Source organism: Megalobrama amblycephala, linkage group LG21, assembly GCF_018812025.1.
Source record: "Megalobrama amblycephala isolate DHTTF-2021 linkage group LG21, ASM1881202v1, whole genome shotgun sequence".
Classification (NCBI taxonomy): Eukaryota; Metazoa; Chordata; class Actinopteri; order Cypriniformes; family Xenocyprididae; genus Megalobrama; species Megalobrama amblycephala.
Genome location: NC_063064.1, coordinates 31,284,758 through 31,356,231, shown reverse-complemented (window position 1 = coordinate 31,356,231; position 71,474 = coordinate 31,284,758). Strand labels below are relative to the sequence as shown.

Genomic DNA, 71,474 nt, shown 5'->3' with positions numbered 1-71,474 from the left:
TAATTGTATTGTTTTATTGTATATATATATATATATATATATATATATATATATATATATATATAAATAAGATATTTTTTATCTTTATGTATTTTTATGTTTTATAATAAAATATATTTATATGTACTTATTTAAAGTTTATGAAAAATATAATTTCTTGTTTTATATTTTTTAATATATTATAAATAACTGTTCCTTGTTTTGTTTTGTTTTTTTAATATATGTATGTGTGTGTGTGTGTTTTAACAAAAAATATAGTCCAATAAATATATATATATATATATATATATATATATATATATATATATATATATATATATATATATATATATGTATGTGTGTGTGTGTGTGTGTGTTTTAACAAAAAATATAGTCCAACAAAAAATATTTTAGGATGATTAACATTGCATTTTAACATTATTTGACATATTCTCATTACTATAATGCATTCAGATGGTTGAGTAATCCTCATTATTCTCAATGGTGTTTTTTACTCAATTCTCGTTCCCTCAGTTTCAGCCTGGAAATCCCAAAACTATTGTGCTTGAAACAATTACTGTGAAGTACAAAAACAGCTGAGCGATTTGGCCGCCAGTTCACTTAGCAACTGTTGCAGACAAAACTAAGAAAAAACAAAAACAAAGCAATGAAACGCACACAGACGGAGGCGATTGACCAATAGCAGTTAAAGCGAGATGGACCTTGCCAAGGCCGAACATTACCAGCGCTTCACCACACCCTCCTGAACGGCTGCAGGCCAGCCAAAGTGCAAAGCTCTGTGTTGTGCAACTCTTGTCAAACAGAGCCTGCGGAAAGGCCTGCTACACATTAACAAATGAGGTCAGACCAAACTGTTACTCCCTCTTTTCTTTCGGCTCCTTCATCTTTCATGTCTTCGGCTCACGCTGGGCGGATATTTCACTGCGAAGCTTTCGTTTAACACATCTGAGACAGAGGACAACCCAGCCGAACTCCGGCAGGACGGCCTCTGCCATCTGCACCAAACACGGCGCACACCGGGGCCGGGAGGATGTGAGAGATCCACTTTAAAGGGCCAATCTCTGAGATCTGGCTTCCTGTAATGGGACACCACGTTCAAAGTTGCCACACCGCTCAGGAGAATGAGGCTGGAGTTGAGAATGGTCTGGAATAATATTTCACTCCCCCTCCCAAAACTGGCCTCTCAGAGGAAAACTGTCAGAAAGACGCCAGACCGAAATCACATGGGAAAGATTTCACACGATCTCTCTGAACTTGCCGTAAAAAAGTTTCGGTTTGTAAAAGACAAGTCGGCCACATGTACAGACGAAACTACATAAAGCATATCTTATGAGCCAGAGGCTTTGATTAATTATGCTACTAGAATTATTGGAGGCCCGTTTCATGTTTCAGCTCTCTCTGGCCGTTTGATTGGGTATTCTCAATTCAAGCCTAAAATATTACTCTCGGTAACCCACATAATGTTCATTAGTTCGATCCGGACTAGCTTTCACGATAACGAGATTGTCCAGCTATTTCACCAAAGCGCATTGAATAGATTTGTGAGGCATATGTTAAACTAAATAAATACTACAGTATTTAAATGTACCAATGCACCATCCTAACCTGAAGCTCAAGTGTCTCATGGTTTTTGGCGACGAAAACTCGATTTCAAGCATTCTGCGACTTTTCAAAACTTGTGAAAACATTTCATAATGATCATTAGTTCAATTGACCCTTCGCCGGGAGTTTGACTGACAAGCGATCTAACTAATCATAACGCCGAATCCGCCATTTTGTCCGACGAAGATTAACCTCGGTGGACTTGAACTTGAAAAATGGTGTGTATTTAAAACTTGCATTGATTTTATATATAGGGTGACCAGATTTGTCATGGCGGAATATGGGACGAGATGGACGGGATGGACACGCCCCCCTCCCCCCATCGCGATATACTGGTTATCATATAGCCATTTTATTTTTGTTATTTAAAAAAAAAGAAGAAAATACAAACAATATGATGAATACGATAGAGATACAAATTAAATAAACTACATCTTTCAAGGTTTATTTAACGTATACATTTAACATCTTTTGTTGATTGATTAACATTAAAGGGTTAGTTCACCCAAAAATGAAAATTTTGTCATTTATTACTCTCCCTCATGCCGTTCCACACCCGCGAGACCTACGTTAATCTTCAGAACACAAATTAAGATATTTTTGTTGAAATCCAATGGCTCAGTGAGGCCTGCATAGCCAGCAATGACATTTCCTCTCTCAAGATCCATTAATGTACTAAAAACATATTTAAATCAGTTCATGTGAGTACAGTGGTTCAATATTAATGTTATAAAGTGATGAAAATATTTTTGGTGCGCCAAAAAGACAAAATAACGATTTATTTAGAGATGGCCGATTTCAAAACACTGCTTCAGGAAGCTTCGGAGCGTTATGAATCTTTCATGATTCGGATCGCGTGTCAAACTGCCAAACTGCTGAAAATCACGTGACTTTGGCGCTCCGAACCGCTGATTCGACACACTGATTCATAACGCTCCGAAGCTTCCTGAAGCAGTGTTTTGAAATCGGCCATCTCTAAATAAATCGTTATTTTGTCTTTTTGGCGCACCAAAAATATTTTCATCACTTTATAACATTAATATTGAACCACTGTACTCACATGAACTGATTTAAATATGTTTTTAGTACATTAATGGATCTTGAGAGAGGAAATGTCATTGCTGGCTATGCAGGCCTCACTGAGCCATCAGATTTCATCAAAAATATCTTGTGTTCCAAAGATTAACGAAAGTCTTATGGGTGTGGAATGACATGAGGGTAAGTAATTAATGACATTATTTTCATTTTTGGGTGAACTAACCCTTTAATGACACAGACTGGTATTTTAGGCTACTGTCACTTTAAGACCGAACGCTTGGATCTAATTACTGACACATATTACTGACCCTTTCAAGGATCTATATCTATATTCTTTGCACATATCCGATTTTCACAGAGCTGTTTATGTGTACTTAAGCCATAACCGACTGTATTTACATGAGATAATTCACATGATGGGCAGCCATTTTGACAACTGTGTCTCTGAAGCCGCGAAGAGAAATGAATTCGGGATCGCGCGCTTTCTGAGAAAGCACTATCTGGTGTGTGTCATTCACCGCGAAAACACATTGCGTTATTTTTCCACAACGTACTGTCAAATACCTTGATAAACTCTTTTTGAAATCCTCACACACCAGCTTATCTGCCATCTTCGCGTCTGACTCGATCTCCTCAGTCCGCGCGCGCTCTTTAATATCCCGCCTTCACCTGCAAGTTAACATAACGAATTGTGATTGGATGGTAAATTTGTTCTTTAAAATATAATATGAAGAGATTGGCTACTTTTGTTTAGATTATTCTCGCGTGACAGCAGACTATTACTCCTTTTATGTGATCACCTATCAATAAAGATAATTTAAGAAAGAAGAAATACGGAAAAAACAATTTTTTCATAATAAGTCGGGACACTTAAAAAAGAGTTGGTCACCCTCATGTAGCTTTCTAAACTAAATAACAAACGAAATAAATACTAAAAACTAAAGTAACACACGATTTACTAATTCGCTCCCTCCATTAGCCTACTATTTTTTTTTCCTGCATGTCATGTGCGGGGCTCCGTAGAAAATGACAAAAATATCACTAAAACTAACTAAAATTAATGAAAACTACAGATCCCCTAAAGAGACATGGTGACGGAAAAATTATTTGATAGTGCTTTTGTGTTCACTCATAAAAACTATAAGGATTTTGCGAATTAACGCAATGTTTCTCGGGGAATGCAAACAATAAGCAAAAGCATTTTCCTCGCTTCTCATATTTTCCCATCACATGTCTCTTTAGGGGCTCCGTAGAAAACATAAAAAAATAAATGAATAAAAGCTATAATATTATCTCAATGATACTAAAACAACCCAGCAGTGAATCGACCGCTGTGATTTAATGACTTGTTTGTCTCATGCGAGTCTTCCACAGATCCGAGTGTTGCTTCCAGACTGATGTTTGCTCTCCCGGCAGGTAACCAGGCAACAAATGCGCCCTTCCATGACACGTCCCCGGCTCAGAGCGTGTGTGAACGCTATATTTGGTGCGACATAAAAAGCTTTCCTCCAGATAAAGGCCTGCAGTCACCGGGACACGAGTTCCTTTCTTGGTGTTGCAGTGCGTGTGATTGATGGCCGTGAAGCTTCGCCTGTATTCTGTCTAATTATAGTGAGAGCAACTGCTGGAAATATCTGCCCCGCTCGCTCCCCCTGCGCCGTCCACATTCTCCGCTTTCTGTTTTTTTCTGGCTGGGACATTGAGCGCAGGGGCCCAGGAATGTGATCCGGGGTGTTTGGCTTTTCTTCTGCATGTGTGTGTGTTCGTGTGATACACCAGGAACCCTGAGGCCAAATGGCCAAAACTGCTGACGTGGCAAACAAACCACTTCACTGTGCAGACATTCTCCACTGCGGCCTTCATGCCTGAAGCGCTTCTCTATTTGAGGAACTTAATTCTTCAGTAAAGAGTTTTAAGTCATGAACGATATTTGATGCAAAACATGCTGAAATTAAAGGTATTTTAATTTTAAGATGAAATGTTCATTCCATGAATCACAGCCAATGACACAACTGAACCAGAAATGATGGTGCAACCCCAACAGGAACGTTGTGTCAAGGTTCGCTCAATGTTATGAACAAACGTTCTTCCAGTAACATTAATAGAACATTCGTTCATAGTTATCTGGTCAAATCCATGGAATGTTTTTATTCTGAAACATTTAGTTGGACGTTCATCTAACGTTTTTTTTTTAAAAATGTTACCACTTACTATGGAACGTTGAAAAACAACAGGTTTTTCTTAAAATTTTTGTATGTCATGCTCTTAAAAATAAAGGTTCTTTATTAGCATTCCACGAAGAACCTTAAACGTTCATGAACTTTTCACGGTTTCATGATGCCATAGAAGAACCATTTTTGGTTCCCCAAAGAACCTTATCTAAACATCCTTTTGTGCAATGGAAAGCCCTATTTTTAAGAGTGTGGAACCGTTCCAATTGCATACAAGTGGAAAAAGGTTCTTCAGATTATTAAAAAGTTCTTCACACTAAAGAAAAAAATGGTTCTTTTAAGAACAGTTTCATGAAGGATTCTTTGGGGAACCTAAAAATGTATCTTCAATGGAATTCGTTGTGAAAACCCTCTAATTTTTGCTAAATCAATTTCTGATATGCGACTTTTACATCTGAAAGTCGACTGTGTTCCTCTAAGCCACTATTTCTTATTCATTTGGAATTATGACTGAAATCAAGTGTTTTAGTCTAATGAAACCAAGACAACCATAAACAAGCAATGTGAAAACTCAAAAAGTCTCTATTGTGGATTTTAGGTCTTTTTGAAACTATTCAGCTTTGCAAAGTTTGGAAATTAAATGTTTATCAAATCCGTTGAGTTGACCTTAAATGTCTGGAGTTCCAGTCACCTACAATAACAAACATCTGAAAGGTCCATTAACGATATTGTGAAACATGAAAAACTTGTAAATTCATGTGACGGGTGAAAACATCCATTTGACACTGAGGGCGGGACAGCTGCGCAAACAAAAGACAGAAAGAGCTGCGACGTAACCGGAGTAGAGCGATTCATCTCTGACAAAAATCTTTTCCCCCTCAGGGTGTTGAGTTTCCACGAATACTGAAAAGACGGCTGGAATTCACCAGGCAACCACAGTTCATTCTGTCTGAATCATCCCATCAATATTTGCTTTTGATTCGGATACAAATACCTGCTTGTTGCCAACATGCTGTGATGACATCTCGCAATGCACGCATGTCTATCGACACGATTTAATCAAACTCTCAACAAACATGTTGAGGAATGATTCGATTTGAAGATTTTTTGATTGCACTGAAAAGTAAACAGACTCTAGTATAACAAAGAGCAATCAAAATATAAGCCGGTTTTCCAGGTCATCATGGTTGTGAAAGGGTTAACCGGAGTACATGTGACTTGTGCAAGAACACAGATCTCCATTCATTTCAGCAGAGTGAAGAGGGAGGCGGCGACCGACCGTGACTCAGGAATTCCAGCACAGCGACCACGTGATCCGACACATTTTATTAAGCATATGCTACAGCGCAGCTCCAATAATATAGTCAGATGGCCAGCGCTCGATGTGGGTTGATGCTTTGAGCCTACACAGTAATTAATGAATTTGACCAGTTCAGTTTGATTGTTCCTAACAAAAGCAGATTAGTGCAAGACTGGAAAAAAACAAGATCAAGTGTTTCTCTGAAACTCTTTAACATGAACTAAAGCATGCATTAATCTTAGTCCACATTTATCAAAAGTTGTATCTGTTAATATTTAATCAAACATATTGCTGATTGTAATGCATTAACTAATGGGATCTTATTGTAAAGTGTTACTGTTTTCTTTTCAGATGTTAAATTAGCCAATCTGCACCTTGAGAGCATGTCATCCTAACGCAGCTGAAATGTTTAACGTCGCGGGTCTTTATCCACCAAAAAAGGCCAAAGGACAGATCATTTACGAGCTCCTAACTGGCAGCATGTGAATAAAAATAGACGCAGAGTGTCGGCTTGCACGCGGCATCGGGTTACTCCACATGGAGGCGGAAAACAATGTGCGATACAAGTCACGGCTTGCGTGTTAGGAGGAAAAAAAACAGAGATACTCTTCCAAATTCAAGCATTCTTGGGTTACCTTAGCTTTGCAAATTGTTGTGATATCAGTTACCATTATGGAGGCAATGAACTCCCAGAATGAACCACGACAAAATCAGCCTTTTAAGTTCCCTTTTCGCACTCGTTGAGGTCGTTGCATCATCCAGCGAGGGCAGACAATAAGCCAACCACAGACACGTCAGATTGTTATTACAAGGTCAGAAATTGTATTTGGCAATTTTTAAACAAGTGCATACAATACAGCTAAAAGCGTTTCAGTTTTTGCCAAGTGCTTAAAGAGTATTAGTCACATTCTGTGTTTAAACATGGACTGCCACCAGTTCTACTAGTACACCGAGCGCTCGCTCTGAACAACCACTGAATGGGGGAAAGGGAGTCTGTTATAGTGCGTACATACCATTTTATCTTCCAAAAAATATAGAAACACAATGTATTCAAAAAAAGGGAGAGTCAAAAAAATTATACAGCCATGTTTACCAAGTTCCCTTAAGTTCATATGTACATGTCCGTTAGTTCGCGTTTGGATGGTATGCAATATGATTGGTGTTGAAACTGTCAAAAACAAAATCAAGGGTCCCGCTCCTTTTTCACCTTTACGTCCCCAGCCAAAATGGTGGCAATCTCGCCCTGCATGAACGCCCAGGGCACGTTGGAACCGACCAGCGGGCATTTCTCCCCGCTAGGGCAGTAAACCTCTCCCGTCGCCCCCTGCTGTTTGATGCTCTCGCGGGAACACGGGAAACAGAACTTGTGCGACGGCACGGACGGGCACTGGACGAAATGTGTGTCCTCGAGGCGCTCGTGGCACAGGGTGCAGCACAACGGCACGCTGCCGGGCGGCACCGAGGAATCCGGAATGCTCTGCGGGTGCCCGGCCTGCGGGTCCATGCCCGGGACGTGCGCGGTCGCCGTGCCCAGAGTGAGCCGTCTCTGTCCGGCGGAGGGCGACTGGGGGCTTCCGCTGTTTCGCCGGCCCGCGGCCGCCGTGGTCGTGGAGTGCACCTGGTTGCCGCCGTCTTTAGGCGAGCCAGTGCCCGCGTTGTCCGCGGCCAGGATGAGCGCTGCCATCGGCGACTGGCCGTTCTGTGCGGCGGTGGCCGCCTCTGGCGGGGTAGTGCGCGAATGCGGGGAGATCGTCGAAGGTGGAGCGGCTGCGAATCCCGGCAGGGCCGCGGAGGGCATCTTAAGCACCTCGGATGGAGACGGCAGCCACGGTGGACCCTCGCCGTTGAGCTTGGCAGCGGTGCCCTCCCCGTCCGGCTCAGGAGAGGGTTTCCTCTTAATGCCCCGAGAGTGCTTACCGCGGTCTGCAGGGAGAGAGAGATAAACACTTGATTTACAGACGGAAAACTCTAGTCCGACGCTTCATGCGTGACCTGATGTTGGCACTGTTTTCTGGCTTTAGACAAAATATGTGGATGATGAAACGGCACATTTACACACATTATGGACGCTTAATCTAGAGTTTAAAGCATGCTTCGGAATCTCACACTAATCTAAAGACTGAATGCAGATATAAAGATGCATGATTCTCGAGTTTGAAAACAAGGCATGTGTAAATAAGACAGAATGTTAAAACATCTGAAAATATTATGAAGATTAAATCCAGTTTAAAAATATATGAGTGTGAACACAAAATCTAGAGTTTAAAAGCATGCTCTGCACGCATGTTTAAATAACACGTTTTTTTGCATATTATTCTAAAGATTGCATCCAGTTACAAAAATTTTGAGTGTGAAAGCATGCTCTGATGTTTTAGAAACAAATGCATGTGTAAATATGGAGTGTTCAAACATGCTTTGACATCTCATATTATTCTAAAGATTGAATCCAGCTTAAAAAAATATGAACAAAATGTAGAGTTTGAAAGGATGTCCCTCTTGTTTTAATCGATATATGCATCATGTGTAAATAAGACTGAATGATGTGGAGTTTTACAGCATTTTTTTTACCATCTCAAATTCTTCTAAAGATTTAACTACAGACACTAAATCTAGAGTTTAAAGCATGCTCTGATCATTTAAACTATGACAATATAGAAGCTGGCGTGTTTTATACTATCCCAAAGATTGCATGATGGATAAAATAAGCATTCTTTTATTGTGCATGCTTGAAACAAAACTGTGGTTTGAAAGCATGATCAGTACCTGTTTTTAAGGCACTGGAGCTGCTCTCGTATCCCATCCTGTGCTGCAGCGCGGCGTGCTCCTTCTTGAACCGGGAGTCGAGGCTCTGCAGCGCCATCAGGTCTCGGACCGTCTTGCCCTTCTGTGTCCAGTCCTCCACTCGCTTGTGTCCGTCGCTCGGGTCGCTCATGCTGTCGGCGCGGTGTTTGTCCTTCATGTCGTCCGCGCGCTTGCCCACATGCTCCGGTGGGATCCCCATCTGCACGGATCTCCCGTTAAGCGCATGCACCGGCGGGATGGTCCCGTTTACCAGAGGCACCAGGCTGGGCGGCACGGCGCCGGTCCGACGCGGGTTCGGGCTCTGGCGGTTCAGCTCCGGGGGCTCGTCGGGCTTCGGGAACCCATTTGGCACCGGGATCCCGTTCGCCTGCCGTCCCGGCTGGTACTCCGGACCCAGTCTGGGGGGTCTGTCCGACGCGAGGGGGTACCGATCCAGCGGCTGCGGAGGGCGCGAGCCCGGTTCCGTGTGGTTGATGGGCTGGATGTCCTTCCCCGGTTTGCCCACCGGTCCCGGTGATCTGCCCTCCTGGAAGCCGTGAGCGCGCTTCAGCTGCCGCGCAGTTTCGATCACAAACTCGATCCGGTCCGCTCCCTCGTAGTTGACGCATCCGCGGCACACGGGCTCGGTAAAATCCCAGATCATCGCCCACGGCATGCGGGGCAGATCGCACAAATAACACGACTGCCTGCGCGAGGCAGCGACCGCCGCAGACGACATGCTGCTGAAAACGGGGGAAAAGAAAAATATGCAACTAAATTCTCCAAATGTTGCTCGTTCTTATGAGGAAAAAAAAAATCAGAATATATCTCGTTGTAGTTTCCCACCCCGTCCGAAAAGCGAGAAAAACGGTGAAGTTACGCTCCGAAGTTCATGGCAGTGTGCGCTCCAGCCCGCGAGCTCTCAGTGTGGGAGCGGTGACGTCACCGCGCTGCTTCTATTTACTTGATTCTTCGACAACTCGTTCTGCGCATGCGCGCTGCGCTCCCTCCTCACAGAACGGCGCGCTGAATGAGAGCGTATTTGAGGGTGCCAAAGAGCGATCGAAAACATCGACAAAAAGGTGGAAGACATATCAAAAAGTGCGTATTCACGACGGAGATCCGTCCGTCATGCTATGAGAAGGATATAAATGTAATTAGGACGATAGATTATTAAATTATAGCACATTTTTTCTCTGACGGAATGATCGAATAGGTTTTCTGCATTGCAATATTTACCATTTCCATGTGCCCGTCATACACGTCTTAATATTTTCGAAAAAATGTCGAATTGACGCGTTTTAAAGACGGAGATTATTGATCAAACAGAATTATTTCGTAATCATTTTATAGTTTTTTTCTTTGTTGTCACTATCTTAAATGTGTTTTAAGAACATTTTACTAACGTTCCCGTTAAGTTATGAAAACTTTGTGAGGGAAATAACCGCACAAACATCAGTAAATATTTGCCTTATGTTATGTTTTATGGTATTAGTTAGTTTGTCACTCAAAAAAAAGGAAAAAGAAAAAGAAATTATCTTTAAATTGACCCTCATGTAATCTAACTGTCAATCCCTCAATGAGCAATGTCTAACTTTAGCTCTTCATGTTAATTTTCTTGTCATTGTGTAAATAATCAAGAGTTCATAGGGTTCTGCAGTACAGGAATGACCCAATTACAGATCCAGTGCATTGGTAGCTGCTCAAAAACTGTTTTAAATGCACGGCCGATCGCTGTGAGTAAATGTGATCTTAGAACCCTCACAGTTCCACATTCCAGCGCTCCTGCCAACGCAACGTCATGCGCCACTGCATCCCTTTAACTCTTCCATAACCTCAGATACATAAAACAGCACAACGAGATGCAGTTTAGAGAAATCACAGCCGTTTTTGAGGGAGTTTTTGCTGATTTATTTAATAATTTCAGCAGTAGCGCACTTGTGCGTCTGGAATATCTGCTCTGGTAGATTATTCATCCGCACTGGACTTCGTTCAACCTCAAAGCCTGATTCATGCCTGCCAAGAGCATGTGATTCATGATGCCTGGCAAAATTATGGAAAGTCCCATAGCGAAGACAACGAGTCTAGACCACGTGGTTCTGCCTTTCCAAATTCTTTCATGCATTTATACATGACTCATGACTGAAAGTGAGTTGGCCAATAATTTTGCTGGGCTTGTAGGTCATAAGTGCTGCTCTTTCAATTACACTGGAAAAAATTGGGTTTAAAGCAGTTTTCCCTCAGATATTGTTAGTAAATAATTACACATGAAATTTTGAAGTTAAACCCTAACCCTAACATATGCCAATAATCTTTGTTTTATTTACAACTTTGAAAAATCATTTTTACATTGTTTATGTCATATAAATAGAGTGCTTTTGTTAATGAAATAGGGAATTATGTCAACTTAGTAAGAATTGCAGCAACTGTCCGTCTGTCTTTCGGCTCAGCACACAAAGCTGAATTTGTCGGGCGAGGCGATTCAGGAGCCGCAGGCACCGAGTGGGACTTGTTTTTGCAGGCGCTCATGAGGAAGTAAGAGAGTTAGGCACGTACCTCACCCATCCGTGGAAAAACAAACCAACCCTATACTGGCAGCAGGCCAGAGATCCGTGAACATGCTCTGCTGGACGAGACGCTGCAAAGCCAAAAACACGCTGACAGCGAGTGCATGTTGGGCGCAGCCCAGAAACATGATCACTGCTGCTTTTTTGCATTTCTGTTTTGACAGCAGAATTTATAGCAGGTGGTCAGGAAGAGGAGTGCGATGAAACCAAAAATGGTTTAAGACAAAAGGGAAATATGTAAATGCATCTCATGTAAATCTCCTTCACAAACGGTGCCAAGGGTTTCACTGTGTGATGCAACACTTTTCAGAATGTGTAACAGTATTCGGGCTGTCAATGCACCGCACATGTCGTTTGCTTTTCTCTCACAGCATTACGACATGCATTTCAGTTCCGCCTAAACGCACGAGTCAGCAACACCAGGGAATGTGAATGACTGCCGGGGACATGCAGAACAATGTTTGCCATTTCTGCATTAGAATGGAACACATTGTTCAGTGTTGTGGCTTTAAAGTGCAGCACAAACACTTTCTGGTGAGACGTAATCCTCTCCAGTGACTAACGTGCTAGATTAGAGCACATGTTGCTTACTGGCATTTTCTCTCGGCTCAGACCTTTACGCAGGCTTTCCCTTGTTGTCATGCCAACATGTTTTCTAAGTAAACCTCCCCCTCCTAAGGCTCTTAAGCTGGTTAAGTAGAATTGGAACATCCCTCACCTAACAGCCTTGTCTTGAGAATCTCACCACTAGTTACTTTGATTGGGTGGCTGGTTTTATTTCTGTAGTCCATGAATCCGCTCCACATTGCACAATCTACTTTACAGGGATATTGCGTGTAGACGGGCAGCAGGCTTTTGGTTTACTAGGGATTTGATGGGGCTTGATAGAGTAGTGACATAGTTTACTAGGTGAAATTAATCTTGTTACTATATATATATATATATATACACCGATCAGGCATAACATTATGACCACTTTCCTAATATTGTGTTGGTCCCTCTTTTACTGCCAAAACAGCCCTGACCCATTGAGGCATGGGCTCCTCTAGACCCCTGAAGGTGTGCATCTGTAGATGTTGCAGCAGATCCTTTAAGTCCTGTAAGTTGTGAGGTTGAGCCTTCATGGATTGGACTTGTTTGTTCAACACATCCCACAGATGCTCGATTGGATTGATATCTGGGGAATTTGGAGGTCAAGTCAACACCTCAAACTCGTTGTTGTGCTCCTCAAACCATTCCTGAACCATTTTTGCTTTGTGGCAGGAGCATTATCCTGCTGAAAGAGGCCACAGCCACCAGGGAATACCGTTTCCATGAAAGGCTGTACATGGTCTGCATCAATGCTTAGGTAGGTGGTACGTGTCAAAGTAACATCTACATGGATGGCAGGACCCAAGGTTTCCCAGCAGAACATTGCCCAAAGCATCACACTGCCTCCGCCGGCTCGCCTTCCTCCCATAGTGCATCCTGGTGTCATGGTAAGGCCAGGTAAGCGATTCACATGCACCCAGCCATCCAAGTGATGTAAAAGAAAACGTGATTCATCAGACCAGGCCACCTTCTTCCATTGCTCCGTGGTCCAGTTCTGATGCTCACGTGTCACTGTTGGCTCTTTCGGCGGTGGACATGGTCAGCATGGGCACCCTGACTGGTCTGCAGCTATGCAGCTCCATACGCAACAAACTGTGATGCACTTCTGATAACTCTCTATCAGAACCAGCATTAACTTCTGGAGCAGTTTGAGCTACAGGAGCTCGTCTGTTGGATCGGACCACACAGGCCAGCCTTCAATGAGCCTTGTCCGCCCATGACCCTGACGCCGGTTCACCACTGTTCCTTCCTTGGAGCACTTTTGATAGATACTGACCACTGCAGACTGGGATCACCCCACAAGAACTGCAGTTTTGGAGATGCTCTGATCCAGTCTAGCCATCATAATTTGGTCCTTGTCAAACTCGCTCAAATCCTTACGCTTGCCCATTTTTCCTGCTTCTAACACATCAACTTTGAAGACAAAATGTTCACTTGCTGCCTTATATATCCACCCACCTACAGTATATATATTGTATAATGCAGTCAATTAAATACTCCTCTTTTTATTTGGAACTTTGATGAACAGAAGCCAAAGGATCAGATTTTTCATATCAAATTGATGGTAAGTAATACATCAGTACACACACTGCTTTAAATTATGAAACACTCAAAACAGTAAACAAAAAAAAAAAAAACTGATTGCATGATCCATATTTGAAGTAGTAAAATAGCTGAATCACATACACATTAGTTGAATTCTATATTAATCCATTATATAAACTTGACCAGATGGGCATGAATGTGTTATTTTAAATTCTAAAAATTCAACATCATCATAAAATTAATATCTTATGTTTTTTTTCCTCAGGTACTACTTCAGCAAAAGGAAAGCAAAAGCAGAGGCAAAAATCTAATTCAGCGTTCCACAGACTTTAATAAGCCCCTTCTGAGGTTTCCTGGAATTGTCGGCCAGACGGATCTTTTGCACACACACACTGACAGTCTGTCCCGCTTAGCTGAGTCACATGGGAAGAATTGGACAGATCCAGATTGGAGATATTGGGTTAGACATTGAGAAAGAGACGGGTCAGGTGTCTAGATGATCTCAGCCATCTGAGAACTACAGAGACAAAACATTGTTGGATTGGGACATTTGTTTAAAGAGACCTATTTTGCTTCTTTCTTTAGTGTGTAATGTTGCTGTTTGAGCATGAAAAAGACGAGAGTTCTTCTCTATATCAGTGTCAGTGTTTCTGAACTCCATTGTAGTCTTGAGTTTTCTTCACAATATTCCTCATTTAAATGATTCATAGGCAGAATAAAGGGGCGGGGCCTGGTTGAGTTAGTTAGTAGTGTGTTGAAACTGGATGTTATGGTAAGGGGCGGGACATTTCCCAAATCACAACACACTGCTCCAGCCGACCAATCGGAGCACACTGTGCTTTTCAGAAGGAGGGGCTTCATAGAGACAGGAACTAAACAGAGCGTTACTGACAGACTGGGAAGAGAGGAGCTGCAACAATGAAGAATATGAGGAGAATAATCAACATTCAAGCAGGAAAACCTGTTCTGTTGGAGCACAGAAACTACATAAAGAGTTTTTGGCCTCTTTAATTAAACCAAACACAAATAACTGCTAGTTCACAAGCTGATACACATTTTGTGGTTAATTTGACTTTATTTTGAAGGGTGTAAGGCATCTACTGACTCGGGAAGTGATGCAATAAATCTCATCTGAGAGGGAACGCAGGACAGCGAACCTCTCCTGTGTTACTTACACACACTGTGACCCTTTAATAATTAAACAAAAAGCTTTGTATGGCACGCTTTGATGTGTTAAAGCCGTTTAATATTTAAACAGCACATTTTCCAATTAAGCATTCTCATTTAATCTTCTTGTAGACAGGAAAGGTGCTTGCTGCGTGCTGAATTGCGAATTATACAAATAGCCTTAATGTGAATATCTTAATCCAGCCAAGCTCTTCTATTAACTATGATGTGTTTTTTTTCACTTTAAACAGCCTTTTCACAAAATGGAGGGCCAGCTCTTTGAGTTGCTGCATTGAATATGTCTAATCAGTGATGTAATTGCATGTTCTGGTAATGTTGTGAACATTACCTCTTGCCCAGTGAGAGTCTCGTTTCTGACTGGTTGGCTCGCCACACAGGAAGGTGTAACTATGGCGACCAAGGCCTTATCTGGATAGCCTGTGAGACAAACCACTTCCTGTTTACAATGTTTTGGTCGACATTCCCTTTTCATGTCAGCAGACCTCCCGCATAGTGAAATACGGAGGCAGTTTGACAGGAAAAGAGCGTTGAGAGTGTTGCCGCGTTTGAAAGTACGAAGTGCATTATTTACCCGCTCGATGCTGCAGAGGCTGGAAAGCCTTTGATTTAATGTGATTGAAAAGCATGCACTAGATTTCCTGCTGAGTGTGCATGCAGTAAATCTCAGCACCACCTTGATGGAGCACTGTTAAAGGGCGGGACAGAAGTAAATATTTCTCTCAGAGTAATCAGCACAGAAACACTTGACACTGGAGGAAAGATATACAACAGGCCGATGCAAAGGATGTGTCCTGCTGCATGTTAAAATGTTCAGCAATAACCCATAAATATCAAGTGTGCTGAACACAAAAAGGACAGGAACTTTCACCCTGGGATTTTTGGGGAAGGTGTTGTAGCTGGAGATTGAATCATGCTTTCTCTCACTCTCTGTTTTTATGTCAGTCTGTCTCTCTTCCCCTCCTCTCGCTCTCGCCATAATCCTCTTTGCAGGCTTGGAAACTGGAGTGGCGTGCTTCCAAGGCAAAGGTTGATGGGAAAACGTACATGCTGCCAAGCGGGCCCCAGTTGCCGGCGTTAGAAGCACACACATCTTTGTTCTCTGAGACCTGGTGTCCCGCCAAGAGCCTCATTTCTGTCTCTGCATTATGGTTGCTCTGGATGAGCGCCAAACTACAGACTCTCACTTCTTTACTCTCTCTCTCTCTCTCTCTCTCTCGCTCTCGCTCGTTCTTTTTTTCCGTTTCTGTTTTGGCCTGCTTCTCTCTCTCATCCCGCATCCATTACTTCTCTCCGCTGCCAAACATTCTGCAGTTGCCATGGCAGCCGGGAGGCTGGAACTTTGAAGCAACGCAGCCAATGAGTCACCAGAGATTCCAGCTGCGGCACATCTGCTGGAGAACAACAACAGCCGCAGCGGCGGAGAGATAAAACCCATTAAATATGATAATAACTTTTAACATGGAATCAAAATAATTTACATTCTTAATGCATGTTCCTTATTATGCAGTGCAAATTATTCTAAAGAAAAAATAATCGCCAATAATCGAAAGCCCCATTACCCCATTTTTACAATTTCTACCTGATAAAACATTTTAAAGTTTTAGCTTCTAAAAATAGCTTTACAGGTCTAGAAATACTTCATACATGGTGCAAAAGTTTAAAATAATTCAGATTTTTTAAAATGTTTTTGAAAGACATCTCTTCTGCACACCAAAGCTGCATTTATTTGATCAAAAATACAGTAAAAATAGTGAAATATTTATATAATGTAAAACAGCTGTTTTCTATGTGAATATACAGTAAACTTAAATTTATTCCTGTGATCAAAGCTGAATTTTCAGCATTATTAGATCAGTGTCACTTCAGAAATGGATCATGCAACATGAGATGCTGATTTGCATATTACATTTATTTAAAAACTCTATATCCAGGTTTTCCAAGACTCTGTGAAAAAAAAACAGTTCTTGAGAGGGTGAAATAAAACAAGAAGTACACATTTTCAAAATAATATTTTTAATTGTTTTATCAGATTTGTTTTGGCGTATTTTAAATCATGTTGAAGCGCCCTCGAGAGTTTGCTGTTATACAGCATGATTCAGTTTCCTGATTCAGTTCTGGAGCCAAAAGCGGTTTAACACAAAACAGATGAAGACTGATGTCACGATGACACAATCTTTTATCAAGGCCGGTGATGTTTACACGACAGGCTCATATTACAGCGCACATGATACAGTATCTGACTGTTTCCGTGGATTTCTCCATGCACTCATTTCTTCCTGGAGAAAACTGTGAACTCATCAGCAATCCTCATTTGAACTGTGTTCATTTTTCCTCTTTTCCCTGGAGCGTCTGACGGGAAGACGGATGTCTTTGTTCTTGTTTACTTTCCCCACTTCCCTCGTTTTTTTCCCCCTCAGCTCTATAAAGTGAAGCCGACGTTCACTATTCAGGTAATTGTTCACACGGCTTCCAAAAATAACATCAGCGCAGCACGACAAAGTTCACTGTGATGTAACCGAAGCCCTAAAGCAAGAATGGCACATAATGACAGCTTATGTAATGTCCAGACAGACAGCCATTATTTTCCCAGCTCTCTCTCTTTCTCTCTCTCTCTCATGACGTTTATCCTTCCACACTCCATGAATTTTTCTACGGATTACCCCATGATTCATTTGGAAATGTGGCTTTTCTAGGTTAATTAGTGGTGTTTGTTAAGACAAGCATCACTTTTACTGATCAAACCTCATTTGTGACCAGTGGTTCTGAACCAGAGGAGCTGAGATTTCTGGGCCTTTGAATATTGTTGTGGACAATGAGCTTTAATTTACACTTATTCTGCAGATAAATCATGCTGTGCACTGTTCTCGTGTCTTTCATCTGTGTGGTTTGGAGAGCACATGTGCTAAACCAAAACCTCTTTACTAGTGCTCCTGTCAAGAAACACTTCTCGCCGCACATCGCTCATGAATCAAACTCGCGTTTCCAGTATCTGGAGACATTTCCTGGCTTCCCTCCGTGTCTGTGATCCGGGCCAGATTATGAGGTGACCGCAGAAATCCAGCCTGTGCCATTGTCTGTGGAGAGCTTTATCTTTTCTCTCATTGACTCCAGATGGAGAAGCTCGTGAATGAGACGCTTGCATGAAGAACCTTCGTTTCTGAAGGTGCTGTGAGAACAATAACTCAATGTACTTCCTGCAGCAGAGCTTTGAATGGGCTTATACGCTCTCCCTTATCAGTCAGATCTTTGTTTACATTTGTGCATTTAACACTTGCAAAAGAGGAACAAAAGCAGTTTGTCAAAGAGCCAACAATGTAGGTAATATACAATGTCAGGTTTAGATTGGGAAGCTTCTTAAGCCGCAACTTATCACTTTACAAAGCATATTATGACACTTTGTGTCCTGAAATAACTGATCTGATCACATCCGTCACTGAGGACAGAGTAAAGATTACGCAGTGTCACATGAGCACTGACGTTTACTGCTGTTCAAAAGGTTGGAATAATTCAGATTTTTTTAATGTTTCTGAAAGAGTCTCTTCTGCTCACTGCATTTATTTGATCAAAAATACAGTAAAAACAGTGAAATATGATGTTTTCTATGTGAATATATAGTAAAGTGTAATTTATTCCTGTGATCAAAGCTGAATTTATTTGATCAAAAATACAGTAAAAATAGTGAAATATTTTTACAATGTAAATCAGCTGTTTTCTATGTGAATATATAGTAAAGTGTAATTTATTCCTGTGACCAAATCTGAATTTATTTGATCAAAAATACAGTAAAAATCACAAAATATTTTTACAATGTAAATCAGCTGTTTTCTATGTGAATATATAGTAAAGTGTAATTTATTCCTGTGATCAAAGCTGAATTTATTTGATCAAAAATACAGTAAAAATCACAAAATATTTTTACAATGTAAAACAGCTGTTTTCTATGTGAATATATAGTAAAGTGTAATTTATTCTTGTGATCAAAGCTGAATTTTCAGCATCATTACTCCAGTCTTCAGTGTCACATGATCCTTCAGAAATCATTCTAATATGATGATCTGCTGCTCAAGAAACATATTTTTGTAGAAAAAAAATATTTTTAAAATGTTATTTTTTAGGATCCTTTGATGAATAGAAAGTTCAAAAGAACAGCATTTATTTGAAATATATTCTTTGTAACATTATAAATGTCTTTATTGATCAATTTTCATAAATTTATTACTCAATAAAAGTATAAACTTCGCAAAAATCTGAAGCAGCACAACATTGATAATAATCATAAATGTTTCTTGAGCATCAAATTATCATATTAGAATGATTTCTGAAGGATCATGTGACACTGAAGACTGGAGTAATGATGCTGAAAATTCAGCTTTGATCACAGGAATAAATTACACTTTACTATATATTCACATAGAAAACAGCTGATTTACATTGTAAAAATATTTTGTGATTTTTACTGTATTTTTGATCAAATAATTTCAGCTTTGATCACAGGAATAAATTACACTTTACTATATATTCACATAGAAAACAGCTGATTTACACTGGAATAATATTTCACAATTTTTACTGTATTTTTGATCAAATAAATGCAGCCTTGGTGAGCAGAAGAGACTCTTTATTATCATTATTCCAAACTTTTGACTGGCAGTGCTTGTGCTCATGTCTTTTTAATGCTGTGTGAACTGGATGTATGTCGCTTCTGTTATCTCTGTGTTTATCTGTTTTACACACACAGACGGAGCGTGGCCTGATGCGAGGAGCAGAGTACACGAGGTGCCCTTGGCGAGACAGATAAGCTGCAGTAATATGATTACACGTCCTGTATTGTGCAACTCATGACTCAACCTCTAATTACAGCTGTGCTGCACTGTTTGCAGGTCAGTGTGTGTGTGTGTGTGTGTGTGGAGGGAATGCTTACTGGACGGTGTGTCAGTGGACGCCCTGTCCGACCGCTGTACTGTGAACTGAGCTGAATTCACTGGAAACCACATGCTCGTAAACACAGCGAGTTGCACAACACATGTAGTGCCTTTACAGTAAATACAAATGAGGAAATAAAATTACTCACACATGCCGCATAAGCAGCCATAGAGTATTTACAAACGTCAGTGTTTCATAAACAGAGGATTATTTATGCCTGCATAACCAGTGGTTTTACCACTTTAAGAAGGAAGTTGGTCGATTAAGTAATTGTTGATCCGCATTGCTTGTTCCACTTAAACAACATTATATCACCGCAAACTTCATATTATCTCCAACAACTGACGGCTCGTCATGCTTGTTTTCAAAAGTTTAACAGAAACTGGGAATGTAACTGTTGTGACCACAATTATTTTTGTGATTCCAGTAGTTTCAAGAACTGTATTTACTTTAATAAATCAATAGCTGTTGAGGGGGGAAATAATAAAGAAACCATACACACATTGATTTCATGTGTTTTTTAGCATTTTAATTAAGTTTGATTATTTTAATACAACCTTATTCAAAAACCTGACATATAAAATAATAATCAGAAAATGTGTTTTATGGCTCATATACTCTGAAATAATGAGAATATGGTGTAAATTTATTCAGAGGCTCAAAAATATGTAATTTAGTGCAGATGCTGATATTTATATGACCAAAAAGTAAGATGAAACTCTGATAAAATGCATATAAATATCAATATCTGCCATTAATATGTCTTAGTAAGATGATATTTAGATGCTTAGTTTTAAAATGCAATGCAATGATGATTGAGAGATGAACAAATAAACCTGATGATCATATTGATTTTTCTGGATAATCAAGTAAACCTGCTTCAGTCCAGCTGAAATATTACTAACAATATCAAAGTTATTCTTACGTTTACATGATAAAATCAGTGCAGATTTCACAGCTGAACGACACGAGCTGAAGTTTGTACAATTATGCTAAAAGATTTTACTGGATAAATCAGTCTAAACTATCAGAAGGACTGGAGGAGATTGAGTGCGACGGGTTTATCAGCTCATGTTGATCATTTATAGAGACCTTACAGAGGGTTAATTCCTCCTGCGCCTCAATGATTGAGTTCATAATGGATCTGTGACGTTTGATTACAGGTATCTTGGTGAATCTAAACAGACGTGCAGATTTAATCGTCTTCATTGAGACGTTGAAGTATATTCCACACTCACATTCGTTGCTCTCAGTGATTTCACCATCGGCCGCTCGCACCATAGTAAAACATTAAACCCTGACAGACTCTTATCTGTGTTCAGGTGAGCCGCGGTTAAACCGGCTCAGCGCCGCAGGAGGGGTTGCGTCAAAGATTTATCAACATGACACTTTGAATGGATTCCAGAGAGCTCATTGATTTCACACGTGACCTTTGCACCGCGCTTGTGAGTCTGGGTGGAAATGGGCGTCGACCAATGAGCGCAAATCTGCTCGACTGACACTGAGAGAGTTTCGCAACGGAGGAGCGGAGGAATACAGACGGAGGTCAAGGACAGAGATGATCAGATGATCTATCAACTGTCTGAAATGACACTCTAGAGACCAGATGACTTTGAATGAACGTTTATTAACGTTACTGGAAGAACGTTCGTTCATAACGTTGAGAGAACCTTGACACGACGTTCTGAGAACGTTCCCTGTTCCCTGGGATATACAGCACCCGCCATATGAACTAAAGTACTTTAATGGTGTTGTATGGAAAAGAGCCATCTTAAAACATATAAATCAAAATATATTTTAGTTTAGGGTTGCACTGTTAATGTAGTATTTGTATGAGGTTGAGAAGCCTTTAAACTTTAAATGTGCACATTTTTGTGTGAGGCGCCATTAAAATGTGGAAAAGATTTTTGTGGAAAGGTCACATACTTTAGGGTTTCATACAGAATGAAGTCAGGAAAACAAAACACACTCTCTCTCTCTCTTTGTTTTTTTAGAAACAGAGGGGCGGAGCCAACTAATGGTGACACTGAGTTAAACAAATGAGCAGAGTGGGCGGATCACAGAGGGGGCGGAGTCAGAGCCACAAAAGACACAGCCCACGCAAGTGACTGACTCAGCGATTCTGGCCGGCTTAGTTCAGCACACACACACACACACACACACACACACACACACACACACACACACACACACACACACACACACACACACACAGAGTAAATAGCCCAAAGGTGCGTCACAGCTTCATAGATTACTGACCTGAAATATGCCTGTCAGGAGAGGAGGAAGTTTAGCTTGACAGAAATAGAGAATTACGTGTAGAGAGAACAAGTGTTTAAAGAGGATTAGCAGGCTTTCAGAACGAGAAGAAACAAACACTGAATTCCCCGTCTGACCCACTAAACCAGCAAACCACGAAATTAGAATAAAAAAACTGTGAGGAACAAACATTAAAGTCAGTGACATCATCAGGTTTCTCACGTGTCATTTCTGTGAGATTTAAACTTTAATCATAAACGTCTGTTCCTCGTTTTAAGAACGTTTTGCTATTGTTCACAATAAGTAGTGAAAATGTGTTTAACACTCTATTGTAACATTCTTTAAAATTATGGGAACATTACTTTTGAGTGTTCTCTGAATGTTCTGGAACAAACGTTCATGAATGATGTATTTAACGTATCTAACGTTTTGAGAACATTATAGACCAGAAAACTTTGAATGAACATACTTTAAAGGGTTAGTTCACCCAAAAATGAAATTTCTGTCATTAATTCCTCACCCTCATGTCTTTCCACACCTCATCTTCAGAACACAAATTAAGATATTTTTGATGAAATCCGAGAGACTCGTCCATATAATCAACACTTTCAAGGTCCAGAAAGGAACTAAAGACATCGTTAAAACAGTCATGTGACTGCAGTGGTTCAACCTTAATGTTATGAAGAGACAAGAATACTTTTTGTGCGCAAAAACAAAACAAAAATAACCACTTTATTCAACAATCTCTTCTCTTCTGTGTCATTCTCATATGTTGTTTACGTCCAGCGCTTCCAGGTTCATCGTCAGAACGGCGACTCATTATTGGCCGGCTGTCAGCATCACACGCATGTGTCACATGATCAGCTTTGGCCAATACTGAGCCGGCGTTCAGACGTAAACACGGAAGCTTCACTGTGTTACTGCGTCAGCTGCGTAAGATAATGACAGAAGAGAAGAGATTGTTGAATAAAGTGGTTATTTTTGTTTTGTTTTTGAGCACAAAAAGTATTCTCGTCTCTTCATAACATTAAGGTTGAACCACTGCAGTCACATGACTGTTTTAACGATGTCTTTAGTTCCTTTCTGGACCTTGAAAGTGTTCATTATATGGACAAGTCTCTCAGATTTCATCAAAAATATCTTAATTTGTGTTCTGAAGATGACTGAAGGTCTTACGGGTGTGGAACGACATGAGGGAGAGTAATTAATGACAGAACTTTCATTTTTGGGTGAACTAAACCTTTTGAAGTTACTGAAACTCTATGGACGTTGGAGAACCTTGCTACAACGTTCTGAGAACGTTCCCTGTTCGCTGGGCTATAGTGCACACACGCCATATGACCTACTTTTATAGTGTTTGTGTGTCATCATGAACTCTTGTTGTACTGAAAACTCTTATTTTGTATTCCACAAGAAAATTACACTGTTATGAAGTATTTCTGTGCAATTCTCGACAACCTTATTCTCGTATTTTTCAGCAGCAGAAATGAGCTCAGTGGAAAAATCATCCAGATGTCTCCTGCATCCCTGTGGATTCATTTTCCTCTCTTTTTTTAAGGTGGCGCAGCAGGAGCGGCCCGGAATGACCTAGATTTGTAGAGGAAGGACGTCCCCTCTGGACTCACAGTGGCGAGACAATTATTTATGGGCAAATATTGCTGTATTGTGGATGAACTCAACTTTACATGTACAAGATCTCTTATTTTTTTGCAGTAGTGCATCTGCGGTCAGAAATAGACGCCAACCAATTTATTTATGTGTGAATTTGGCCGGTATAAACTTCACCTGTAATCTCTCACAGAAAGCTTCACGTTCTGTCTTATCTGGAAATATCGTTTCCCATGAGCCTCCACTATTGTGATACTGATTCATTCTGTTTCAGGATCATTGTGTTTGTTCTCTTTCAGCGCTGTGTTGCGCTCCACCCTCATCCCTGCTTCACTGGGGTTCAGAGCGAAACCGATACTCTCCACACGGACACAACGTCACCTATGGATCCGAGCAACAGGATCTGGTGGGAGTGGAGGACACACAACTTCACAGCGGATTGAATGACTGTGTGTGTGTGTGTAAAAGACAGTGCAAGGTTGTGTGTGTGTGTGAAGGTGTTATTTTACAGCAGACACAATATTCAGGGGCACAAGCGGTACAGATCACATCCAAACACACTCGTCCGTCCTTCATCTGCTGATATTCCACTATAATCACTACAGCTGGAACATCCGGCTCAATCACAGCAGTCTGAGGCTCGACATCAAGGGCGTTTGCTGCAGAGTGAGAAAGAAAAGCCCAGATGACCTCAAGATCTTCAGTGGGTTCTTGACTCAATTTTAAAGAACCCTTTATGCCAAAAATGTTCTATATAAGGAGAAATGTGTTGCATAATATTTTCATGTTTAACAGGTTATTTAAAATAACTATTTAAGGTGACAATTGCAAGTTACCATTTTTCACACTCACACTGTTGAATGTAAATGCATATTAAATATATTTATACACTAGTCATGTTCAAAAGGTTTGAAAGAATTTATTTGATCAAAAATAAAGTAAAAATTGTGAAATATTATTATAATGTAAATCAGCTGTTTTCTATGTGAATATATAGTAAAATGTAATTTATTCCTGTGATCAAAGCTGAATTTATTTGATCAAAAATACAGTAAAAATTGTGAAATATTATTATAATGTAAAACAGCTGTTTTCTATGTGAATATATAGTAAAATGTAATTTATTCCTGTGATCAAAGCTGAATTTATTTGATCAAAAATAAAGTAAAAATTGTGAAATATTATTATAATGTAAAACAGCTGTTTTCTATGTGAATATATAGTAAAATGTAATTTATTCCTGTGATCAAACCTGAATTTATTTGATAAAAAATACAGTAAAAATAGTGAAATATTTTTAAAATGTAAATCAGCTGTTTTCTATGTGAATATATAGTAAAGTGTAATTTATTCCTGTGATCAAAGCTGAATTTATTTGATCAAAAATACAGTAAAAATTGTGAAATATTATTATAATGTAAAACAGCTGTTTTCTATGTGAATATATAGTAAAATGTAATTTATTCCTGTGATCAAAGCTGAATTTATTTGATCAAAAATACAGTAAAAATTGTGAAATATTATTATAATGTAAAACAGCTGTTTTCTATGTGAATATATAGTAAAATGTAATTTATTCCTGTGATCAAAGCTGAATTTATTTGATCAAAAATACAGTAAAAATTGTGAAATATTATTATAATGTAAAACAGCTGTTTTCTATGTGAATATATAGTAAAATGTAATTTATTCCTGTGATCAAAGCTGAATTTTCAGCATCATTACACCAGTCTTCAGTGTCACATGATCCTTCAGAAATCATTCTAATATGATGATTTGCTCCTCAAGAAACATCTTGTGCTCTTTCAGTGTCTCTGAGGTTGAGGACGGACGCTTGAGGAAGGTTACGACTCGGTCATTCGTCTGTGATGGAGAATTTCACAGCTGTCAGTCAGACGGTGAATCAACAGAAACGCTGGACACACACTGACCCTCACGCTCGAGCCGGCGGTAAGTGCACAGCCCCTCACACACACACACACACACTAACCTCTCCAGCTCGACTGATGTGGATCAGGGCCGTTTGGTCTCGTGTGTTCAGAGGGTGAAACCGTCCTGCTGAAACTCACACTCGGGTTTGAAGCGGTTCTGTGAATCCTGTGAATAGAACAGCACTGGCACTTACTCACGTACATCTGAAAGCAGATACACTGAAACACACCTTTGAGCCAAGAGAGGAAAACTGCACACACACACACCCTCACAGGCTCCAGCAGGTCATCGTGTTGGGATGCATGCTGGCCCTCCAATCTGCTGATATCCCGTCGGGCCTCCGGCATTTTCCATGGAGCCTGTTGAGCCGAGCTGCCCCGCTCCGAACCACACCGGGAATAACACACACACAGTGATGCTGTGGAGACTCACTTTACACTTCAGAACGAGAGCGCTCAGAAGTTGCTTTGCATTAAATATGCACTGTGACATTATATACATATATATATAAACACACACACATAAATAACACTCATCCGAGAAATCAGCTTCACAGATGTTTTTCCTGAGAAAAAGCCTCCAGTAATCTCAACTTTTTACTTTTTTTTTTAGGATTGCAAGCCTGAGTGCTGTGATGTTTGCACACACACACACACACACACACACACACAACTCTGTTTTCACACTCATATGTGACAGACATGCTGACACAAGCAAATGCAGAGGCCAAACTGTGTGAATGACGACTCATGGAAAACTCCCGTCTGCCTGTGTCTGACCTGCTATTGATACACACACACACACACACACACACACACACACACACACACACACAGAGGAAAAACTGTGATGTGCTTCATTCCTTTAGGGCTTTACTGTGGCCTGGTTTTTTTGTCAGTCTGATTGCGTCACACACACACACACACACACACACACACAGCGCTGGGAAACTCCTCCTCCGCATCTCTCTGTTCTGCTAATGTTTATCTCATGACCTGAAGGCAAGAAAACATCAGGTTCAGAATAATAAAATCACAAGATCTCCTGACTGCAGGATCACAGTCACATCAAACTACTGAAAACTAACTTCATTAATAACGTCATCCACTTAATCTGTGTTTGGAAGTAATCCAGAGTTAAATATAGCTTTTATTAATATTTTAAATCAAAACTGCAACTTAAAAAGTGAGAAGACGACTGAAAATCCATTTCTAGCAGCTGAATCCCGACGGGACGTCCAGAGGGTTTGAGTTTTGATTTGCATCAGAGTTTCTCTTTCCTCGTGTGTATTTTTGGAAATGGATATCCAGGCGACACACCCATCAGCCGCTCCGACCTCAGCCAACCGGATCCGTGCGGATCATCTCCAGCCCTGGATCAAGGCTGTTCTTCATGCGTTCCCACATGTTCCTCACAGATCTTCTGCTGCAAACTGAAGCGTTTATTTTCAAAATGCGGTTTTTCAGGCTTGTGAACGAAGGTGAGTGTGAGAAGATGAGTGATATTCCACATCGCCAACTAAAACACCTCAAATCCCGGCTGCATCTGTACGCTCCCTCATGGGAATTAAACGTGACCTATTCACAAGATGTAATATAAGTGTCTGGTGTCTCCAGAATGTGTCTGTGAAGTTTCAGCTCAAAATCCCCCACAGATCATTTATTATAGCTTGTCAAATTTGCTCCTATTTGGGTGTGAGCAAAAACACGCCGTTTTTGTGTGTGTCCCTTTAAATGCAAATGAGCTCCGCTTTCCAGAAGAGGGCGGAGCTTTAACAGCTCAACAACAACAAAGCTGGAGAATCTCACCCAGCCAAAATGACGAAAGTGTTCAGCCTTACATTGTTCAAACCGGAGTCGACACTGATGGAGAGACTCAGGAAGAAGTTACAACTTTTAGACGTTTCTGAATGGTTAGTGGATAAATTGATGTAGTTGCTGTGGAGTTGATTCAACTCATCCACTAGCATGTGCCGTCATGCTCATCTTTTGTGTTGAATTGACCCTCGTTTGTGAAGCAGTCCGCCGTAAAATGACGGCATGACAACAACACTCTACTACAACAACTCTTCCTCTTCTCTAAAGCAGCCCAACATGGCCCCGCCCCCTTTGTTGAGTGTTCTCGGGGGCGGGGTTTATGTAAATTTTGGGGTTTGTGATGTCACTAACCCTTGAAGAAGCTCGTTGTAGTTCCTAAATTGCATTGAACTTTGAGTGTCGTAACTTTGCAGATGTTGTTATGATCAAACAGCAACATTACACACTAACTAAAGTTAAAAAGTCAAATCAACCACCCCTGTTAACTTTGAGAGAACCTTGACACAACGTTCTGAGAACATTCCTCCAGCTCTAGACCCAAACATGTGCTATAAGAAACCCTCTTCATGCCCTTTCCTTCACCTTCTGCTGTCTGAAGTTATTTCTCGGCTCTGTCCTCTCTCTGTGAACTGTAAAGGAAGAAAGGAAAGAGAATCAGTTCTTCCTGTGAACAGATGTGAGCGATCATCTCGGCAGACCTGCCCTCCTTCCTCTCTCGCCTGGAAATAAATCCTTTAATGGATCCACCACTCAAGTGTGTGTGTGTATGTGTGTGTGTGGGTCGGCTACTGGGTTACTGGAATTCTCCCAGCGTCCCGCGGGAATAGTCGGTCACATGTTAGACGGAGGCTAAATTAGCTTCATGTAGAGCACAGAATAGCGACTGAAGCTCTGGGCTGTGAGGGAACGTCAGTCTCTGAGGATCCCGCATCATTATTGATGGGTTTCAGACAGGAAAATGAGAGGAAAGAATTGACGGAGGAGTTCAGGCCGAGAGCAGCTAATGGAAAAGACGTGTGCTGGTCAAACAAACCAGTCTGCTGTAGCAACCAACTAACAACTATAGATTACATGATGAAGCTTGTTCCTTGATCAGGAGAAACTGATTTCAGGTCTGTTCTGTTTACATCATGGAATTGATATTCTCCTGTTTATGAAACAATCTGTACTGTATAAAGCGCTGTAGAAATAAAGCTGTTAAATTCATGTTCTGGTAATCTTGAATCAGAATATCTTCTCTTCTCTGATGATGAGGGCGGGGCAACCTGTCACTCACATGAGATCCACCAATAGCAAACCACAACCATCCAATCAATTCCCCACAGACAAAATCAAGCCCCGCCCTACATTTGTTCTTGTTTGCGAAGCCGTTTAATGACACAATAGGGAAGAAAAGACGAGCACAACGTCCCTTTCATGACTTTAAGATAAACATTTTGAACACATTTGAGGCATCTGTCTCGAGAAATGCAGTTTACTTTGAGATATAAACACGAGTCGTGTTGCTGCATAATAACAACAAGAGACACAAACTGTGTGATAGATCAGCTGACAAATTTTGAACACAGAAAAGTTCCGTACAGCAGCTTTAAGTCTCATATTGTTTGGCGAACGGGAGAGAGATGTCGAGGAGAGCGTGTCCTTTCTGGGGTCAGTGTTAATCTTCGTGTCCTTCACAGATTGGCGGTGGATTCAGGGCCGCGCCTCGCGTCATTCACTCAAAGGCCACAGTGTTTGTCACTCGTTTAACCCCTTCATTACAGCCGCTGTTATCCGTGTGTTCATGTCAGGTGCATCGGTGTTTGGAGACGTGGCACGTTTGTCTTTTATCCCAGCTAATAAAAACTGTTCTAAGAACTTTTGAAACGAGTAGTTTGCAACGTTTAAAAAACATCCGTCCAACTAAAGCGTTTCACAATAAAAACGTTCCAAGAAAGATGTATAAATAATGTTTTTGTTTGAGAACATTATTAAAGACCAGATATCATTGAACGAACGTTCTTTTAACGTCGCTTGAAGAACGTTTGCTCATAACTTTGAGAGAACCTCGACACAACGTTCGCCGTTGGTGACAAAGTTCTAAAACGGTGTGTAATTTGTTCTCATATTCCAGTTTTTTGCATCCAAACCAATTATCTGATGTAAGATGTCTTTTTTTAAAGAAATATGACCTTTTGATGCACCTTGCCGTGTGATTCTGATCTTGCAGTGAGATGGGTGTGATTTCAGAGGATGGGAGTTAAAGCCAAAGTGCCTCATGTGACTGTGAAAGGCATCTCCACTCCTTTCAGCATGTTTGGCGTCGCTCCAGCTGACAGATGAGAGAAATTAGCATGACTGCTACAGTATATGGCTCACGGCCAGTGTTATCAGGCTTAGGCTTGACACATGCAACACACACACACACACACACCAGTTTGTTATATGAAGGTCACATTAAAATGGTCGTGAAAACTTTTTACCTTCATGCATTCATTTATTTTTACAATTTTATTTTTGTTTTCATCACAAAATATAATTTTGCTGACTTGTTTATGAGAGTTTCAGTGAGTTTGAGATGATGTGTGAAGAACAATCAGAGTGAATATCATTATTATGCATAATTTCCAATCAAAAATGAGTGAAAATATTATTTAAGTTAATTTTGGATACGTAAAATAGCTACACTCTTAAAAACAACCCAAGTTGGGTTGGAAATGGACAAACCCAGCAATTGGGATGTTTTAACCCTGTGATTGAGTTGTTTTAACCCAGCAGTTGGGTTGTTTTAACCCTGCGATTGGGTTGTTTTAACCCTGTGACTGAGTTGTTTTAACCCAGTGATTGGGCTGTTTTAACCCAGCAGTTGGGTTGTTTTAACCCTGCGATTGGGTTGTTTTAACCTGGCGATTGAGTTGTTTTAACCCGGCGACTGGGCTGTTTTAACCCGGCGATTGAGTTGTTTTAACCCAGCAGTTGGGTTGTTTTAACCCTGCGATTGGGTTGTTTTAACCCAGCAGTTGGGTTGTTTTAACCCTGCGATTGAGTTGTTTTAACCTGGCGATTGAGTTGTTTTAACCCGGCGATTGGGCTGTTTTAACCCGGCGATTGAGTTGTTTTAACCCAGCAGTTGGGTTGTTTTAACCCAGCAGTTGGGTTGTTTTAACCCTGCGATTGAGTTGTTTTAACCCTGCAATTGGGCTGTTTTAACCCGGCGATTGAGTTGTTTTAACCCAGCGGTTGGGTTGTTTTAACCCTGCGATTGGGTTGTTTTAACCCAGCAGTTGGGTTGTTTTAACCCAGCAGTTGGGTTGTTTTTAACCCAGCAGTTGGGTTGTTTTAACCCTGCGATTGGGTTGTTTTAACCCAGCAGTTGAGTTGTTTTAACCCAGCGATTGGATTGTTTTAACCCGGCGATTGAGTTGTTTTAACCCAGCAGTTGGGTTGTTTTAACCCGGCGATTGAGTTGTTTTAACCCAGCAGTTGGGTTGTTTTAACCCTGCAATTGGGTTGTTTTAACCCAGCAGTTGGGTTGTTTTAACCCAGCAGTTGGGTTGTTTTAACCCAGCGATTGGGCTGTTTTAACCCGGCGATTGAGTTGTTTTAACCCAGCAGTTGGGCTGTTTTAACCCGGCGATTGAGTTGTTTTAACCCAGCAGTTGGGTTGTTTTAACCCAGCAGTTGGGTTGTTTTAACCCTGCGATTGGGTTGTTTTAACCCAGCAGTTGGGTTGTTTTAACCCTGCGATTGGGTTGTTTTAACCCAGCAGTTGGGTTGTTTTAACCCTGCGATTGGGTTGTTTTAACCCTGCAATTGGGTTGTTTTAACCCAGCAGTTGGGTTGTTTTAACCCAGCAGTTGGGTTGTTTTAACCCAGCAGTTGGGTTGTTTTTAACCCAGCAGTTGGGTTGTTTTAACCCTGCGATTGGGTTGTTTTAACCCAGCAGTTGGGTTGTTTTAACCCAGCAGTTGGGTTGTTTTAACCCTGCGATTGGGTTGTTTTAACCCAGCGGTTGGGTTGTTTTAACCCAGCGATTGGGTTGTTTTAACCCAGCAGTTGAGTTGTTTTAACCCAGCGATTGGGCTGTTTTAACCCAGCGATTGGGTTAAATGTTTGATCAACCTGCTGGGTAGTTTTTTTTAACACATCTGTTGTTTAAAAATGACTGTATTTCTTGTTTAAAATAAACCCAAAATATGTTGGAAATGAACATTTATTAATATGTTTAATGAATAATAATTAAACAATAAACATTTATTAAATTGCTTATTAATAAATGTTCACCTTTTGATTATTATTGTTGCCTCTAGTAATTATGTGTCTGATTTTTAATTTCCAACATATTTTAGGTTCATTTTAAGCCAGTCATATAGTAGTTTTTAAACAATAGTTGGGTTAAATAAATATGTTGGCAAACATTTAACCCAATCACACTGTATGATCAAAGATAGAACGTGATGCACACATACATGTTTATAGACTGATAGTGGACTAATGAACTACACCAGTGAGTGTGTGAAGTGTTGAAATCCGGCTGTAACAAGATCAGGTCTGTAGGTATGTGAAGCGCTCACATGTTCCCAGGCGAGGGAGGTTCGCTTCTGCTGAGGACTGACTCGACATTAAGGTCAAAGTTCATGCTGATATATTTGGAAAGAGATACTGCGGTTTCCCAAAAGTGATCCATCCTCTCGGCCGACGGGGAGCGCTGGCCTCGCTGCGGCGTCCTGATTTATGAGCGTAGAGCGTGAACGAGCTGACAACCATTTTAGAACAACCAGCTACTTCGAGGCCAAAGCCTTGATCCGACCCACACTGACATGAGCGCAATATCTGAACAAAATCATCACTAATGACCGGCTATTTATTGCTCAGGGGCCGTTACAGCTGAAGAGATTTATGAGAGTTTAACCCTCAGTATTGAGAAGTGTTGATGTGAACACACATAGGCTCAGTTTAGCAGAACATCGGTGAGATCTGAGGAGACATTATTAGGGACAAACATCTGAGAATCAGGATCGTTCCTGTCTAAAAGAGTTTATCGTTTCCTCTGGTGATCGTTGAATCATGACAGATGATAAAAAAAACATTTCTATCAGTTCCTTCAGCGAATGACACACGGGGAACGTTTCTCGTTTGGATGTTTTATCTGGAACATTCTGTAGTTCTCCATATCTATTCTCATCTCTTCCCGGATGTTATAATATATCCATAAAGGAAGCACTTAACCAACAAAAGTGAGTGTTTATTACGGTGACCTGATCTGACTGATCATCTGAACCGGTTCACGAGAGAAACACAATGATGAGGAAGTTCGTCAGCTGCTGCTTTTGTGTTTCCAGGCGAAAAATGCAGTTGTGCGAGTATTGTTAGTTTCAGAACAGTTTCACCGGCGGTGACAGAGTGACCTTTGAGATGAGATCTTATCATCATGAGTGACAGTGAAAATTACATTGTGTCATCGCTTTAGAAACAAGTGAAAATGTTTTGCAACATTCATCAGCTCAGGACAGGGCGTTCGGAACATTTAAAGAAGAAGACAGTTCAAAAGTAACACTTTTATTCATCAAGGACGCATTAAAGTGACACTTATAATGTCACAATGTTTCTTGAGCAGCAAATCATCATATCAGAATGATTTCTGAAGGATCATGTGACACTGAAGACTGGAGTAATGATGCTGAAAATTCAGCTTTGATCACAGGAATAAATTACACTTTACTATATATTCACATAGAAAACAGCTGATTTACATTGTAATAATATTTCACTGTTTTTACTGTATTTTTGATCAAATAAAAGCAGCCCTGGTGAGCATGAGAGATTCTTAGCTCCAAACTTTTGAACAGCAACTTATAAACACTGCTGTGTTTTCAATGAATGCGAGAAAGTAAAACTAGAAATAGGCCGAGTATCAACTTCTCAAATACAGTTTCACAAAAACAGAAAGCAAGAGTCAACGGAAAACTGAAGTGATACTGGAAAACAAACACAGATTATTTTCCAGGTCTTCGTAACCTTGAGAGTGTTTTTAGCAGATTTCCTCACAGACCCAAATACTGTCCTGACCTACACACACACACACACACACACACTCAACCCAGCCGTTACCTGGCAACCCTGCACTAGCTGTGGAATGCCTCGTTGCCATGGCGACGGAACGCACACATGTGGCAGTGATTTGGGTTTTGTGTGTTTGAGTGTTTGATCTGATGCTGGAGCCTCAGGTGGGCTCTGCTGCGTGTGACGCGTGTTTGCTGCATGATGCATTCTGATATAATACTGATTCAAAGTACTCAGAAAACCCTAGATTCCATTATAGTGCTGTAAAGCATATTTATATATCTTATCTTCTACAGAGCTTGAAAGACAGCAATTTCAGTCTTAGTTGTGATATATTTTTAACTTTAAGATTAAAGAAATTTAAGATTTTTTTGACTTACTCTCATTATTGATAGAACGTTCGAACCTGAAGCAATGGTGTCATCGTAATATTTGCATACTGGATCTATTTGTTCATCTAAATTTCATATTACTATCAATATCTACAGCTTTTCTAACACTGCAATGCCAAATGTAGGTTTATGATATTGCATAATTCTGTGCATTATTTATGTATCTCTGACACTGAATTTATGGACGTTCAACATCTCGTTTTATGCCACAGACACCCTTCAGAAACATGTACATGTTTATTCCGTGTGTAAAGACACTCTTCCTGAAATGTGTGGCAGGTTGGATGCTGTTGTCTTGGCAACGTGATTCCATCCTTTGATTCGCTGTCAGGAGAGGAAACATTCAGCTCACGATTCACGACATCCCAGAATCCCAGCGAACATGAGCGTTTTCCTCACAAACACGCCCAAGTTGAGTTAAGCACAGCAGAACACCTGTTCACGACTCTAATGTGACGTGTTCCTGAGTGTAAGAGGATACTGAATAAGGAAAACGTTTGAAATAAGATCAGATTCAGTGTTCCAGCATCATTCCAATCAGATGACAAACTGTTAATTGATTTGTTAATCGGCAAAGTGTCATATTAATTCAGCGCTTGTGGACATTAGCGCACAGATTACCTGTGAAAGAGGATGAGGACGGACAGGTGTGTGATGAAGGATCCGTTTAAATTCAGTTCACTTTGGAAAACCAGTTTTGCCTCATTCCGGCCTTCAAATCAGAACACGACAGTATTATATATTCATATTGTAGGAGTCAGAGGCTTCAAAGCGCTGCGTGTTTCAGATAAAGACATCAAAGGCTCTTTCATATGCAAATTGCTGCAGCAGCGCTTAGTATAAATAAAAAAAACATGTTTCAGTATCAACGTCACGATTATTCATGCGCACAACTCTACAGAGGATAGAAGTGTTGGTCGTTTGGGGAAGAAACATCTGATCTCTTCCACAGACCATCTGATGAATGTTACACACTAAAATAGTAGGAGTTTTCTGTGTGTGTGACCCTGTAGTTAGTTTTAGTTGAGACTGATGTCCCTGTAGTTAGTTTTAGTTGAGGACGATGACCCTGTAGTTAGTTTTAGTTGAGGATGATGACCCTGTAGTTAGTTTTAGTTGAGGATGATGACCCTGTAGTTAGTTTTAGTTGAGACTGATGTCCCTGTAGTTAGTTTTAGTTGAGGATGATGACCCTGTAGTTAGTTTTAGTTGATGATGATGACCCTGTAGTTAGTTTTAGTTGAAAACGATGACCCTGTAGTTAGTTTTAGTTGAGGACGATGACCCTGTAGTTAGTTTTAGTTGAGAATGATGACCCTGTAGTTAGTTTTAGTTGAGGACGATGACCCTGTAGTTAGTTTTAGTTGAGAATGATGACCCTGTAGTTAGTTTTAGTTGATGATGATGACCCTGTAGTTAGTTTTAGTTGAGAATGATGACCCTGTAGTTAGTTTTAGTTGATGATGATGACCCTGTAGTTAGTTTTAGTTGAGAATGATGACCCTGTAGTTAGTTTTAGTTGATAATGATGACCCTGTAGTTAGTTTTAGTTGATAATGATGACCCTGTAGTTAGTTTTAGTTGACGATGATGACCCTGTAGTTAGTTTTAGTTGAGACTGATGTCCCTGTAGTTAGTTTTAGTTGATAATGATGACCCTGTAGTTAGATTTAGTTGAGAACGATGACCCTGTAGTTAGTTTTAGTTGATGATGATGACCCTGTAGTTAGTTTTAGTTGATAATGATGACCCTGTAGTTAGATTTAGTTGAGAACGATGACCCTGTAGTTAGTTTTAGTTGATGATGATGACCCTGTAGTTAGTTTTAGTTGAGACTGATGTCCCTGTAGTTAGTTTTAGTTGATGATGATGACCCTGTAGTTAGATTTAGTTGAGAACGATGACCCTGTAGTTAGTTTTAGTTGATGATGATGACCCTGTAGTTAGTTTTAGTTGAGAATGATGACCCTGTAGTTAGTTTTAGTTGATGATGATGACCCTGTAGTTAGTTTTAGTTGACGATGATGACCCTGTAGTTAGTTTTAGTTGATGATGATGACCCTGTAGTTAGTTTTAGTTAATGATGATGACCCTGTAGTTAGATTTAGTTGAGAATGATGACCCTGTAGTTAGTTATAGTTGATAATGATGACCCTGTAGTTAGTTTTAGTTGACGATGATGACCCTGTAGTTAGTTTTAGTTGATGATGATGACCCTGTAGTTAGTTTTAGTTGAGAATGATGATGTCCCTGTAGTTAGTTTTAGTTAATGATGATGACCCTGTAGTTAGATTTAGTTGAGAATGATGACCCTGTAGTTAGTTATAGTTGATAATGATGACCCTGTAGTTAGTTTTAGTTGACGATGATGACCCTGTAGTTAGTTATAGTTGATGATGATGACCCTGTAGTTAGTTTTAGTTGATGATGATGACCCTGTAGTTAGTTATAGTTGATAATGATGACCCTGTAGTTAGTTTTAGTTGACGATGATGACCCTGTAGTTAGTTTTAGTTGACGATGGTGACCCTGTAGTTAGTTTTAGTTGATGATGATGACCCTGTAGTTAGTTTTAGTTGAGAATGATGATGTCCCTGTAGTTAGTTTTAGTTAATGATGATGACCCTGTAGTTAGATTTAGTTGAGAATGATGACCCTGTAGTTAGTTTTAGTTGATGATGATGACCCTGTAGTTAGTTTTAGTTGACGATGATGACCCTGTAGTTAGTTATAGTTGATGATGATGACCCTGTAGTTAGTTTTAGTTGAGACTGATGTCCCTGTAGTTAGTTTTAGTTGAGACTGATGTCCCTGTAGTTAGTTTTAGTTGACGATGATGACCCTGTAGTTAGTTTTAGTTGAGAACGATGACCCTGTAGTTAGTTTTAGTTGAGACTGATGTCCCTGTAGTTAGTTTTAGTTGAGGACGATGACCCTGTAGTTAGTTTTAGTTGAGGATGATGACCCTGTAGTTAGTTTTAGTTGAGAACGATGACCCTGTAGTTAGTTTTAGTTGAGGACGATGACCCTGTAGTTAGTTTTAGTTGAGAATGATGACCCTGTAGTTAGTTTTAGTTGATGATGATGACCCTGTAGTTAGTTTTAGTTGAGAATGATGACCCTGTAGTTAGTTTTAGTTGATAATGATGACCCTGTAGTTAGTTTTAGTTGATGATGATGACCCTGTAGTTAGTTTTAGTTGAGACTGATGTCCCTGTAGTTAGTTTTAGTTGATAATGATGACCCTGTAGTTAGATTTAGTTGAGAACGATGACCCTGTAGTTAGTTTTAGTTGATGATGATGACCCTGTAGTTAGTTTTAGTTGATAATGATGACCCTGTAGTTAGATTTAGTTGAGAACGATGACCCTGTAGTTAGTTTTAGTTGATGATGATGACCCTGTAGTTAGTTTTAGTTGATGATGATGACCCTGTAGTTAGTTTTAGTTGAGACTGATGTCCCTGTAGTTAGTTTTAGTTGATAATGATGACCCTGTAGTTAGATTTAGTTGAGAACGATGACCCTGTAGTTAGTTTTAGTTGATGATGATGACCCTGTAGTTAGTTTTAGTTGATGATGATGACCCTGTAGTTAGTTTTAGTTGAGACTGATGTCCCTGTAGTTAGTTTTAGTTGATGATGATGACCCTGTAGTTAGATTTAGTTGAGAACGATGACCCTGTAGTTAGTTTTAGTTGATGATGATGACCCTGTAGTTAGTTTTAGTTGAGACTGATGTCCCTGTAGTTAGTTTTAGTTGAGAATGATGACCCTGTAGTTAGTTTTAGTTGATGATGATGACCCTGTAGTTAGTTTTAGTTGACGATGATGACCCTGTAGTTAGTTTTAGTTGATGATGATGACCCTGTAGTTAGTTTTAGTTGACGATGATGACCCTGTAGTTAGTTTTAGTTGACGATGATGACCCTGTAGTTAGTTTTAGTTGAGAACGATGACCCTGTAGTTAGTTTTAGTTGAGAATGATGACCCTGTAGTTAGTTTTAGTTGATGATGATGACCCTGTAGTTAGTTTTAGTTGACGATGATGACCCTGTAGTTAGTTTTAGTTGAGAATGATGATGTCCCTGTAGTTAGTTTTAGTTAATGATGATGACCCTGTAGTTAGATTTAGTTGAGAATGATGACCCTGTAGTTAGTTATAGTTGATAATGATGACCCTGTAGTTAGTTTTAGTTGACGATGATGACCCTGTAGTTAGTTATAGTTGATGATGATGACCCTGTAGTTAGTTTTAGTTGAGAACGATGACCCTGTAGTTAGTTTTAGTTGAGAACGATGACCCTGTAGTTAGTTTTAGTTGAGAATGATGACCCTGTAGTTAGTTTTAGTTGATGATGATGACCCTGTAGTTAGTTTTAGTTGACGATGATGACCCTGTAGTTAGTTTTAGTTGAGAATGATGATGTCCCTGTAGTTAGTTTTAGTTAATGATGATGACCCTGTAGTTAGATTTAGTTGACGATGATGACCCTGTAGTTAGTTTTAGTTGAGAATGATGATGTCCCTGTAGTTAGTTTTAGTTAATGATGATGACCCTGTAGTTAGATTTAGTTGACGATGATGACCCTGTAGTTAGTTTTAGTTGACGATGATGACCCTGTAGTTAGTTTTAGTTGAGAACGATGACCCTGTAGTTAGTTTTAGTTGATGATGATGACCCTGTAGTTAGTTTTAGTTGACGATGATGACCCTGTAGTTAGTTTTAGTTGAGAATGATGATGTCCCTGTAGTTAGTTTTAGTTAATGATGATGACCCTGTAGTTAGATTTAGTTGAGAATGATGACCCTGTAGTTAGTTATAGTTGATAATGATGACCCTGTAGTTAGTTTTAGTTGACGATGATGACCCTGTAGTTAGTTATAGTTGATGATGATGACCCTGTAGTTAGTTTTAGTTGATGATGATGACCCTGTAGTTAGTTATAGTTGATAATGATGACCCTGTAGTTAGTTTTAGTTGACGATGATGACCCTGTAGTTAGTTTTAGTTGATGATGATGATGACCCTGTAGTTAGTTTTAGTTGATGATGATGACCCTGTAGTTAGTTTTAGTTAATGATGATGACCCTGTAGTTAGTTTTAGTTGATGATGATGATGTCCCTGTAGTTAGTTTTAGTTAATGATGATGACCCTGTAGTTAGTTTTAGTTGATGATGATGATGACCCTGTAGTTAGTTTTAGTTGATGATGATGACCCTGTAGTTAGTTTTAGTTAATGATGATGACCCTGTAGTTAGTTTTAGTTAATGATGATGACCCTGTAGTTAGTTTTAGTTGAGAATGATGATGTCCCTGTAGTTAGTTTTAGTTAATGATGATGACCCTGTAGTTAGTTTTAGTTGATGATGATGACCCTGTAGTTAGTTTTAGTTAATGATGAGGACCCTGTAGTTAGTTTTAGTTGATGATGAGGACCCTGTAGTTAGTTTTAGTTGATGATGAGGACCCTGTAGTTAGTTTTAGTTGAGACTGATGACCCTGTTAGTTTTAGTTGATGATGATGACCCTGTAGTTAGTTTTAGTTGATGATGATGACCCTGTAGTTAGTTTTAGTTGATGATGATGACCCTGTAGTTAGTTTTAGTTGATGATGATGACCCTGTAGTTAGTTTTAGTTGAGAATGATGACCCTGTAGTTAGTTTTAGTTGATAATGATGACCCTGTAGTTAGTTTTAGTTGATGATGATGACCCTGTAGTTAGTTTCAGTTGAGGATGGTGACCCTGTAGTTAGTTTTAGTTGATGATGATGACCCTGTAGTTAGTTTTAGTTGATGATGATGACCCTGTAGTTAGTTTTAGTTGAGAACGATGACCCTGTAGTTAGTTTTAGTTAATGATGATGACCCTGTAGTTAGTTTTAGTTGATGATGATGACCCTGTAGTTAGTTTTAGTTGAGAACGATGACCCTGTAGTTAGTTTTAGTTGAGAATGATGACCCTGTAGTTAGTTTTAGTTAATGATGATGACCCTGTAGTTAGTTTTAGTTGAGAATGATGACCCTGTAGTTAGTTTTAGTTAATGATGATGACCGTGTAGTTAGTTTTAGTTGAGGATGGTGACCCTGTAGTTAGTTTTAGTTGAGGATGATGACCCTGTAGTTAGTTTTAGTTGATGACGATGACCCTGTAGTTAGTTTTAGTTGATGACGATGACCCTGTAGTTAGATTTAGTTGAGAATGATGACCCTGTAGTTAGTTTTAGTTGATGATGATGACCCTGTAGTTAGTTTTAGTTGAGGATGATGACCCTGTAGTTAGTTTTAGTTGAGACTGATGTCCCTGTAGTTAGTTTTAGTTGATGACGATGACCCTGTAGTTAGATTTAGTTGAGAATGATGACCCTGTAGTTAGTTTTAGTTGATGATGATGACCCTGTAGTTAGTTTTAGTTGAGGATGATGACCCTGTAGTTAGTTTTAGTTGATGATGATGACCCTGTAGTTAGATTTAGTTGAGAACGATGACCCTGTAGTTAGTTTTAGTTGATGATGATGACCCTGTAGTTAGTTATAGTTGATAATGATGACCCTGTAGTTAGTTTAATTAGACAATGATGACTCTGTAATTAGTTTTAGTTGATAATGATGACCCTGTAGTTAGTTTTAGTTGATAATGATGACCCTGACTCGCAGTGGGTCGAAATGGAAGTTTCCAGGCGTGTCTCATGAACTTGGATTGGCTGCAGGGAATCGTCTCAATTGTCCTTCTCCCCACCCTGAGGCCCTGGAGGGGTGAAACCAGGGCCTGGGGTGATATTTTAAGATGGACAACTTGTATTTTTAGGGCAGCTGTACGCTGCGGTGTTCACATTTCAGGTCGGCTATAAAAACAAACAAAAAGCCGAGTTGCTGTAGGAGGACAGCTGGAGCGGACAAACAGAGAAACTCACCCTAACCCGAACCCCTGCTCTCAGATTAGTTTATTTTTAGCGTCAGCGTGGTCCGGTGTGGCTCTCGTGTCTGTATGTGACAGGACTGAAGTGTAATTAAATCAGTGCACCATCTGTGTGTGTGATAAACAAAACAGGCTTCAGCTTATTTTAATAGAAGATGTGAAAAGCCGCTGCGTCCAGATGCCTGCCAGTCCTCATGTGCATGCAAACCCTCTGTGACCTGAGCTAAACACACTGTGAGAAGGATGCACTCATTTATTAAAACATAAAAGTGCTGTGTCAGTGTGTGTTGTGCTGCGCTCACAGTCAGACGAGGCTCAAATGACGTACAGGGAAACGAGATGGCAATGCAAATCTCTAGTGTTTGTTTTACAGGTGTACTATTATCAACAGAGATCATTTATTGTGTTTTACACACCCGTGGCTGTAAATGTTCACTGAACTGGTTTTCTTATCACATTATGTGTGAACTTTGACTCATTGATGCATTTTATTAGGTTACAGCAAGCGTGAAATCAAAAACAACTCTGGTGCTTGATATATATTTGAGCGAAAATAATGTTTACCAGAAGAGTTAACTAAAACTAAAACCATAAAAAACATTTTTGTTTTTGAAAGAGGTCTCTTCTGCTCTTCTGATTTATTTGATCAAAAATACTGTAAAAACAGTGAAATATTCTTAAAATTTAAAATGTATTATTATAATTCGTGAAGTTTTGCATTGAAAGAGCCAAACTCATCTGGACACGGCAGTGTCAAAAGGCCATTGGCTGAAACTAGACATGCGGCACTGAACGTGCAACTTTAGGCCGCGGTGAGAGTGAGGTGCGATTGCATCATCATCATCATCATCATCATCAGAGGCTTGTCTCCTGCCCTCAGGCGTGTAAACAGGAAATGTGAACAGGCTCATGATGAATGTGAGGAGAGAGAGGGAGAAGAAGACGCAAATGCCTTTCATCATTTCAGTATTTCCTGAGGCGAGCCGGAGGGGGAAGAAAACAGAAAAGAGGGAAGGCAGGGAGAGAGAGAGGAGACTTGGGTAAACGCAGTTAAACTGGTGCTGTTTTCCAAGGCTTTCATTCCAGTCCTGCTCAGAAAACATGGCCTCGGGCACGTGCCAAAATATTCATGTGCCTTTCGTCCCGAAACAAAGACTTCAAAGTTGTGGAGCGCAGAACGTGAGGAGTGAAGTGCTCAGCAAAAACAATCCCGTCACTTCAGCGCTAACGAACACACCCACACACAGTTATTTTGGGCTAAAAGGTGAACAATTTGTAAACATAGTTTCTGGTATCGTAGAATAAACAATCATTGCGATTGCTAGCAGTTGCATTAGAAAAGTTTAAATCTTTTAAAAGATTTAACTGCACTGACAAAACCTGAACTGAAATAATATTGTAATATTCATAAAATATTAATACTAATATATACCAATACAATAATAAAATGTATTTTTCTTTCAAATAAAATTGTTATAGTAATAAAATAATAATAGTAATATATTGTAAAATTAGAAACGTTCTCGGCTCATCCCATCAGGAAAGCTCCAGCAGAACACACTGATTATGCAGCTTCGAAGCCCCATGACAAGAGAAAAGGATGTTGTTTCCCGATGATGACTATTCATGGATGCGTAATTATTGGATGCTGATATAATTTAAAGGCAGTTCAAAGGGTGTAATTGGTATTCTCGGATGCAGCTCGACATGATCAATGCCTGTCTCTTCTCAAAGGCTTTAATCAGATCCAGTGCGGAGCATCAATCCCAGGCCATCTGCAGCCGAGCGCCGAGCCAAGAGTCTCCTGTGGATGAGCCGGGCTGGCAGAAACACACAGGAACTGAGGAGAGCCGCGAGCAGGTGCGGATCACAAACGCCACACTGGGAGGCTTTTGTTCCCCTCGGAGCCGCTGCACTGCCGCCTCAGACACACGTCACGCTCCAGTACAGTACAGTACACACATGACTGCTCCCATCCACTGCACTGGTGTTGAAGATCGTTCGGGATGAACGTGTTCAATATGAAAAGTGACCTTCTTGATGAATAAGAGGGATTGATGACATCAGCTGAAATGGGAAAAGTCACACATTACGATGACGTATTTTCTTTAAAATTATACTGTAATAGCTCAAACAGCCAGTCATGGGTTCGATTCCTGGGGAAATACATGAACTGATCAAATCTGGACTGCACTGGAAGTCACTTTGGATGGAAACATCTGCCAAAAACACAAACATGATGTAAAAATGCTCTGATGAATCATTCATAATGAGAAGAACTGAGTAAATAGATTCAATGTTCATTTCTATTTATGAAACAATCAAGCAAATACAAATCTCATTAAAGGGTTAGTTCACCCAAAAATGAAATTTCTGTCATTAATTACTCTCCCTCACGTCGTTCCACACCCGTAAGACCTTCGTTCATCTTCAGAACACAAATGAAGATATTTTTGATGAAATCCGATGGCTCAGTGAGGCCTGAGCAATGACATTTCCTCTCTCAAGATCCATTAATGTACTAAAAACATAATTAAATCAGGTCATGTGAGTACAGTGGTTCAATATTAATATTATAAAGCCACGAGAATATTTTTGGTGCGCCAAAAAAACAAAATAACGACTTATTTAGTGATGGCCGATTTCAAAACACTGCTTCAGGAAGCTTCGGAGCGTTATGAATCGCACCAAAAATATTCTTATCACTTTATAATATTAATATTGAACCACTGTACGCACATGAACTGATTTAAATATGTTTTTAGTACATTAATGGATCTTGAGAGAGGAAATGTCATTGCTCAGGCCTCACTGAGCCATCGGATTTCATCAAAAATATCTTCATTTGTGTGCTGAAGATGAATGAAGGTCTTATGGGTGTGGAACGGCATGAGGGCGAGTGATAAATGACATTATTTTCATTTCTGGGTGAACTAACCCTTTAACTGATGTTATGATCTTCGGTGTGAGTGTGTGTTTGGAGTCTGATGCAGCAGCGACCCCTACTGAACACACACACACACACATTCATTTCTTTCACACCTTCTCATCCATTCTCAGTTTCACAGCTGACAGCACTGGAGAATCCGAGCAGAAACGGGGAGCAGGTGTCGATGACCCAGGTGCCGGACGCTGTGATTGGACGGGACGATTTCTGGGAGAGCAGTGTTTGTTTACTGACCGTGAAACGCTCTGGAGCCGAACCGAGGGCCGGGAGCCTCTATAAAGACCTCAGGCCAAAACAAGAGCTCTGGCTCCAATGATGAAGACCTCCATCACACTCCAGCTTCCACTACGTGTTCCTCCTTGAAAACACATCGGATGACATCAGGCAGCTCCAGGTTCCTGGAAAATCCAGCCTCTGCTGCCATAAAGGCTTTTGGCCGGACGTTCCTGGGCAGCAGCTCAACTCCTGCTGTGTTTTATTCCACTCGTAACACTGGATTTCTTCAGTTGCGTCTCCTGGAGAGACTCCCGTTCTCCAGACCTTCAGAAACAGCTGCAGCTCTGGGCAAAAATAATGAAGTTTTCTTTGTTTGAAGGGAAGCGTCTGTAGAAACCACACGCTCCATCCTCAGATGAGCTTCTGCGCGAGATTTGAATCCAGGAGAATATTTTGTGTTGAAATGATGAGAAAAAAATAAGTAAAAGAAAATTTACTCTACATTTACTATATATGAATGTGTGCAAATGTTAATTTTTTTATGTTACAAAAATTAGTAGTATAAACCTTTTTTGCTTTTTCTTTTATCCTTTTTTAAATCTCTTTTTGTGTTTCACAGAAGCGGTTTGGAGAGAATGATCATTTTTGGATGAACTGTCCCTTTAAATAACGCTTCAGACTGAAGATAATTGTTAGACACGTCACTGATTCAGGTCTCTATTATCGCGCTGATTCTGCAAACACGAGTCATAATGGATCTCTCCTGCATTCAGCAGATATATGAGGAACACACAAACTAATGAAGACTCCAAAAGAGGAGAAATACACAGTTTCTAAACGCTCGAATCATGACAAAAAAAAGGTATTTTTTCAGGCTGGCTCAAGCTAATGCGCATGCGCAGTCCTAAACGCGCGTCTCTTGTGTGTCACTTCTGAGGCACGCGCCTGACTGTTTCTATAGGAACCGGAGCTTCTAACGGCCGCTGCAGTGACGCAATTACTTTACCAGTCGGTGATTTGCTTATTTTGAAGGCGGGACTCATTCCGCCATATTGCGCGCTGCACTTTCTCCCATTCAAAACAATTCGAGTGACGCGTCTTTAACCGCGAGAGGTTTTAAAGCAGCGGGAACAGCAGGCAAAGTCCCTTTAAGACAAGTCATTTCACTCGGCGGCCATCTTTGAAACGGCTCTCGGGCATCCTGGGCATCATGCAATCTGTTTGAATGGGGAAACATCAAATTCTCCAAAACTGTTCGCCAACCTTATGATTAAATTTCATATTTGAAATCACCAATGAAATCTAACAACAACCGGCTCATAAATTTAGTTTCTAAACGCTCGAAACATGACAAAAAAAAAAAATGTATTTTTCAGGCTGGATCAAGCTAATGCGCATGCGCAGACCTAAATGCGCGTCTCTTCGGAGGCGCGAGTCTGACTGTTTCTATAGAAACCGGTGATTCTTTACCAGTCGACGATTGGCTCTTATTTAGAAGGCGGGACTTATTCCGCCATATTGCGCGTTACACTTTCTCCCATTCAAAACAATACGAGTGACACGTCTTGGGTTATTCTATAGTCTTTGCAGCAGGTGTTCTGATTGGTGGAGAAGGAGTGGGCGGAGACTACTACAGGAATCAACCAATGAGAGAGTGAGCAACTGCACAATCCCGAGCAATAAAAACACTAAGGAGGCATTTTGTTTTTAGCTTTGTTGTCATAATGTTTGTTCATCACTCAGATATACACGAAACACTCGATATGGAAAATACTTGAATAACTGTGTGATATGTAACTATAGTTTTAGTGAAATTTGTACTTTGACTGTCATTGAAATGGAGTACTTATGACCTCATTTACACATTCAACATCATCATGATGCTAATCTTTCTTCTCATGTACACTTTTATTTCAAATAGTTTCTATTCATCAAAGAATCCTGAAAAATGAAATGCATCACAGTTTCCACAGAAATATGAAAGTGTTTTCAACATTGATAATAATCATAAATGTTTCCTGAGCGGCAAATCATCATATCAGAATGATTTCTGAAGGATCATGTGACACTGAAGACTGGAGTAATGATGCTGAAAATTCAGCTTTGATCACAGGAATAAATTACACTTTACTATATATTCACATAGAAAACAGCTGATTTACACTGGAATAATATTTCACTGTTTCTCTCTCTCTCTATATATACCACAAAACTTGGAACAACTAGCAAATAAATAAATAAATAAATAAACAAAACTTTGAGTTTGTGTCGATATTATTCTGCAGTGGATCTTTACTGCCATCTGCTGTTAAAAACGAGAGCGTAATTCTAAAGGCTGAATTTAAAATAACTTCATTTTCTACAGAAACATAAGATGCTCTTACCTTGTTTTATGGTATTATCGCCATAATGCGATTGATTAAAGTGTGCCCGAGTGTCATTTCTGATCAGGCGGAAGTCAGCGGCAGCTCCTCTGTCACGGGCTTTGACGTCATCGGGGTCTTTTCTCGTGTGGCTCTGTGAGGGTCATGCAGTCAGTCTGATCTCTGTTATTATTATTATCATAATTTCTCTGGTTTGATCTCGTGTCGTGTGGTCTGATCTCGTCATGATGGGCGGCAGCAGCAGCAGGATCGCGGCGGGTTTGGGCGCGGCGCTGTTCGTCGGTTACTGCATTTACTTCGACAGAAAGAGACGGAGCGACCCGAACTACAAGAACAAACTGCGAGAACGTGAGAGCATCTATCTATCTATCTATCTATAGGTGCTGGTCATATAATTAGAATATCATCAAAAAGTTGATTTATTTCACTAATTCCATTCAAAAAGTGAAACTTGTATATTATATTCATTCATTACACACAGACTGATATATTTCAAATGTTTATTTCTTTTAATTTTGATGATTATAACTGACAACTAAGGAAAATCCCAAATTCAGTATCTCAGAAAATTAGAATATTACTTAAGACCAATACAAAGAAAGGATTTTTAGAAATCTTGGCCAACTGAAAAGTATGAACATGAAAAGTATGAGCATGTACAGCACTCAATACTTAGTTGGGGCTCCTTTTGCCTGAATTACTGCAGCAATGCGGCGTGGCATGGAGTCGATCAGTCTGTGGCACTGCTCAGGTGTTATGAGAGCCCAGGTTGCTCTGATAGTGGCCTTCAGCTCTTCTGCATTGTTGGGTCTGGCATATCGCATCTTCCTCTTCACAATACCCCATAGATTTTCTATGGGGTTAAGGTCAGGCGAGTTTGCTGGCCAATTAAGAACAGGGATACCATGGTCCTTAAACCAGGTACTGGTAGCTTTGGCACTGTGTGCAGGTTTCAAGTCCTGTTGGAAAATGAAATCTGCATCTCCATAAAGTTGGTCAGCAGCAGGAAGCATGAAGTGCTCTAAAACTTCCTGGTATATGGCTGCGTTGACCTTGGACCTCAGAAAACACAGTGGACCAACACCAGCAGATGACATGGCACCCCAAACCATCACTGACTGTGGAAACTTTACACTGGACCTCAAGCAACGTGGAACGTGTGCCTCTCCTCTCTTCCTCCAGACTCTGGGACCCTGATTTCCAAAGGAAATGCAAAATTTACTTTCATCAGAGAACATAACTTTGGACCACTCAGCAGCAGTCCAGTCCTTTTTGTCTTTGGACGCTTCTGACGCTGTCTGTTGTTCAAGAGTGGCTTGACACAAGGAATGCGACAGCTGAAACCCATGTCTTGCATACGTCTGTGCGTAGTGGTTCTTGAAGCTCTGACTCCAGCTGCAGTCCACTCTTTGTGAATCTCCCCCACATTTTTTAATCGGTTTTGTTTCACAATCCTCTCCAGGGTGCGGTTATCCCTATTGCTTGTACACTTTTTTTCTACCACATCTTTTCCTTCCCTTCGCTTCTCTATTAATGTGCTTGGACACAGAGCTCTGTGAACAGCCAGCCTCTTTTGCAATGACCTTTTGTGTCTTGCCCTCCTTGTGCAAGGTGTCAATGGGCGTCTTTTGGACAACTGTCAAGTCAGCAGTCTTCCCCATGATTGTGTAGCCTACAGAACTAGACTGAGAGACCATTTAAAGGCCTTTGCAGGTGTTTTGAGTTAATTAGCTGATTAGCGTGTGGCACCAGGTGTCTTCAATATTGAACCTTTTCACAGTATTCTAATTTTCTGAGATACTGAATTTGGGATTTTCCTTAGTTGTCAGTTATAATCATCAAAATTAAAAGAAATAAACATTTGAAATATATCAGTCTGTGTGTAATGAATGAATATAATATACAAGTTTCACTTTTTGAATGGAATTAGTGAAATAAAGCAACTTTTTGATGATATTCTAATTATATGACCAGCACCTGTATAGTTCTATCTATCGTTCTGTCATTCAATCATTCTGATGGGAGTTGATTGTGATGTTGTTTCAGGAAGGAAGAAGCAGAAGGCAGCTCAGGAGAAAGCAGGATTATCAAGGGTATTTTCCACACATTCATGTTGTTCTTCATCACTATAGTGATTCTGATGGAGAGATGAAGAGTTATTTCTGTGTGTAGTTACCAGACCTGAAAGACGCTGAAGCCGTTCAGAAGTTCTTCCTGGAGGAGATCCAGCTGGGAGAAGAGCTGCTGGCTCAGGGTGAGATCTCGCTCCTGTCGCTCTGTCTGTTCCTCAGAGCTGTTACCCATCATGCCTCTCTCTCTCAGGTGACTATGAGAAGGGCGTGGATCACCTGACGAATGCGATCGCCGTGTGCGGTCAGCCACAGCAGCTCCTGCAGGTTCTGCAGCAGACGCTTCCTCCTCCGGTCTTCCAGATGCTGCTGACCAAACTGCCCACCATCAGCCAGGTGAGACGCCACTGACCGACTGACCGACCGAACTACAGTCAGAATCTGCAGTGTGCGCATGTATTACATAAGAGAGGAAAAGCAATTGTGACGTTTTATCTTACAATTCTGGCTTTTTCTCAGAATTTATCATTTTATATCTCACAATTATATCTGTCTGTAACTTTAAAAAGTGAGAATTGTGAGAGGAAAAAGCTACTTTATTATTTAAATTTATTAAACCAAGCTTTCATAATAATGTGATGAATATGAGGGTCAATGATGTGATTTTTTTTTTTTGTCCAAAGGCCTTAATAATAATAATAAAAAACAAAGATATGACATCCAAAGTATGTAAGGAAATTCAACTAGATCTCTTTTATTGAATTCAAAAGGTTTAAATTACATTTTGCTTCATATAAAAGATTTTGAAGTGTCAAAATGTCATTCGGTTTAACCGTCCAAAGGCCAATACAGCCATTTCATTTGTGATTAAAATATCCTAAAATGTAATAAATGTATATATTTTTTATTCTGGCATGATTTTATAACATCATATATCAACATAGTGCAAAATGATATTAAAATTATGTGTAGAAGTCGTTGCTTTGTTATGAGAAAGAATGTCCGGAAAAATGAATTTCATTGATGTCATTCGGAGTAACCGATATAAAGGGACCATTTTGGACCAAGTCATGTGGTCAATATCATGTGACAGGATGTGACATCATTCAGACACCTGCAAAGTACCACATGGTCATGAAGCAAAGTAACTAACTCTCTCTTAACTATTTGATAAATTCATGTTTTCACTTGTTCATACGCATGTCCTGAAACATCAGGTCATTCGGTGCAACTGCTATAAAACATGGAAAATGATGTAATATTTTAAAAACTTGAACTAAATATAAAATGTTTGATTGTCCTTTTGCTAGATATCAGCCTGTTAGCATTGATTGAAAATACTGTCATTCGGTAAAACCGACATTTTGGTTAAACCGAATGACTTTTTTAGTGACAAATCTTGTAAAACATGACAAAAGCAGTGTTAATTGATTATAAAAACCACATAATCTCATTAACACTTAATAAAACTTTAAAATAGTTTTTTTTACACTTTTAAAATCGTATTCGCCAATGACCCGAATGTTAATTATTTTATGCAAATGTCATGTTTTCCGCCTCTCTCTCGTGCAGCGTATCGTCAGCGCTCAGAGCGTCAGTGACGACGACATCGAGTAGCAGGAACTCCAGTGGCTCCATGACATCACTTCCTGTCTGCCCATTTCCATCCACTGAACGCACAGATACGGATTTGAAGAAGCGTTTGAGATGAAATGTGTGCTCTCTAAATTTTGAGTCTGAAATGAGTGTTTCAGTGATGAGCATGACCTGTAAACATCCATTATTTCGTCTTTTTTTACTAACAAACGATTGCAGTTTTTGTTCAAAAAATAAATAAATATATCATGCAACCAGTAAATGTGCTCATAGACCGGATGTTTACAGTGTCTTCTGTCTGTCATTGGTGAATGTTGAAGCAGCTGCTGTCGTTTATCTGTGTTCATGTATTTAAGTTATTGTCGAAGGCTGCCTGCTGTGGCATTGTGGGATATGAAGCACGTTTAATGGTGCTCTGTTTCAACTAGGGAAGAGTTTCCTCTTTTTTTAAACTCCAAATAAAAACAGTTGAATCAGTCATTCGTGTGCCTTCATTATTAATTTTTATGCACTAAATTGCAATTTAAAGAATCTGAAAGTTCGTCTCGCTCTCAAACACACAGAATGACACGGGCATGACAATACGTGCGTTAAATGGTTTTAAAATCATCTGGGTTGTTATAAAGAGACGGAAACATCAGTTTGTTTAATCATGTCTTTATTAGTGACACAAAAGCACTAAACATTTAAATAAAAGCTCAGGCATTAAATGTGAACAGCAGGTTTCTTTTTCTTGTGCTTAAACTTCTTTTTCAGTCCTTTCCCTCTCTTGGCAGCAGGATCTGCCGTCTCTCCCTTGAACGATGAAGCTTGTGTTGGTTTCCTGCCAGGATTCATCGTGGAGTGAGTTCTTCCCGGCTTGTTTCTGAACTCCTGCTTTGGACCTTTGAATCCTCCTCCTCCTCCTCCTCCTCTCCATCGCTCTTTTCCTTCTGACTGACGACCTTGATGTGATTTCTTCACTTTTTCCTTCTTCACAGAGCGCTTCACCCTGATCTTTCGCTCCAGTAACGTGGAGCCGTCGAGTTTCAACGCCAACATCACTGAATCTGGACTCTGACACAGAACAACACAATAATAGTTTGCATATGTTATGTATTATATTCAATACACGAGGTGTTTATGGGTCATATAGTGAGAATATGGAGGAAAAAACAGCTTAGTATTATTCAGAGACTCAAACTGAGCAAAAATATGAACAGAAATTAAGATCAAGTTCTGATTACATGCATATAAATAATATATATCAGTAAGATGATATTTAGATGCTTAGTTTTAAAACAGAGATGAACCTGATGATCATATTGATTTTTCTGGATAATCAAGTAAACCTGCTTCAGTCCAGATGAAATATTACTAACAATATCAAAGTTATTCTTACGTTTACTTGATAAAAAACAAGATTGCAAAGACAGGAGCTGAAGTTTGTACAATTATACTAAAAGATTTTTACTTGATAAATCAGTCTAAACTACAGATCAGACCATACAGAACAATTATAGTGTTAAAAAGGGCTTTCACCTCAAACAGGACGTATCCGAAGCCCTTCCCCATCCCAGACTCTCTGTCTCGCACCAAACGCACGGCCTCCACGTTCCCGCACTCCAGGAAGTGTTCTCGCACCGGAAGCTCCGATATATCTGTCACAAGAACAAACTGAGGAACTGTGGAGTCACATGATACCGAGCTGTAGAGATCTCAGAACACGGTTACTCACCATACGGTAAATTCCCCACAAATATGGACCTTTTATGATCATGCTGTGGGAGAAAATAAGATTGATTATTGGATTTGTTCCCATGTTCATCTGTCTTTAGTGTGTAATGTTGCTGTCTGAGCATGAAAACGCTCTGCAAACGTTCAGGTTGAGCCCAAAAACATCATCAAATGTTTCGGTATATTATGGATTATATCGAGACACTCACTCCGGAGCGCTGAGAGACTCGGTCCACTCGGATATGGAAACCCGCCTCAATCTCCTGACCATTCCTGCAAAAGTTCAAATGCATGTCTTTAATATTTGCTTTATAAACAGTGATAATCCGCAAAAGATCTCGTACCATTTCAGGGCTCCAGCCGCCGCCTCTTCCTCTCTGAACACAATGTAAGCGTTAATATTCTGCTTTTTCGGATGAACTTTCCTCCTAGAAATGAAGACAAGATCAGTACCGTACTTTCCAGAAAATAAGTCGCGCTGTTACAGTCGCAGCACGTTTCAGATGATTAAAAAAATCTGGAAAATGTGTTATTTTAGTAAGAATCGCTGGAACTCACTGGATGGCCGCCATTTTGCGGGACATGGTCGGGTCTTCACGAACCTGTAAGACACGTGTTGAAGGATTAGTTCACTGGAATGTTTTCCTCAAAAACCTTCAATTCTTTTCAACTGAAGAAAGAAAGACATGAACATCTTGGATGACATGGAGGAGAGTGAATTATCAGGAAAGTTTATTTGAAAGTGAACTAATCCTATAAACATGACTAGAGATCGGCCGATTTACCGATATTTAAGCATTTTACCATAATCGGATATACCGATAAACGCCGCCATCTTGTGGGTGTTTTGAGAATTGCGCGCAGGATCGAGGGGAGACGAGACAACGGCGTGCACAGGTGAAGTACACTTACATGCTTTTCTGTAATTAATAAACTTTATTAAATTAGATGTGTTACATAAATGGAGTTTATGTCTCTAAGAAATACAGACAAGCTCACGGAGTGACGATAATCCATCAAGATGTAACTTTGCATGAATTAAATGATAAGTTTAATTCTCTCTCTGTCGTCTGTTCATCATTAGTCTCGTGAAGTCGACTGTATTTGCTCTTCACTTCACTCACACAAGATTACACCGTAATTATATAAACATTTACTATATAACCATTAATTTGCTAATAAACATCCAAGTAAACAACTCTAAGGAAATGAATTATTAATCATCTCACAGTTTGAGTATATTTCTGTGTAAATGCACAGATAAACAGCGCTTTGTCAGCAGATATTTCATCATCTAGAACGACAAAAAGGTTATTAATTATTCTGATATTACATACCAGTTGAGAAATTCAATAAAATGTTTTTTTTTTAATTATATTCCAATATTATTTAGTTATTTAACATTATATATTCACTCTTTAGCCTATTAAACAGCTTATAAATCTACTAAAACTGTAGTTTAAAAAAGTTGATATGACTCCTGTCTTTAATTTATTAGACATTCTACATTTCTTTTGCTTATTGTTGACATTAGTGTTGCTGCTTTTTAATAAGGTTTGTTTTGTTTTCTAAGCATACAGGAAGTGATTGTTATAAATAAAATGTTTGTCCAGTTCAGTGTTGTAAAATAAATAAAATATCGGGCACAAACACACAAATTATCGGTCGATCACTCGACGTGACAGAGTTTGTGATCACGCACCACTGAACGGAAGCGGACCGACTCGATGGCTCCAGCCTGCTTGAACAGGGACAGGATATCCTGCAACACAAGAGAGAGAGAGAGCGGTCAGTGAGGGTCAGGAGGAGACGATCGATCCACAGACCGACTGAAGCACCTTCTTCGTGCAGCTGGCCGGCAGATTCCCCACAAACACCGTCCGCTTCAGCTTGATTCGCTCCTCTGCGTTGTTCTTGTTCTTTCTGCGTTTGCCGGGTCGCTCCTCTTCCTCCTCATCCGGACGCTTGCGCTTGACTTTCTTCGCACTCGTTCGTCCTTCATCGTCTGCGTTCTGCAGCGCGCTCTCTCTGCGAACCACACGATTCTCCATCATTACAGCTGCTGATGGATCAGTTTGTGTCGTGTGTGTGAGTGCAGATCACTGACCGGTCCTGGAGCTTCTTCTCCGCCGCCGAGAGAGTCTTCGGAGTCTGGATCGGTTTGTGGATCTGACCGGGACTCTTGACATCAGACGCTGCAGTGGGTTTAGGCTCCGTCTGATGAGAGAAGAGCAGCATTACGAGCAGAACGCTTTCATTTCCACTCTGTGATCGTCTGATGAACTTACTTTGGGCGCAGGAACGAAGACTAGAGTGTTTTCTGAGGAAGTGGAGGAGAATAAAGCCGATAAAGCTCCAGGTTTGTGCTGTTCTGGGAACAGGCTGCCGGACACCTGACCGACCGTGTAATCTCCTGCATCTCCAGCGGCTCTGAAACAACAATCATCATGATTCAATGATTCAAGAGCAAATAAACATGTGAATTATTGGGTAAACCAATGCATTACTGTCTGTATGTTTGTAAAGGTAAATGTGGGTAAAATTAACTTTGATTCTACCTGAAAACATCAACCCATTTCACCTCATAAGAACAAATCATGCTTTGGTAAATCATAATTATGAAATAAAAGTCGAAATTACGACATAAGAGTCAATTATAACATACTAAGACATAATTGTGAGATTAAAATGTCGAATTTTTGACAAAAAGTCGAAACGTTTTTGTCTTTTCAACTTTTGGTCATAATTTTGATTTTTTATGTCAGTTATCAGTCAGTATGTCATAATTTTGTGACTCTCCATAGCTCGATAATTCTTTTACAATTCTGATTTTACAACATATTACAGATTAAACACTTCATTCGAGCATCAAACCTGTTCACGAGCTGCTTCTTCTTCTTCATGCTGTCACTCTGAGCTCGTGTGTGTGTAAATCCTGATGTTTCTGATATTTCTGATTAATGTTTTTCACACAAACACACGCTCGTTTCGCTCACACGCGCGTGCGCAGAGTTTCTCGGTCCGCCGGAAACACAGACCCGGATCATCAGTTCCTGTCCGTCTCACCTCGAGAAACACATCACGCGCGCCGTTCTCCATAATGAAATAACCAAGAGTATATTTATATATAATAACTGTATATGTTTGACTGAAACTCGTGAAGGAACTGTGACGGTGTTTCTCCTCGGCGCAGCATTAGGCGCGGGACCGCGTGACGTCACCTCCGGTCGCCGGTTGTGCAGGTGAGAATGATGCAGAAGATTTTCATTCTGTTATTATTCAGTTTTTCCGCGTGTTATTCGTTGTTCTTCTCGTCTCTGCTGATCGGGAATGATTTATAATGATCGAACACACACATCTGTGATCGCTGACGTCACTCATGATCTTTACTGAGGGATTATTTAGGCTCTGTTAGTGAAGTCATGTTGTGTGTGTGTGTGTGTGTGTGTGTGTGTGTGTGTGTGTGTGTGTGTGTGTGTTTGATCTGTAGATGATGACGATGGAGGAGGAAGAGGCAGTGGGCAGGCGCGTGAGCTGTGACGGACACAGAGGGACTGTCCGTTATGTGGGGCCGGTTCCGCCCACCGCAGGTCACGTGATGATGATGATGATGATGATGTTTTCCTCTTCATCCACATAACAACTAACTTAAATAAATCAGCATTATTATGAAAAGTCGAAATGATGACATATAAAGTGTGTTTCGCATGTTACTATGTCATCATTATTATTTTTTATTCATATTTATGATTTTTGGTCACGATTTCATCTTATGACTCATGTCCATTTTTACTTTTATGTCATCATTTCAACTTTTTGTCATAATTTTGACTTTTTATATAATGTCTTGGTATGTCAATTTGAATTTCTTGTCATAGTTATTACTTCAGAAGTCATAATTTTGACTGCTTCTATTATAACTATGATTTATGTCAATTTTGACAGACTATCCTATAATTATCATATAGCATGTCATAATTTTTGAGTTTTTATCTAATATTTGACTTTTTATGTTAGAATTTCAACTTTTTGTCTTAGCTATGACTTTTAAAGTTATTTAGAATTAGTGTCATGATTTTGAATTTTTAAGTCATAATTATTGCCTTTTGTCATAATTTTAGCTTTATCCTATAATTATCATATAGCATGTCATAATCTTGACTTTTATGTCATAATTTCAGCTGTTTGTCATCTTTATGACTTTTTAATTCATAATTTTAAAAACCTTGTTGCCATATGTTTGACTTTTTAATCATATAATTATCATAAAACACATCATAATTTTGACTTTTTGTGTAATATTTTTAATATATTCAAAATAAATGATAATGATATTTGCCATAATTTCTACTTTTTATGTACTTATGTACTTTTAAAGTCATAATGTTGACTTTTTAGTGCTATAAAAATGTGTCAAATTCAACTTTTTATCATAATTGTGACTATTTCAGTGACTTAGTATGTAAAGTTTGACTTTTTATGTCATAATTTAAACTTTTTGTCATAATTTAGATTTTTATATAATGACTTGGTATGTCAATTTGAATTTTATGTCATAACTTCAACTTTTTTTTGTCCTAGTTATTACTTTAGAAGTCATAATTTTGACTACTTCTATTATAACTATGACTTGTCAATTTTTGTCATCATTTTGACTATTTATCCTATAATTATCATATAGCATGTCATAATTTTCGAGTTTTTATCTAATATTTGACTTTATGTCAGAATTTCAACTTTTTGTCTTAGCTATGACTCTTTAATTCATAATTTTAAAAATCTTTTTGCTACACTTTCAAATTTTTATCATAATTATCATATAGTGTGATAATTTAGACTTTTTATATATTTATAATATACTTATAATACATTATAATATTTATTTTATGTCATAATTTCTACTTTTTATCATAATTGTGACTCAGAGATTTAGTGTGTCAATTTGGACTGTATATGTCATAATTTCAACTTTTCATGTCAAGGTTATGACTTTTAAAGTCATAATTTTGACTTTTTATCCTATAATTATTTTGACGTATGTAATATTTATGTCACAATTTCAACTTTTTGTCCTAATCTTGACTATATATGTGACTTTTAGTCATAACTTCATCTGTTTGTGTCTCAGCTGTGACTCAGAGTCGGTGTGTGTGATGATGTTCCTGCAGGCGTGTGGTTGGGAGTGGAGTGGGATCATCCGGACAGAGGAAAGCATGATGGGAGCCATGAAGGAGTGCGCTACTTCAGCTGCAGGTGCTCATGGGAACATCAGCGGTTTACTGCAGGTGACGGTCAGATCAGCTGACGCGTGTGTGTGCTTGTCTCCAGACACCCGACGGGCGGCTCGTTCGTGCGGCCCAAGAAGGCCAGCTTCGGCGTGGAGTACGTGACGGCCCTGAAGCGGCGCTACGAGGAGGAGCCGGAGGAGCCGGCGGGAGACGAGCTGAAGATCTCCAGCAGAACCGTCATGATGGTCGGCTTTGATGACGTCAAGCTCAAACAGAAGTGAGGACGCTCACCTGTGGAGTGTGTCATTACTGTTACTCGGGACTGAGGTGTTGTTTGTGTCTCAGGGTGGAGAAGCTGACGGAAGTGGGTCTGAGGAGGTGTGAGGTGTCCGGTCCCGGCCCGCAGAATGAGATCAGAAACACCACGCCGTGTATCCTTCTCTGAGAACACGCAGATCATGATACGCTCAGACAAGCACATGAAGCTTCCTTAACAGCGTCCGCCAGTCGTTCAGTCTCTGGATCTCTCTGGAAACCTGCTGAGCTCATGGGAGATTGTGGCGGCCGTCACAGAGCAGCTGGAGTCTCTGCAGGAGCTGCAGCTCAGGTGACGGACCTCCAGAAGAGCTTACGGTCATCGAACGCTCGCTGTGTGTCGTATATCCGAGTCAAACGCTTCGCAAACAAGAACAAATGTAGGGCGGGGCTTGATTTTGATTGGATGGTTGTGGTTTGCCATTGGTGGATCTCATGTGAGTGACAGGTTGCCCCGCCCTCGTCATCAGAGAAGAGATTCTGATTCAAGATTACCAGGAACATGAATTAAGAAACACAATAATGATAATCATTTAAAATAAACACGGCAATATTCCATTAAAAAAATGAAGAATAGGTATTTTTGATTTAGTTTTTGGTTAAACCTCATGAAATGTTCTGGTTTCAGTAACACAAGCTCTTAAATTTTCCTGTAGTCACAATAGATTGAGTATCTCCAGTGACCCCTGTCACTTAAGCCCCGCCTTCTCCCGTCTGAGGGTGCTGTCACTCAACAGCTGCGCGCTCACCTGGACTCAGGTAAGGTGTGTGTGTGTGTGTGTGATCTGATTCATATGCATGCTTGTTTTGATTTGTGCTTGTTATTACATCACGCTTAACATGTAAATGTGGATGACCTCTGACCTCTGACCCTGGCAGGTTCTCCATTGCGCCCCCATGTGGCAGCAGTTAGAGGAACTGTATCTCGCTGACAATGACATCACAGAGTTACTGAGGTACTGAGTGACGTTCACGACACGAGCAGAAATATAATCTCCTGCCGTCACAGAACTGAATCATGCTTCCTTCATCAGACCGGATCATGTGCTGCAGACTCTGAGAGTGCTGGATCTGTCCAATAACCAGATCCTGCAGGAGACGGTGCTGGAAATCTCACATTTACCCTGGTGAGAACTGAACGATAAAACATCCGGCCTGTGAATGTGTGGAATGAGACATGTGATTGTCATGTGTGGATCTGCAGGTTGGAGAAGCTGAATCTGTCCGGCAGCGGTTTATCTGAGGTTCAGTTCAGTGACGCTTCGGCAGGTACCAGAGCGAGTGTTACATTAATAATGTGTGTGTGTGTGAATAATGCCAAAACATTAAAGGGTTAGTTCATCCAAAAATGAAAATAATGTCATTAATTACTCACCCTCATGCCGTTCCACACCCGTAAGACCTTCATTCATCTTCAGAACACAAATTAAGATATTTTTGATGAAATCCGATGGCTCAGTGAGGCCTGCATAGCCACATTTCCTCTCTCAAGATCCATTAATGTACTAAAAACATATTTAAATCAGTTCATGTGAGTACAGTGGTTCAATATTAATATTATAAAGCCACGAGAATATTTTTGGAGCGCCAAAAAAACAAAATAACGACTTATTTAGTGATGGCCGATTTCAAAACACTGCTTCAGGAAGCTTCGGAGCGTTATGAATCAGTGTGTCGAATCATGATTCGGAGCGCCAAAGTCACGTGATTTCAGCAGTTTGGCGGTTTGACACGCGATCTGAATCATGATTCGACACAAAAAATTCATAACGCTCCGAAGCTTCCTGAATCAGTGTTTTGAAATCGGCCATCTCTAAATAAGTCATTATTTTGTTTTTTTGGCGCACCAAAAATATTCTGGTGGCTTTATAATATTAATATTGAACCACTGTACTCACATGAACTGATTTAAATATGTTTTTAGTACATTAATGGATCTTGAGAGAGGAAATGTCATTGTTCAGGCCTCACTGAGCCATCGGATTTCATCAAAAATATCTTAATTAGTGTTCTGAAGATGAACGAAGGTCTTACGGGTGTGGAACGACATGAGGGTGAGTAATTAATGACATTATTTTCATTTCTGGGTGAACTAACCCTTTAATGTCTGTGAAGGTGAGAAGACGGCTCTGTTTCCTGCGCTGAAGACTCTCTTATTAGACGACAACAACATTTCAGAGGTAAAATGAGCTGATCAGCTGATGTTTATTTTACTTCAAGAAGCAGAAGTGTTTTAGTGTGTGTGTGTGTGTGTGTGTGTGTGTGTGTGTGTGTGTGTGTGTGTGTGCAGTGGCGTGTGGTGAACGAGCTGGAGAAGCTGCGCTCTCTTCTTCATCTGTCCTGCCGGAGGAACCCGCTGCTGCAGAGAGAGAAGAACCTGGAGACGGCCCGACAGATCCTGATCGCCCGCCTGAGCCGACTGCAGCTGCTGGACCGGAGACAGGTGACCTCCACACGCTCACCTCTGACCTTTACTGCTGCGACCGCTGCAGCGGGTTTGGATTATCACCGTCACCCTGACACATGAAATACACCAGAGAAATCTTTTTTGTTTTTGTTTATTGAATCTTAAGACGAAATAGAAAAGAAAGTTTGCATGTGTGTTTATGTTGAGCATCATATTTCATGCATCAGGATTTTATGGCTCATATAGTCTGAAATAATGAGAATATGGTTTTATTCAGAGGCTCAAAAATATGTCATTTTCTGCAGATTCTGATCTTTATATGGAGATACAGTAAGATGAATCAGTGAGAGTTCTGTACAGTATTGATGAGGTGATGTCATGGTCAGGTGGAGCCGGACGAGAGGAGGGGGGCGGAGCTTGATTACTGTAAGAGGTTTGGATTGGCGTGGCTTCAGGCTGGAGGTCACATCGACCCGGAGAAGAGCCGCCCCAACACTGACTTCCTGACGGAGCACCCACGCTTCCTCGCGCTCATCCACAGTCAGTCCTGCTTATTATATTATATTATATTATAGTTCTTGTTAATGTCATTAATTTATTTTCTTTGTATTTTCAGCTTTCATTTTCATTTGAAAATTTTAGTTATTTTAGTACATCAAGTTAAATTAAATGAAAATGAGAAATGTTGTTTTGTCGACAAGCTGAAATAAAATAAGTTTTGTTTATATTTTTTTCCAGTTAACACTTATTTTATTTCATGTCAGGAACATGTGATTTTAGTTTCAGTTAATGATGTTACCGCTGGTTTAGTGGGTGATGATCAGTATATAAACTCTCATTAAGCTGGGAAGCTCCGCCCACAGAGGAATCTTATTGGTTCGACAGTCCCCGCCCCCTTTTTCAGCAGTGGGATTTAACTATAAGGATTTAAAATATTAAAGCGTTATGAAACAAACCAATCAGCTTCCAGGAGAATCACAACACTACAAACTGATGTGAAGCAAAAGACTTTAGTGAGGGAAAGAGCTACAATCCCATGAAGCATTGCAAACAGCATAATCAACTTAAAATTGATGTAGAAATATAAATCTACTCATTTACAAATGTTGATTATTTATATAAAAAATATATTTTTAGTTTATTGCAAAATATGCATATATATACAAATATTTAAGTTTTTTTAGAGCATAGAGACTGACTCAATTACGTCATTTGCAGTGCTTCATGGGAGTGGGTGGAGCTTAAGAGAACTTGTGGTGCATTTTGCTCATTTCAACGCTCTGATTGGTGGAACTTTCTGTACAGCCTCATGGGTAATGTAGTTTTAACCACAAATAGACTATATGCACGGTTACTTCCTGGTTGTGGTTAAGCCAGCTCGGGCGTTTCCGGTGATCTGTTCATTCTGTAGTCGCTGTACATCGACACAAAACCATCAATGATTGACTTTTTAATGTTGTATTCATATTTTAATGCAGTTATCACATTTACCTAATAAACCAGTTTTATTTATTGCGATAAAGACGAAACTATTGGGAGCGTTTAAAAACGCCGTGTCTTTAATTAGACACACACACTCATTATTTTCCAGCAATGTGATGACCACAAACATTACTTGTTCATCCTTCTGAGATTGTGCCCATTGTAAAATCGAACGTTTAAAAAAGTAGGAAATTCAATATTTGATAGAAAACACTTATTTAAAAATAAAAAAGACAATAATTACCACTTTAACCAGCAGGTGGCGGCAAAGTAGCATTTATTTGCGCATATTTCAGCCATTTCCTCTAATCGTTTTTTGACTAAATATTAAACATTATAAAATAACTAGGTTTAAAAATACATTTTGTCAATGTGAAGTATGAAATACTCAAAAAATCTCATGAAAAACTAACTTTTCTTGTGAATGAATGACACAGAAAGCGAGCGCCGCTCTCTCTTTATAATCACAGCAGCTGTCAGTCAGAGCAGCACAAGATCAATGATTTCAGCACACTTTATTCAATTAATCTAACTAAAGTGCACAATATTTAATTTTTGAAGCTTTTTGCACATAAAAGTGTGAAAACTGATGGTCGAATTGAATTTAGTCGAGGAGGAACACTGAGGTACGTCTTTATTTATTTATTTTTTATGCCGTCTTACGCTTGAATAACTAAATTAATGCTGTGCCTGAATATTTAAGTGACTATATTCTGATTATAAACACTGAAGCTCAACACACCAGCACATGACTCTCACCGGAAGTTTTCCAGCTGGATTATATTAATGCGGAAGCTCTAAAGAACGCTCATATAGTCCATTCTGATTATTTTGAGACTAAGTTGAAATAATGTGGGCTGATTATAAGATATTGTTTAAAATCAATCCCTCACAGAGAAAATAGAGTTTTTACTTCCAGAACCGACTGTTGCGCTCTATTGAATATTAATCATCAGATATGATCTTATTGGCTGTTCATGACCTTCTGAACACTGTGATTTTGCTGTCAGTGATGAGTTTGTTTGTTTGTTTGTTTGTTTGTTTGTTTGTTCAGAGTACGGCGCTCCAGACGAGGGCGAGATGAGAGAACAGAAGCCGTTCGCTCTGAAGAATCAGTTATTAAGTATGAATCTGCAGCATCAGATCAATACTGACCGTCTCCGATCACACGAGCATCAATGTTTCTGCTTCCCTTTCAGCCGTGACCTTCGTTTGTCCAGAGGATTCTGGGAGGAAGCCCATAGAGAAGAAGCTGCCAGGTAAGCGTGCGCATTAAAGCGCCGCGGGCGGCTCGCGTGACGCGCGTCTGACGGTTTCTCTGCTGTTCTCAGAGTCCATGATCGTCCAGAAGGTGAAGGGGCTTCTGCACCGGCTGCTCAAACTGCCCGGAGTCGAGCTGAAGCTCAGCTACACCTGCGCCAAGGTCAGTCACTTCCTGTTTCTGTCAATGTGTCTGTAAATATCGATTAGTTATTGTTGTGACGTGTGTCCTGCAGATGGCCGGTAGAGAGATCGAGATCGACAACGATCTGAAGCCGCTGCAGTTTTACTCGGTGGAGGACGGAGACAGGATTCTGGTGCGCTGGTCCTGATGGACCCGCAGGGGATTCTGGGACTTTGGAGCTGTATAGACTGAGCGTCACTCTGATCCAGAAGAGCTGAGCAGCGGGACGCTCCGGATCAAGAGAAGAGCTGGAGAAATCATCTCTGTATTTGTGTTTGCGATGATAGAGCGACAGGAAACACAAGCATTGCCAAACTCTCTGATGCTTCAGTGTCTGTGAGTCTCCAGCAGAGGGCGCTTCAGACACACTTCAGCAGATGAAATACAGTTATATTCACACCAATGTCATTTTTTTTTTTTTAAATACAATAAATTCAGTAGATCATATTACCATGATATATACGTCACTTTTATGTAATATTTAAATTAAAAAAAAAATGTCCATGTTACAGAAAGCAACTGTGAATTGAATAAAAGTGCTTAATTGTCATTAAAATCACGTCATTCCAAAAATATTAATTGTTTATTTAAAAAAATCTCATAAAAGAATGTTTGTTTTGTATCATATTTGATCCATTATGTTTCATATAGTCTGATAATGTGAGAATATGGAGGAAAAAACTGCACAATTTTATTTAGCGACTCAAACTGTGCAAAAATACATAAATTTAGTGCAGATGCTGATATTTATATGGACAAAAAGTAAGATGAAGTTCTGATAAAATGCATTTAGATATCAATATCTGCCAGTTACGGAAGAGGATTAGGGCCAAGCAATAATAAAAAATTAAAACCATCTTGAGATTAAAGTTGTTAAATTTCGAGGAAAAAAGTCGAGATAAAATGTTGAGAATAAAGTCATTTTATCTCGACTTTTTTCTCGAAATTTAATGACTTTTTTCTCGAAATTTAACACAATTTTTCTCAATTTCTCATAATTTAACGAATTTGTTGTCGTAATTTAACGAGTTTATTCTCAACATTTTTTGACTTTTCTCGAAATTTTACGAGTTTTTTCTCAAATTTATTTTTTTTTTAAATAAAATAGTCACAATTGTGCTCATTGCAATTAAAAATGACTGTATTGGAAATGAATGGAAGACGAATTTCATCTAGTGGAAGAGTTTGGAACTGCAGCTAAACTAAATCTTACTGAAAGCTCATTTTTTGAGATATCAAGTTTGAAATGCATAAACTCGTTTAAGGTTTATGCATTTCATTTTCTTGCAGTTTTAGAGTAAAATGTGTTTTGGAAACTATATATTTCATACAAAAATTGAAAATAGTATTTTTGTGCTTTTTTTTTTGTGCGTTTGTGCAAAATTCTGTAACTTTTTTGTTCACTTTTTAAAACTTTTTTTCACCAGAAATAATCTGCCGAGTGTCTTTAAAAGAGACCAAACTTCAGTCTGTGATCCAAAGATTCAAGATTTATTAGTTTATGTTGGAAATTTCATTTTCAGGTCTATACTCAAAAAGTGAATAAATGGATTGTAATTACCGCATAAATATAATTGAATACCATAAAATTTTCTAAAAATGCAAAAAAATTAAATAAAAAACATTATCAAACTAAACTATAGTACATTCATTTCAGTGAAATAAAAAAAGGTCATTTTTGAGCGACACTCGAGGAGATTTTTACCGTAACATTTTAATGTGTGTTTGAGCATATGAAACCATCAGCATGATGAATCGTTTCCAAATGTGCCTGTTGTGTGTTAAACTCCTGTCGTTTCTGTGTGGGACGAGACCAAAAACATCTGCTGCTTGTTTTTCATTCCGCAGCAGAAACAAGCTTCCATTTCATTCAGGAACTCGCCAAAAATAAACAACCGTCAGAAGAATTCTTCAGAATAATTTCCATTTTTAAGTCACAATGTATTCCTTCTTTTATAGTTTTAAAAAACTTTAAAGTTTATTTATCCACAGAAATAGTTTGCTCAAAGGCCTGAATCTTTACTGTAGTAAAACTCATGATTTGTGATGTGAGGAGCTGGACTGGAGGAACGACACACACAGACTCAAACCTCTTAAAAAACGTGTTTTAATGGAACAGCTGTGCAGAACACACACTTCCTCCCTCTGTGCAGCTGCCTCCCGCCTCCCATCATGCAATGCAATGTGTAAACAATGAGTGTGATTCCCGTATGAGGGTCTCGCCACAAGAAAAGACCTGAAAGAGGCCCTCGACCGGCCCCAGAGCACCAGATGATCACATGACCACAGACCTCTGATATTTACAGTAAACAAAAATCTTTCTTTGGCATTTTAAAAATCATCAAGATTAAAATACAGTTGTAAATAACATTTCACCTAAGAATGATTGCATATAATATCCATCCCAGAATGCACCTCTCCCCTCACACACAGTATACATGTATCCCAGCATCCCGAGAGCCGAAGAAAAACTACAATAAAATCACATTTATTCGTCTAACTATGGATTCAGATTCATGTTTTCAAGTTTTAGTATCTTAAAATATCAAATAATTATTTGTGTTTAAATGTAAAGTTTTTCGTTTTATTAATTTTCCATTATTAAATTAAACTCATATAATCAGCATTATATTAGCATATAAAAACTAATAATATTTTATTATAACTGACTGCTGATATTATACACATATTTATTATTTCACCTGCTCTGGTTTTAAGTTTCACGATAGAGACGCAATCTGGACAAAAACTGAACAAACTGCTCAAACTTCACAATAAAGATCATCAGTGAACGGCACTCCGCATCTGTTAATCTCGACGTTATTAATGCATTATTAAAATCTAATGTTGTGTCTGTTAATATTATTTAATGGATAACATGAACTTCAGCTGTATTTCTATCAGCAAACATGAATAAATCCCGTAATAAATGCATGAACTAATGGAGATTATTGTAAAGTGTCACCAGAACTGTTCCGAACTTTTGCAGGATTTTGAGGAAGATGAATCCCTGATATGGATACGCGCTGTGAATGAATCTCTCCGTCGCTCAGAAGTTCTGGTCCGGCTCCTCGCACGATCCGTCTCTGGCGTCGGGACAGCGGCAGGAGAATCCGCCGGGCCGCGGGAGACACAGGTGCGAACAGCCGCCGTTCTCAGCGGAGCAGTAGTTCAGGCCTGCAGGGCATTGTGGGTAAATGATGGTGATGCCGTATGTGCGTGAACGTCTCTGAGGGAGAAACTCCTCCACCTCCATCCCATCCTGATGCTCCATAGCAACCACCGCTTCCCTAGCGACAAAACAAAAACACAAGCATCTATTCAGTGAGTCGGGTGGTGATTCAATCGGAGTCTTTTTGAGCGATTCATGAAAAGAACTGGTTCGTAAGAGTCATTTGTTAGTGAATCGGACCTTCTCCAGTCGGTGTAGAAGAGCTTCCCGCCGTAGGACACCATGGCGAACGGATACTGAATCCCTTCGGTCAGTTTCCTGCGGAGACGAGAGAACGGATCCATACACTCCACCCGACGAGTGCCTGAAACACACACACACACACACACACACACACACACACCGCTTCAGTGATTCATCAGAGAAAAACATCACTGATGCTCAACCATCATAATTCATATCGCAAACACTGACCTGAGGACAAAATACAAATAAAACACTCGTTTTAAAATAAAAACAATCAAAATAAACCACATACTAAAATTAATTAAATCATGAAAATGTCAAATTAAAATAAATAAATAATTTTAAAACCAAAACAATCAATATAAGCCACTAACTAAACATAAATAAAATCATAAAATATCAAAATAAAATAAATAAATTGTTTTAAATAAAAAACAAAATAAGACACTTATTAAAATTATTGAAATGAAAAATATAAAATTAAAATAAATAAATTACTGCAACATAAAAACAATGAATCAAAATAAGACACTTACTAAAAATAATTAAACCATAAAAACCATAAATGTCAAATGAAAATAATTAAATAATTTAAAAATAAAAACAGTCAAAATAAACCCTTACTAAAAATTCATAAAATCATACAAATGTCAAATTAAAATAAATAAATACTTTTAAATAAAAAACTAAATAAAATGCATACTAAAATTAATAAAATAAATGTCAAATTAAAATAAATAAATTACTAAAAATTTGTTAAATAATAAAAATGTAAAATAAAAAAATAATAATTTAAAATTAAAAATGGTGGTCAAAATAAAGCACAATTAAAATAAATGAATTAAATAATTAAAAAAATGTCATTTTAAAATAAATAATTTTAATAAATGTAATCAATCCTTTATTAAAGCTGGAGAATATCGTCTGACCTGCGTCGGCCCAGCACAGCTGCCGGCTCTGGGGGTCATAGGTCAATCCGTTGGGCAGCCCCAGGCCGTCCTGCACCAGCACCGTCCGGTCGGTCCCGTCCATGCTGGAGCGCTCGATCTTCGGCCCGTCTCTGTTCCAGTCGGCCCAGTACAGGTGTCTGCAGGACGGGAGAGAGAGAGAGAGGACGTCAGCATGTCCCAGCATGCTCTTCTCACGCTGCTGTGACGTCACACGTACCCGTGGGTTGGGTCAGCGATGATCGGCCGAGGGTTGATGAGGTCATTGTCGAAGAGGACGCGGCGGTGGCTGCCGTCTAACCGCGACACCTCGATGCGGTCCAGGATGGAGTCGGTCCAGTACATGTTTCTGGACATGTGATCGATGGCGATTCCTTCAGGACTGCCCAGATCTGCTCGCCGACACACGACAGACACCAGAGACGTTCACAGACGACACACAAACATCTGAACGCCATTATATCAAGTGACAATTATTTCATTTTTGATCATCAATCACAGGGTTTCCCAAACTGGGCTGATGAAAAGATAAAAATAATTACTGAAAATTAATAAAATCATGAGAATTAAAATTATTGAACGTCTTGATATAAAAACCCCAAAAATTAATAATTAATTAAATGTATAATTAAAATTAATCATGTTAAAAAATAAAAAAACACACAAAATAAAATGAAAAATATAAAATTAAAATAAATGAATGATTGAATAAAAATATAAATAAAACACTAACATTTATTAAATCATAATAATTCACAGTTAAAATGTATCGTTTTTAAAATAAAAAAATAAATAATAAAATATAAAATTTAAATAAATGATTTAATAAAAAATAAAACACCTACTAAAAATATATCATAAAAATATAAAATTTAAGTAAATAAATGATTTAATAAAAAATATATATAAAACACATACTAAAAATTTGTTTAATCATAATAATTCACAGTTAAAATATATCATTTTTAAAATAAAAAATAAATAATAAAATATAAAATTTAAATAAATAAATGATTTAATAAAAAAATATATAAAACACTTACTAAAAATTAGTTTAATCATAATAATTCACAGTTAAAATATATAATTTTTTAAATAAAAAAACACTTAATTAATTAAATCATACAAATGTCAAATAAAATATATAAGTGATTTAACAACAATTAAAAAATAAAGCACTTACTAAAAATTAATTAAATAAAAAAGTACAGTTAAAACAATCAAAATAAGACATTTTTATGATTTTATTAATTTGTAAAATAAAATATATAAATCATTTTAAAATAAAAAAATCAATATAAAATGCTTATTAGAGATGAAATATTTAATCGGTTTACCTGCATGTCATGTGACCATTAACCGTGAAATATTAACTTAAAATCTCAGGGGGAATATGAGTAAAGAAAGTAAATATTTGAGCTGCAGATAAAAGCGGCTCTAATGCAGCGGCGTTTGGGTCATGTGACATGAGGACTGTAAAGCACGCACCTCTGCTGACGAGGACGCTGGTTTGGCCGCCCGTGATGGTGGCGCGGCTGATGGCGGGTTGTGTGATGTCGGACCAGTAGACGGTCTGTTCCACGCAGTCGTATGCCACAGCGATCACCACTTTACCCTGAACACACACACACACACACACACACACACACACACACACACACACACACAGAATCTCAGTCATTCTGACCGCTGCTGTCAGAACACAGAATCATCTGGTTTGTGAGTTTTGTGGCTGGAACATGTCGTTCTGACCCGCGACTCAAGAACAGGTCAGTGTGTGAGAAAAACACAACACACATGGTTTTCATCACAGAACAAACATCTAAACAAACATCAAGATACACTTAAAAATGACTTTATATTGAGAATTTAAAGGGTTAGTTCACCTGAAAATGAAAGTTCTGTCATTAATTACTCTCCCTCATGTCGTTCCACACCCGTAAGACCTTCGTTCATCTTCAGAACACAAATTAAGATATTTTTGATGAAATCCGAGAGACTCGTCCATATAATCAACACTCTCAAGGTCCAGAAAGGAACTAAAGACATCGTTAAAACAGTCATGTGACTGCAGTGGTTCAACCTTAATGTTATGAAGAGACAAGAATACTTTTTGTGCTCAAAAACAAAACAAAAATAACCACTTTATTCAACAATCTCTTCTCTTCTGTCATTATCTTACACAGGTGACGCAGTAACACAGTGAAGCTTCCGTGTTTACGTCCGAACGCCGGCTCAGTATTGGCCAAAGCTGATCACGTGATCAGCACGACGCATGCGTGCCAATTAATAATGAGTCGGCGTTCTGACGATGAACCTGGAAGCGCTGGACGTAAACAACGAATGAGAATGACACAGAAGAGAAGAAATTGTTGAATAAAGTGGTTATTTTTGTTTTGTTTTTGCGCACAAAAAGTATTCTCGTCTCTTCATAACATTAAGGTTGAACCACTGCAGTCACATGACTGTTTTAACGATGTCTTTAGTTCCTTTCTGGACCTTGAAAGTGTTGATTATATGGACGAGTCTCTCGGATTTCATCAAAAATATCAGTGTGGAATGACAGTAATTAATGACAGATTTACTAACGCTCTTAGATTGACTAAAGTCACGCAGTGAGAAACGAACAGTTAAAGGAACGACACCACAGTTATTTCTGCGGCTCATGCATCTGCAGCAGATTCTCTTTCAGACGATGAATTTATGGCAGGAGAGTCATGTGACGTGATTTACTACAGCTTACGGTCAGTTTGCTGGTGTTTACACCATTATTCAACAGCCTGTTTGAAGCTGTTTTGCACATTTAATTTAGTAAATCTGGCCCTCAGTCTGATTTTCTGACAAATCTATCAAAGTTTGTGCTTAAAAACAAGTTGGGTTCAGAAAATCATCTTGTTTTCGTTTTGAATTCAGTTTATTTTTCTGATTCCACTGGCAGATATTGTTCTCACTTCATTCTGTCTTCATTTCTTCAGTCATTTCTCTCCTCCAGTAAATATATCTTGATTTAAGAAAGCAAGACAGAAACACTGAGGAAGAACATCATTTTCTACATCAACTCTGCATTTTAAACGCAACAATCTTCTGTCTGTCAAAGGTTTTGTTTGTAAAATTATCTGTGCATTTTCAATAAATAACATGTTTTGTGTGTGATTTAAGCGTGATTTAAGCGTGTGCTGGACTCACGGGCACGTGCAGAAGCGTCCTGGCCTCGTCTGCGCTCATGCGGCTGCCGTTCAATGGGAGGAGCTCGATTCTGCCGCTCTGAGCGAATAAGAGGTCTGCTCCGGGAGTCAGAGGGCTGATGTCAGGCCTGGGGGTGGGGCCAATGGGGGGCGGAGCCACATTGTGATCGATGCCTATGGGAAGAAGGCGGGGCTTGTGTTACACTGAATTCAATATCATTTAAAATGTCAAAGTCAGGTGAAATCAGTAATTATCAAATATTCTGTGAATGCTCTTACACATGGGTCTGCGGCCCGCTGCGGTTCTGGAGCCGGGAATCTCCTGTCCCGACACGTCCACGCACCAGCACTGGCCGAGGCCGGCGTGACACTGCAGGGGTTCGTACGCACCGTAGCCGTCGCAGGAGGGCACGTACTGACCGAGCGCCGGACGCGGGCGGAAGGAGGAAGAGGTCGAGGCCAGCGCCGCGGCTCTGTGTCGCTCACACGCCGTCTGCTCGCCGCCTGAAACACACAACACGAATCAGAGCGGGAGAAACTACGAGAGTTTGATCATGTGACACTGTGTTTTCTCAAAACCAGAACATTTACTGGAACTGGACACACAGATGATGGAAACTGTCTGCCACACACATGTTCTGTCTGGTTCTGTGTGTCTGGGTTTCGGGGCCCGGGGCCTTCAGGAAGAGGTTCTGGTGACAGTGCGGTGACATCTGGACCCGCCGCAGACCCGTCACGACATAACAACTCATGTGGCTTTAAGAACATGAAGACTATTTTTACTTTTTTATTGATTATAATCCATAATTAAGCATATTTCCCCCTTAAATGATTCATTATGGTGATGAAAAACAAAGTATGATTGTAAGTAAACATCACAGCAGCGATTGTTGTACTAAAATTAATCCATGCTGAATTATTATTACTTTATATTTTAAGTATTTTAATCATCATATCTGAACTGGATGATTTTTGCTGCAGTATTACAGCCTTAAAAATCCTTTAAAAGGCACAAATACATTAATAAACAAACTTTAAAGTAAATTTGAAGTACACATCTTAATGTGTTTCTGGACTTATAGTGAATTATTCATTAATTTTGTTTATTTAATTTTTAAAGATTTTTTATTATAATTTGTATTTATTTATTTTTCTACGGAAGAGGATTAGGGCCAAGCAATAATAAAAAAATAAAACCATCTTAAGATTAAAGTAGTTAAATTTCGAGAAAAAGGTCGAGATAAAATGTTGAGAATAAAGTCATTAAATTATGAGAAAAAGTCGTTAAATTACGAGAACAAATTCGTTAAATTATGAGAAAAATGTCGTTAAATTTCGAGAAAAAAGTAGATAAAATGTTGAGAATAAAGTCATTAAATTACGAGAAAAAAGTTGTTAAATTACGAGAACAAATTAGTTAAATTATGAGAAAAATGTCGTTAAATT

General features: G+C 39.4%; 5 protein-coding genes and 1 long non-coding RNA gene across 6 annotated transcripts in view; 3 read left to right on the top strand and 3 right to left on the bottom strand.

The window, feature by feature from the left end:
• Positions 1–6,910: 6,910 nt before the first annotated feature.
• irf2bp2b (interferon regulatory factor 2 binding protein 2b) lies at positions 6,911–9,838 on the bottom strand. The gene is made up of 2 exons (XM_048171962.1): positions 8,875–9,838; positions 6,911–8,034 (listed from the first exon to the last, which is right to left on the bottom strand). The coding sequence occupies exons 1-2, from the start codon at positions 9,629–9,631 to the stop codon at positions 7,295–7,297; spliced, it is 1,497 nt and encodes a 498-aa protein (XP_048027919.1). The 5' UTR covers positions 9,632–9,838; the 3' UTR covers positions 6,911–7,294.
• A 3,283-nt stretch (positions 9,839–13,121) lies between these two features.
• On the top strand, positions 13,122–14,228 carry LOC125256200. Its single transcript, XR_007182074.1, has 2 exons — positions 13,122–13,614; positions 13,861–14,228. It is a non-coding gene; the product is annotated as an uncharacterized LOC125256200 (long non-coding RNA).
• Positions 14,229–46,270: 32,042 nt separating this feature from the next.
• Positions 46,271–50,366, top strand: tomm20b (translocase of outer mitochondrial membrane 20b). Its single transcript, XM_048172077.1, has 5 exons — positions 46,271–46,569; positions 48,268–48,314; positions 48,394–48,475; positions 48,544–48,686; positions 49,863–50,366. The coding sequence occupies exons 1-5, from the start codon at positions 46,446–46,448 to the stop codon at positions 49,905–49,907; spliced, it is 441 nt and encodes a 146-aa protein (XP_048028034.1). The 5' UTR covers positions 46,271–46,445; the 3' UTR covers positions 49,908–50,366.
• Positions 50,367–50,527: 161 nt separating this feature from the next.
• On the bottom strand, positions 50,528–54,673 carry rbm34 (RNA binding motif protein 34). The gene is made up of 11 exons (XM_048172076.1): positions 54,477–54,673; positions 53,891–54,032; positions 53,710–53,819; positions 53,441–53,630; positions 53,305–53,364; positions 52,161–52,204; positions 51,947–52,030; positions 51,812–51,875; positions 51,604–51,646; positions 51,408–51,526; positions 50,528–50,942 (listed from the first exon to the last, which is right to left on the bottom strand). The coding sequence occupies exons 1-11, from the start codon at positions 54,503–54,505 to the stop codon at positions 50,592–50,594; spliced, it is 1,236 nt and encodes a 411-aa protein (XP_048028033.1). The 5' UTR covers positions 54,506–54,673; the 3' UTR covers positions 50,528–50,591.
• A 28-nt stretch (positions 54,674–54,701) lies between these two features.
• On the top strand, positions 54,702–63,051 carry tbce (tubulin folding cofactor E). The gene is made up of 17 exons (XM_048172075.1): positions 54,702–54,844; positions 55,093–55,192; positions 56,771–56,855; positions 56,931–57,107; positions 57,176–57,261; positions 57,338–57,437; positions 57,802–57,904; positions 58,025–58,101; positions 58,180–58,272; positions 58,350–58,414; positions 59,261–59,325; positions 59,436–59,588; positions 59,939–60,092; positions 62,089–62,157; positions 62,234–62,293; positions 62,366–62,457; positions 62,531–63,051. The coding sequence occupies exons 2-17, from the start codon at positions 55,093–55,095 to the stop codon at positions 62,624–62,626; spliced, it is 1,575 nt and encodes a 524-aa protein (XP_048028032.1). The 5' UTR covers positions 54,702–54,844; the 3' UTR covers positions 62,627–63,051.
• Positions 63,052–64,569: 1,518 nt separating this feature from the next.
• Positions 64,570–71,474, bottom strand: part of LOC125256579 (nidogen-1-like) — a 33,309-nt gene continuing 26,404 nt past the window's right edge. The window contains exons 13-19 of the mRNA XM_048172676.1: positions 70,308–70,532; positions 70,030–70,202; positions 68,332–68,458; positions 67,064–67,235; positions 66,826–66,983; positions 65,891–66,014; positions 64,570–65,768 (exon numbers count right to left, since the gene is read on the bottom strand). Coding sequence (XP_048028633.1) covers positions 65,528–65,768; positions 65,891–66,014; positions 66,826–66,983; positions 67,064–67,235; positions 68,332–68,458; positions 70,030–70,202; positions 70,308–70,532 — 1,220 coding nt within the window. The 3' untranslated portion in view covers positions 64,570–65,527. The remainder of the gene's footprint in view (positions 65,769–65,890; positions 66,015–66,825; positions 66,984–67,063; positions 67,236–68,331; positions 68,459–70,029; positions 70,203–70,307; positions 70,533–71,474) is intronic.

Excerpts from the sequence above, each read along its gene's own strand:
- irf2bp2b (XM_048171962.1), bottom strand. The coding sequence starts at position 9,631 with ATGTCGTCTGCGGCGGTCGCTGCCTCGCGCAGGCAGTCGTGTTATTTG. Across the intron at positions 8,035-8,874 it reads CTCCAGTGCCTTAAAAACAG|ACCGCGGTAAGCACTCTCGG; the intron begins GTACTGATCATG and ends CTCTCCCTGCAG.
- tbce (XM_048172075.1), top strand. The coding sequence starts at position 55,093 with ATGATGACGATGGAGGAGGAAGAGGCAGTGGGCAGGCGCGTGAGCTGT. Across the intron at positions 62,294-62,365 it reads CATAGAGAAGAAGCTGCCAG|AGTCCATGATCGTCCAGAAG; the intron begins GTAAGCGTGCGC and ends TGCTGTTCTCAG. Across the intron at positions 62,458-62,530 it reads TCAGCTACACCTGCGCCAAG|ATGGCCGGTAGAGAGATCGA; the intron begins GTCAGTCACTTC and ends TGTGTCCTGCAG.
- rbm34 (XM_048172076.1), bottom strand. The coding sequence starts at position 54,505 with ATGAAGAAGAAGAAGCAGCTCGTGAACAG. Across the intron at positions 53,365-53,440 it reads CGGCCAGCTGCACGAAGAAG|GATATCCTGTCCCTGTTCAA; the intron begins GTGCTTCAGTCG and ends CTTGTGTTGCAG. Across the intron at positions 50,943-51,407 it reads TCGGATACGTCCTGTTTGAG|AGTCCAGATTCAGTGATGTT; the intron begins GTGAAAGCCCTT and ends GTTCTGTGTCAG.
- tomm20b (XM_048172077.1), top strand. The coding sequence starts at position 46,446 with ATGATGGGCGGCAGCAGCAGCAGGATCGCGGCGGGTTTGGGCGCGGCG. Across the intron at positions 48,315-48,393 it reads AGAAAGCAGGATTATCAAGG|TTACCAGACCTGAAAGACGC; the intron begins GTATTTTCCACA and ends TTCTGTGTGTAG. Across the intron at positions 48,687-49,862 it reads AACTGCCCACCATCAGCCAG|CGTATCGTCAGCGCTCAGAG; the intron begins GTGAGACGCCAC and ends TCTCTCGTGCAG.